The 72089-nt window shown below is 49.4% G+C and overlaps 1 protein-coding gene across 1 annotated transcript; it reads left to right on the top strand.

Moving 5' to 3' along the window:
* Positions 1 to 3389: 3389 nt before the first annotated feature.
* Positions 3390 to 42505, top strand: MRPL9 (mitochondrial ribosomal protein L9). The gene is made up of 7 exons (XM_077255211.1): positions 3390 to 3542; positions 6553 to 6712; positions 6785 to 6909; positions 37663 to 37716; positions 38038 to 38139; positions 41692 to 41775; positions 42058 to 42505. The coding sequence occupies exons 1-7, from the start codon at positions 3483 to 3485 to the stop codon at positions 42238 to 42240; spliced, it is 768 nt and encodes a 255-aa protein (XP_077111326.1). The 5' UTR covers positions 3390 to 3482; the 3' UTR covers positions 42241 to 42505.
* Positions 42506 to 72089: the final 29584 nt, after the last annotated feature.

Raw genomic sequence — 72089 nt, forward strand, 5'->3', positions numbered from 1 at the left:
GGGGGGGGCGGGCACTTGACCCCGGACTTTTATTAAAAAAAAAAAAGAAAAAACCTAGCTCAAGTGCGCCCCCCCCCCCGCATCCTGCCACCCTAGGCACGTGCCCTCAAGTGACTAGTGGCAAATACGGCCCTGGGGGTACTGAGGTTGGTAGCAGGCTTATCCCCTCTCCAGCTGGCGGTGACTGGCTTCCGGAGTTCTGATTTACAGTTGGCCTCATAGGCATCGGCAATCTGCGCTGCTTTAGCCACGTCTTTGGGCTCTCGGTCCATCAAGAACTGTCGCACCTCAGCTGGGCAAAGATGTAAGAACTGGTCTTTGATCATCAGGTCCCGAAGCTGTGCAAAGGTGATCACTGAGAGTTCTGACCTGAGGGTAAGGGGGCGACAGAGAGCTGCAAGTTCCAAACCGGAACTGGGAAGTGGGATATAGATAAATCCCCTTCAGAAAAGAACCAAGGGGCACACTGCAGCGAGGTTCCAGACACATGCTGCGATTTCACTCCCCTTCCCTCGCCCCTGCTATACAGCTGTGGCAGCGGATTTGTCCTGCGCCTTTGGGAAACCTGGTAGCGATGGACGGCGTTGATAATTATTGTTCCCGCCTGAGTGGGAGTAGTTATATCACTACTCTCACTCAGGCAGGAACAATAATTATCAATGCCATCCATCGCTACCAGGTTTCCCAAAGGCGCAGGATAAATCCGCTGCCACAGCTGTATAGCAGGGGCGAGGGAAGGGGAGTGAAATCGCAGCATGTGTCTGGAACCATGGACCTTCTAGAAAATTACTCAAACCATGGCATATAAACATTATCGAGACAGCTACCGTTAACAAAAAAAGAAGAGAAGCCAGCACTGCTGAAGGTCAAAACGCAATATCTAAAGTGCACATGCACATAATAAATTCTGACTGTATTTCAAATATGAGATATTTAGCAAATAATTGATCAATTCTCTGAGCTACCCCGCCACTTCACGGCAATTTCATAATGGGGCAGTCCTAACTCTACGTTTGTCATGTAATGTTATTTAATGTGGTCTGTCCCTTTTTTTTTTTCTCACACTCTATACATTTAGAGGCCGTAATGGCACAATGTAAATAAAAAACGTAGAGTTAGGACTGCCCCATTATGAGATTGCCGTGAAGTGGCGGGGTAGCTCAAAGAATTGATCAATTATTTGCTAAATATCTCATATTTGAAATACAGTCAGAATTTATTATGTGCATGTGCACTTTAGATATGGCGTTTTGACCTTCAGCAGTGCTGGCTTCTCCCCTCTTTTTGCTTCTGTATTGGTATGTGGCTGACCACCACTGTTGCCGCGCACGCTGGGTCATATGCGCCATTCTGTCTGGGTTCACTATGATTGATAGGCTGCTGTGCACACACACACAGCAGCCCTGCCCTGCCTCAGGCTCTAGTTAATTAGGCAGCTGTGCCTCAGCCAGTTTCATCCTTTAACTTTGGTGTTGGTTTGGCAGTGTGGAGGCCAGATCTGATATGTCCGCACAGGACCTGATCGGCCTCTATCCGCGCTCGCCTTCCTGGCACTAAGGGAGTGATTCTGTCAATGCTCCAGGTACAGTTTGTCATGTAATGTTATTTAATGTGGTCTGTCCCTTTTTTTTTTTCTCACACTCTATACATTTAGAGGCCGTAATGGCACAATGTAAATAAAAAACGTAGAGTTAGGACTGCCCCATTATGAGATTGCCGTGAAGTGGCGGGGTAGCTCAAAGAATTGATCAATTATTTGCTAAATATCTCATATTTGAAATACAGTCAGAATTTATTATGTGCATGTGCACTTTAGATATTGCGTTTTGACCTTCAGCAGTGCTGGCTTCTCCCCTCTTTTTGCTACCGTTAACGGTGTTTAATCAACTGAAACAGAATAGTGGTTGGTGGTGGCGGCGAGTAGTCTGGGGTTATCTGTGGGTTGGCTCTGACTGTACCAGAGTGTGTGCACCTATTCCATGTGTTGGAATCAGGAGGTGTATATGCCATACGCTCAGAGCTAATTTTCCCATTGCCGGCCTACTGGTGTGAACAGACTGCGGCCTTCTCCATTGATCTTCGGCCAATGGTGTAATTGTGCGGACGACAGGTGGCAGCAGAGAGCTGTCTGATCCAAAGACCACAGTGCGGTACTCGTGACCTTCCCGACCTGTAATATCAGGGATTTGTGGGGTTAAGAAAGTCCTGACAAATATTGTGGATCCCTGACAGTAAGGCCGGCGTCACACTGGCATTTTAAACGGCCGAGTGCAATGCGATAAAAAATCGCATTGCACTCTGACCAATGTTAAGCTATGGGGCAGCTCCCACCAGCCGACTTTTTGTTGGACGCTTTCCTCGGTCCGAGACAATCGCAGCATGCTGCGATTGTCTCGGACCGAGGAAAACTCTCGGCTCACTCGCACCATATAAGCCTATGGGTGCGAGTGAGACAACGCACATCACTTGGATATCATCCGAGTGCTGTGCGTTATAAGTGGACCCCAACAATGGAGAAGATGGAGAAATTAATTTCTCCGCCTCCTCCACAGCTGTGCACCGATCCTCCCTGTGCGAGAGAATCGGAGCACAGACGCATGACACTCGGCTCCTGCTCTGCTGCGAGCAGGAGCCGAGTGTCATTAGCATATCGCATCCGATGCAATATGCCAGTGTGACGCCGGCCTAAAGGTGAGTGCTGGGCTCTGCTACCTCCTATAGCACCATAGAGAATGAAATGAGCTGAGGTAGAGCAGTTGGTTAAAGGGAACCTGTCACCCCCAAAATGGAAGGTGAGCTAAGCCCACCGACATCAGGGGCTTATCTACAGCATTCTGTAATGCATTCTGCAATGCTGTAGATAAGCCCCCGCTGTATCCTGAAAGATGAGAAAAAGAGGTTAGATTATACTCACCCAGGGGCGGTCCCGCTGCGGTCCGGTTCGGGGCCTCCCATCTTCTTACAATCACGTAAATCTATCGGACCGGACCGCAGTGGGACCGCCCCTGGGTGAGTATAATCTAACCTCTTTTTCTCATCTTTCAGGATACAGCGGGGGCTTCTCTACAGCATTCACCTTCCATTTTGGGGGGTGACAGGTTCCCTTTAAGGTGAGTGCTGGGGACTGCTACCTCCTACAGCCCCATAGAGAATGAATGGAACAAAGGTAGAGAATGTAGGATAGGTGAGTGCTGGGCTCTGCTTGGTCTTCCCACCACTCACAGCGGGCTCTGTTCTTGCGACTTGGTCTGTGTACGCTCCCACCCCCTCCCTATCAATCTCTCTACTGGTCTTTGGGAAGATGGCTGCCGCTGGGGCTTACCCGAACTTGTCACAAGATTTACTCCTACAATCTCCCTGCTGCTCTTCTCTGGACTGGAGCGCGCCTGTTGGGCACGTGATGCAGAGCGACGGCGCTGATTGGCCGCATTATTCTCACACGTGCTGCCCTTGGTGTCGGACTGTTACTGTCACGGGCTGGGATGTTGAGGACGTGCAGCCACCTTCTGAGCCGCTGGTCACCGTGCGTTACGCACACCCGGGTGAGTGTCCGTCATGTCCCAAGGCAAACCACATCGTGCGCCCCCCGCCGCCACAGTGCGCCCCGTGTATGGCATCCAGAACACGTCTCCTGGCAGCTAGGCACCAGCCTTATGTACAAGACAGGCAGCAACACGAGAGCACTGCACGGGTTGGTTGTGGTGGGAAACCATCCCGATCCTATTGTCCGAGGTTATATATAAGGCCCGCCCCCAAAACGTCTAAACAACCCCCACTGCCCCTCCCTGCTTATTGTTTCTTCACCTGACTCCTCTCACACACGCTCATATCCTCCGCACACTCCTCCCGCACCCTCCCCCGCACACTTCTCCCTCCCCCGCACACTCCTCCCGCACCCTCCCCCGCACACTTCTCCCTCCCCCGCACACTCCTCCCGCATCCTCTCCTGCAGATTCCTCCCTCACCCTCCCCTGCACACTCCCGCATTCTCCCCTGCACACTCCCGCATTCTCCCCTGCACACTCCCGCATTCTCCCCCGCACACTCCTGCCTCACACTCCCCCGCACACTCCTCCCGCTCCCTCCCCCGCACTCCTCCCTCCCCCGCACACTCCTCCCTCCCCCGCACACTCCTCCCGCATCCTCTCCTGCAGATTCCTCCCTCACCCTCCCCTGCACACTCCCGCATTCTCCCCCGCACACTCCTGCCTCACACTCCCCCGCACACTCCTCCCGCACCCTCCCCCGCACACTCCTCCCTCCCCCTCCCCGCACACTCCTCCCTCCCCCGCACACTCCTCCCTCACCCTCCCTGGCACACACCTCCCTTCCCCGCATACTTCTCCGGCACACTCCTCCCTCACCCTCCCCCACACACTCCTCCCTCCCCCGCACACTCCTCCCTCCCCCGCACACTCCCCCTCCCCCGCACACTCCTCCCTCCCCCTCCCCCGCACACTCCTCCCGCATCCTCCCCCGCCCACTCCTCCCACATCCTCCTCCCGACCATTCCTATCATATCATACCTTGCACACTCTTCCTTCCCCGCACACTCCTCTCATATCCTTTCCTTGTACGCTCCTCCCACATGCTTCCCTGCACACCAAACAGGAAGATAGAAACACAAAAAACATATGGCTTCTAGTAGGATGAAACAACATAATACCATATATAGAAGCCTAGATGGATAAGATGTGCAGGACACACCAAAATTAATATATTACCACAAAGAAAATGGTGTACTAGTCCCAGGGTAAATATAAATAACTTTATTGCAATACAAAATATGGACAGACCAAACAATGACGATAAGGGGTTAAAACCGGCACTCAAGACATAGTTACATAAAGGGTGAACAGAGCGGTACACGTAATCCAGACAATAAAACAAAATATATAACCTATGCCCGGTCCACAGTAACACACCATTCCTGTATATGCACCATAACCCAACACCAAACAGGAAGAAAATAGCAGCACCACACAAGTCTTCCAGTAAAAAAATCCTTTGTCCTTTATTTTAACAACGTGCTGTGGACATGGTTACAGAGGGCAGGATAATTGCAAGACGAACTGGTTGAGTTAATGGACTACGGCTGTTTCGCGTGGTATACGCTTCAACGGGTCCAGATCACACCATGCTTCCCCGACCACTCCTACCCCGCACACTGTCCCTCCCTGACTACTCCTCCCACATCTTTGTCCCGCACGCTGTTCCTCCCCTGACCACTCCTCCCACATCTTTCTCCTGCATGCTGTCCCTCCTCTGACCACACCTCCCACATATTTCTCCCGCACGCGGTCCCTCCTCTGACCATTCCTCCCACATCTTTCTCCCGCACGCTGTCCCTCCTCTGACCACTCCTCCCACATCTTTCTCCCGCACGCTGTCCCTCTCCTGACCACTCCTCCCACATCTTTCTCCAGCACACTGTCCCTCCCCTGACCACTCCTCCCACATCTTTGTCCCGCACGCTGTCCCTCCTCTGACCACTCCTCCCACATCTTTCTCCAGCACACTGTCCCTCGCCTGACCACTCCTCCCACATCTTTCTCCCGCACACTGTCCCTCGCCTGACCACTCCTCCCACATCTTTCTCCCGCACACTGTCCCTCCCCTGACCACTCCTCCCACATCTTTGTCCCGCACGCTGTCCCTCCTCTGACCACTCCTCCCACATCTTTCTCCAGCACACTGTCCCTCGCCTGACCACTCCTCCCACATCTTTGTCCCGCACGCTGTCCCTCCTCTGACCACTCCTCCCACATCTTTCTCCAGCACACTGTCCCTCCCCTGACCACTCCTCCCACATCTTTCTCCCGCACGCTGCCCTCCTCTGACCACTCCTCCCACATCTTTCTCCCGCACGCTGTCCCTCCCCCGACCACTCCCACATCTTTCTCCAGCACAGTGTCCTTCCCCTGACCACTCCTCCCACATCTTTCTCCCGCACACTGTCCCTCCCCTGACCACTCCTCCCACATCTTTCTCCCGCACGCTGCCCTCCTCTGACCACTCCTCCCACATCTTTCTCCCGCACGCTGTCCCTCCCCCGACCACTCCCACATCTTTCTCCAGCACAGTGTCCTTCCCCTGACCACTCCTCCCACATCTTTCTCCAGCACACTGTCCCTCCCCTGACCACTCGTCCCACATCTTTCTCCCGCACACTGTCCCTCCCCTGACCACTCCCACATCTTTCTCCTGCACGCTGCCCTCATCTGACCACTCCTCCCACATCTTTCTCCCGCACGCTGTCCCTCCCCCGACCACTCCTCCCACATCTTTCTCTAGCACAGAGTCCTTCCCCCACTGACTGTTCCACATGAGTCACATACATTGTCCCTCCCCCACATTTCTCCTACATCCTCCCCACAGGCTCTTCCCCACATTTCCCTTCCCCCACACATCGCCACTCCCTTGTTTTGCCACTTCCCTGTACAGCGCTCCTCCCTCTATCTGTCCTTTGCTTAGTGCCCTTCCCTCTGCCCCTCCCCACACACTGCTCCTTGCCTGTCTGTATATTTTTGGGTTACGAAAAGCTGATTTCAGGGGACGGTGGTGGTAGAGCGATGGTGGAATGTCCCGCTGGCCAAGAAAGGTGAGGAGCCATACCTGCATCCCCGGAGGCACCGCATCTATCGAGTGCTGGAGGACACCAAGCATGGCCCCAAGGACAAGATGATGCTGATCCTCACACAGAATGTTCACAGTAAGGCCAGGGTGTGGGGTCTTCCTGATCTGTAGGGCCACAGGCTGCCACAATATTTTCTGTCTTTGTCAGAACTGGGCAGTCGCGGAGACACAGTGCTGGTGGACAAACGAGTGGGAAGGAATAAACTGCTGGTGCAGGGAGTGGCAGTCTACGCCTCCCCTGAAAATAAGGAGATGTTCGAAGAGGAAAGAAAGGTGAGGGGTCTAATTGAGGATGGGACAGTTAATGGAAGGGGTGATGGAAGGGACTAGATGGGGGTGAGCTAATGAAAGATTAGGTAGTGGAAGGGGTCTAGATGGGGGTAGATGAGGTAGAGGTCGGGTGATGGGGGGGTATAGACAGGGGTGAGCCATAGAAGGGGTCTAGGTAGGGGTGACCTGTTATATAATAGAATAGCCTCCCCATACAGGTGACAATCCAGCAGCTGTCGGCTGTCCACTATAGCTGGCAATTTGCTGCATTAGCCACGATCAGTGTTGGCACTTCCATATCTGTTTAACCCCTTAGATGCTGCTGTCGATAGTGACTACATCATAGAAATGGTTAACAGAGTGTGGGGGCTTCCTCTTTATCCCAGTTGGTGCCCTCAGATCATGATTGTGTGGTCCTGATGTTTGCTATGGCAGTTCACGGCCAAATAGCTGCCTTAGAGTCTGCCGACAGTTGTAACCTGTTCAGAAGTTAGCGGCATTTAGGTGGTTAAATACACTTTTTCATTCTTGTCATGGCAATTTTAGGTCCCTAAAAATACATTTTGTAAATTTCCGTGAAAAAATGAAAAATTACTGCTTACAGTTTTAAGCCTCCTAAAATACCAACAGAATAAAATAACATTTTACAAATGGTGCTGATGTAAAGCAGGCATGTGGGAAATGTTAGTCATACCACAAAGAAACATTAATAAATATCTGGATTAAAGGGATAATCATTCAATCATTCATGTCTTGTGTTTATTTATAAAAAAAATCAACATATATTTACCATTATCATAAATTATGCCACAAAAAAACAGTCTCAAAATCACTGGGATTTGTTAAAGCGTTCTAGAGTTATCTACTATATAATTGTCTAAGGGTCACTTCCGTCTGTCTGTCTGCCCAAGGCCGTGACCAATCAGCGACAGGCACAGTCTGGCCGTGAATTTGCCCCTCCCTCCCCTGCAGTCATTGCCCCCTCCCTACTCCGCCCCCAGTCAGCGTCCACATAGCGTTAACCGGACTGCCTTACACCGCGGCATAACGCGGTGTAAGGCAGTCCGTTAACGCTTCCATTAACCCTCTGTGTGACCAACTTTTTACTATTGATGCTGCCTATGCAGCATCAATAGTAAAAACATAATGTAAAAAATCATTATATACTCACCCTTCGACGGCCCCCGGATCCAGCCCAGGCCTTTCCCGCTCCTCACGTACCGCTCCGGTCCCCAGAATGCATTGCGGCAATGACCGGAGATGACATGGGATATGGTGCCCACATTGCTATATACTGCGTGGGCTGTGTTATATACTACGTCGGCTGTGCAATATAATACGTGGCTGTGCTATATACTACGTGGGCTGTGTAATATACTACTTGGCTGTGTAATATATTGCGTGGACTGTGCTATATACTGCGTGGGCTGTGTTATATACTGCGTCGGCTCTGCGATGTACTACGTTGCGGTGCAATATACTACTTGGACTGTGCTATATACTACGTGGACTGTGCAATATAGTACGTGGACTGTGCAATATAGTACGTGGACTGTGCAATATAGTACGTGGACTGTGCAATATAGTACGTGGACTGTGCAATATAGTACGTGGACTGTGCAATATAGTACGTGGACTGTGCAATATAGTACGTGGACTGTGCAATATAGTACGTGGCTGTGCAATATAGTACGTGGCTGTGCAATATAGTACGTGGCTGTGCAATATAGTACGTGGCTGTGCAATATAGTACGTGGCTGTGCAATATAGTACGTGGCTGTGCAATATAGTACGTGGCTGTGCAATATAGTACGTGGCTGTGCAATATAGTACGTGGCTGTGCAATATAGTACGTGGCTGTGCAATATAGTACGTGGCTGTGCAATATACTACGTGGCTGTGCAATATACTACGTGGCTGTGCAATATACTACGTGGCTGTGCAATATACTACGTGGCTGTGCAATATACTACGTGGGCTGTGTTATATACTGCGTGGGCTGTGTTATATACTATGTCGCCTGTGCAATATACTACATGGGCTGTGCAATATACTACGTGGCTGTGCAATATACTACGTGGCTGTGCAATATACTACGTGGCTGTGCAATATAGTACGTGGCTGTGCAATATAGTACGTGGCTGTGCAATATACTACGTGGCTGTGCAATATACTACGTGGCTGTGCAATATACTACGTGGCTGTGCAATATACTACGTGGCTGTGCAATATACTACGTGGCTGTGCAATATACTACGTGGCTGTGCAATATACTACGTGGCTGTGCAATATACTACGTGGGCTGTGTTATATACTGCGTGGGCTGTGTTATATACTATGTCGCCTGTGCAATATACTACATGGGCTGTGTAATATATTACGTGGCTGTGCTATATACTGCGTGGGCTGTGCTATATATTGCGTGGGCTGTGTTATATACTGCGTCGGCTGTGCAATATACTACATGGCTGTGCTATATACTATGCAAATAGATCAATGGCTGCACTCAACTGTACTAAAGCAAGGAAATGTGCGATACATGAAATGTGAATAGCTTAATGGCTTGTGAAATCTATGAAAAAACACATGAGATGCTTAGCACAAGATTTGGCCAAAAAATGTGAGCCCATCCACCAAACGTCAAGGTAATCTCAAATCGGATGGGTACCTGACCTGACTGCCTAGTGTGAACACATACCTGTGGCTAATAACATGGTAAAGCCTGCATTTATAGGAAGGTCAGAACCAACTGTGTTTGGATGTAATTAAAATCACAGCTGTTGTGAATTCTGCTCTTGGGCTCCCTCCGGTGGTTATAAGTGGTAGCGCTGCTGTCTTTGGATCTCTGCATTCATCAGGTGTGTCCACTTATTGCAATCCTGACTGGGCTATTTAGTCTTGCTTGACCCTTTAGGCAGTGCCAGTTGTCCATTGTTTCTGGAGGATTCACATCCCTGCCTGGTCTCTCCTGCTTTGCTGTTTATTTCAACAAAGATAAGTTCTGGCTTTGTTTTTTGCAGTCCACATGCTGTGGGCCTTATTGTTCAGTTCTTTTCCATATTTTGTCTTGTCCAGCTTGGTCAGTATAAGGATTTGTTCAGCCAAGCTGGTATCTCTGGAGATGCAGATATACCCTCCATATCTTTAGTTAGATGTGGAGATTTTGTATTTTCTGTGGTGGATATTTTCTAGTGTTTTAATACTGACCGCATAGTACTCTGTCCTATCCTTTCTATTTAGCTAGAGCGGCCTCTTTTGCTAAATCCTGATTTCAGTCTGCGTATGTTATTTCCCTCTTCTCTCACAGTCAATATTTGTGGGGGGCTGTCTATCCTTTGGGGATTTTCTCTGAGGCAAGATAGTTTTCCCTTTTCTATCTCTAGGGGTATTTAGTCCTCCGGCTGTGTCGAGATGTCTAGGAAGTGTTAGGTACATTCCACGGCTACTTCTAGTTGCGGTGTTAAGTTCAGGGTCTGCGGTCAGTACAGGTACCACCTTCTCCAGAGTACGTCTCATGCTGCTCCTAGGCCACCAGATCATAACACACAGCATGGTAAAGGGCGGGGCGTTCAAGTCAGAAAAAAATAGTACATAGTAAATATAAGTAAACTGACTGAACAGCAATCTAGTCTGAACTGGTGCATAACCAAAAAAGCCATTGATCTATTTGCTATGTAAGACTTTTTTGGTTATGCACCAGTTCAGACTAGATTGCTGTTCAGTCAGTTTACTTATATTTACTATGTACTATTTTTTTCTGACTTGAACGCCCCGCTCTTTACCATGCTGTGATTTTAATTACATCCAAACACAGTTGGTTCTGACCTTCCTATAAATGCAGGCTTTACCATGTTATTAGCCATAGGTATGTGTTCACACTAGGCAGTCAGGTCAGGTACCCATCCGATTTGAGATTACCTTGACGTTTGGTGGATGGGCTCACATTTTTTGGCCAAATCGATCTATCCATAGATCGATCTATCTATCCTATCTATCTATCTATCTATCTATCTATCTATCTATCTATCTATCTATCTATCGTATCTGTCCATAGATATATCCATCCATAGATATATCTATCTAGAGATAGATAATACCAAGCTCGATGTTTAGTAATAAACATAATAAAATGGTACATAAAGAATGAAAGACACACACACAATCTGCGTTAGGCCGGTGTCACGCTTGCTAGAAACTTGCACAAGTCTCGCACCTCAGTATCAGACACTACCACTAGCACTTGGGACTGGAGCGTTTAGCTGCATAGAAATACATGCAGCCACAAACTCTGGTCCCGAGTGTCGGCAGTGTCTGGTACTGAGGTGCGAGTTTCTCGCAAGTGTGACCCCGGCCCTAAACGCAATATCTGTTTAATAAATAAAAAAATGGCGTGTGCTCCCGCGCAATTTTCTGCGCCAGAGAGGAAAAGCCGATGGCTGGGGGGCCGATGTTTATAGCCTGGGAAGGGGGCTAATACCCATGGAGCTTCCCAGGCTAAGAATATCAGCCCGCAGCTGTATATTTAGCCTTTACTGGCTATTAGAATAGGGGGACCCCCCAAAAAATGATGTGGGGTCCCCATTTAATTAATAGCCTGAAAGGCTATAGGTTATGCAGACAGCTGTGGGCTGATATTCATAGGCTAGAGTGTGGCCATGGATAATGTCCCCCCCCCCCCCCTCCCCCGGTTACAAACACCAGCACTAAGCCGCCCCAGAAATGGCGCATCTGTAAGATGCACCAATTTCAGCACTTAGCCTCTCTCTTCCCACTGCCCTAGCGGTGGCATATGGGGTAATAAGGGGTTAATGTCACCTTTGATTGTAAGGTGACATGAAGCCCGGTTAGTATTAATAATAATAATAATAATAATTTTTATTTATATAGCGCCAACATAATCCGCAGCACTTTACAATTAAGCGGGGACATGTACAGACAATAAATTCAATACAAGTTAAGGCAATTTAAACAGTGACATTAGGAGTGTGGTCCCTGCTCACAAGCTTACAATCTACAAGTAATGGAGTCTAATCTAATAAATCTAATAGTAATGGAGAGATGTCAATAAGAAACTTATCCATTACTAATCCTATAGTAGTGAAAGGGTTAAAGACACAGCCAGAAAAAAGTATTTTAATATTCTTAATTTCACCATACTTACAACCACGCCTACTTCCCCGAAGCCATCGATCACCTGCAAAAAATAATAAACCAAGAGTTTACTTCCTGGTCCGATACAGTCCAATTAATAATGAGTGTCCCACGAAGATCTCCCCTATAGAACAGTGACATCGGGTGATGTCACTGCTCTATAGGCCTCCCATGATGCACTGGCAGGAGATAATGGCTCCTGCAGTGCATCGCTGAAGAGGTTACCTGTGTTCAGGCTCGCTTTACGGCAATGCTGCTTGGGAATTTTCTCACACAGCCCTGCCTTTGAGAATGAACTCGGGTGACCTCTCTTTCCGGCAGCGGCAGAGGGATACATTTGTGGAGGATTACCTCCGCCTGTCAGTTCATCTCAGAGGCCCTGTAGATCGCTGACATCGCCCGATGTCACTGTTCTACATGGGAGATCGTCGTGGCACACTCGTTATTAACTGGACTACGGCGGAAAGGTAAGTATAGGTTGGTTTATTATGTTATTTTTGTTACAGGCGATCGATGGCTTCGGGGACTAGGTGATTGGTGAATATGTACTATATGTGTGTATGTTTGTTTTTTTTAGTTTTTTTTTTTTTACACTTGAACAGTAGCCGGATGATGAGATTACTGTTGTCCCATCATCCGGCTAGCTGTCACTGTAGCAGACATAGTCGGATGGGACTACTAGTCCCATCAAACGATGCCTGCCTAAACACAACAGCCACACACACACATATAGCCCCACACACACAGATCATGCAAATACCGGCTCATACAGCCCCGCACATCTCCGCTCACACACACATACAGCCCTGCACACCTGCACACAGCCCCACAGACACAATCAAACACCCGCACACAGCCCCGCACATCTCCGCCCACACACACTCTCCACCCACCCACTCTTCCCCCTCCCAATCTGCAGCGTTTCTCGCAGGCAAATCCGCAGCAAATCCGCAGATCTTTTTTAAACCTGTGGTTTTGCTGTGGTTTGGCCTGACACAATGGAAGTCAATGGGTGCAGAAACGCTGCAGATCCGCAAAAAGAATGGACATGCTGCAGAAAAAAAAAGCTGCAATTCCGCGCGTTTTTGTCTGCAGCATGTGCACTACAAATGTCAATTTCACATAGACTAACATTGCTTGTGCACTACACTGAGGATTTGATGCAATTCCAAAAATGCTGCGGATCTGCAACGTGTGCACATAGCCTAAGGGGTTAAAGGAGTCTAGATAGGGATGGACCAGGGAGAGGTCAGGTGATTGAAGGGGTCATGATGGGGTGGGCCAGAAGAGGTCAAGTGAAGGAAGGGGGGGGGGCTCAGCCACGGATGTGTCTGGTGATGGAAGGGGTCTAGATAGAGGTGGGCCAGGGAGAGGTTAGATGATGGAAGGGGTGTAGATCAGGGTGGGCTTGGGAAAGGTCAGATGATGGTAAGGGTCTAGATGGGGGTGGACTAGGGAGAGGCCAGGTAATGGAAGGGGTCTAGATGAGGGGTGGGCCAGGGAGGGGTCAGGTGATGGAAAGGGTCTAGATGGGAGTGGGCTAGGGAGAGGCCAGGTAATGGAAGGGGTCTAGATGGGGATGGTCCAGGGAGAGATCAGGTGATGGAAGGGGTCTAGATGGGGAGAAGCCAGGTTATGGATGGGGTCTAGATGGGGGTGGGACAGATAGAGATCAGGTGATGGAAGGAGTCTAGATGGGGGTAGGCCAGGGAGAGATCAGGTGATGGAAGCTGTAATGAAAACACGAGAAGACCAGGGGGATAAGGATATCACCCCGCCGTCACGAATCTGTGACATAGCTTACACAGTCACAGCTCTCTTGCTACCCTCAGGTCAGTTAGGTAACTGCACCTAGGATAAGTGGTCGCCGAAGAGACTGCCCTGTCACGTACTGGTTATCGGGGCACTCTGCAGTGAGGGAGGTATATATATCACTGGTCCCAGGCCGGGAATATATGTATATAAACCTCCAATCCGTCACTGCCAGGATCCCCCAATAACTCTAGAACAGTTTGCTGCCACCAGTTCCTCGTTAGATATAAGCCCGGTCCATTAACAAGCTTATATCGTGTCAGAAACCAACCCCAGGTAGCGTATAACTACTAGCCGGACTCACAGACATTGGAAATCAGGTTTGGAGATAACAGATCAGCCCAAAATGAATTGATATTTTAATTGCCAACAGGCGCACTAGATACTACAAATATATACAGGGTAATATACAGAGATTACAGTCAGAAGTACAGATAAAAGTAGGGTACAGGTTGGGATTAGTTGTATGTGCCACATACCGTTCTGTATAATTTGCGGATGAGGGAAGCTCTCGTATTCACAGGCACCTTCTTAGTTCCTGGTCCGTCTACACACGCGATGGGACGTGGCTTCCATGGCAGAACAAAGACTGGGCTCAAAGTGTGTAGCTAGCTTTTAATCCCTAGCTCGCACCCTCCCATATTTGCTACCGCACCGCTGGGTTGGGCTGAAATCTCCTCACTTGACCTCCTAGCTGAAATAATTCCAAATATCTAGGTTGGGTCATAACTTCCTAGTGGGAGGTTCAAACGGGACGACTGACGTCTCAACTGGTTAGTTGGGGCTGGACCGATACAGAGAGTCCAAACTTGGATTGGCTAACAGGTTCTGTAGGGCCAGTCTCGATAGCTCTGAATCCGGGACCGCTAGAGAAAGATGAGACGCAGGAGAGTGTGCAAGGGGCTCCCAGGTTTCTGGTGGTATATCGGACATAACCCTGAGATGCACAGTACTTTCATACTTCATCTCTAGAGGTCGGTGACTCTTGATCTGGAGTTTTCCCTTGAAGTAGGAAGACTTGCACAAAAGACAGCAGGGGGTCCAAGCACTGCTTCTCCTTGCCTTCATTAACACGTGGCCTCTAATTCTCTGGTCATTTAGCAAAAGTTCTACTCTTGTGGGGATATGTGTACTTTTCCCAAGGGTGGGGGGCCACATTTCAGGAGTGGAGGGAGATCCCTGGATAAGCTATGGGGCCTGAATTCATAAATCCCATCAGCATTCCCGTGGTTGCGCCCCCTTTTGTGACGAATGGTGAAGTGGTATTGCTGGAGTGCCAGGCTCCAGAGCAGCAACTGTTATGGTTTCCAATGGCAAGGAAACATCGGAAGCATAGAATAAACGGACAAGCTCTCGGGTGATGGAAACTAGAGCTGACCGCGATGCTAAACCTACACACCACACTAGAAGTAGCCAGGGGGCATTCCTGCGTTGTCTCTAGATGCCGCGCGCCAGCCGGAGAACTAACTACCCCTGGTAGAAGAAAACACAGTCCTGGCTTGCCTCCAGAGAATGTCCCCACAGGAGATAGCAGCCCCCCACATATAATAACGGTGAGAGCAGATGAAAAGACACACGTAGTATGAAAGCAGATTTAGCACAGAGAGGCCCGCTAACTAAATAGCAGAAAGATACAACAGAGGACTTCGCGGTCAGCTGCAAAACCCTTCAAAACACCATCCTGAAATTACCTTAACTCATGTGACAACTCATGCCACTGGAGTGGTAATTTCAGCCCAACAAGAGCTTCCAGCTGCAGAGATTCACATAAGTGCAAACTGGACAAAACATACAAAAATAGACTTAAGGACTAAAGTGTCCAACTTAGCTGAGCAGAAAACTGGGAGCAGGAACATGCAACGGAATCACTCTGGATACATTGATGGCCAGCATTAGAATGACTGAGGGGCAAGGTTAAATAGGATACTCCCACATCCTGATAGGAACAGGTGAACTGAGAAGGCAAAGCTTGCAGGACACCAGTACCACAAGAGACCACCGGGGGAGCCCACGAACCGAATCACAACAGTACCCCCCCCTTAAGGAGGGGGCACCGAACCCTCACAAGAACCACCAGGGCGATCTGGATGAGCCCTATGAAAGGCACGGACCAAATCAGAAGCATGAACATCAGAAGCTGTAACCCAAGAATTATCCTCTTGACCGTAGCCCTTCCATTTCACCAGATATTGAAGTCTCCGTCTGGAAACACGGGAGTCCAAGATTTTCTCCACCACGTACTCCAATTCACCCTCAACCAGCACAGGAGCAGGAGGCTCAACAGAAGGCACAAGTGTTACCTCATACCTCCGCAATAATGACCGATGGAAGACATTATGGATAGCAAAGGATGCTGGGAGGTCCAAACGAAAAGACACAGGGTTAAGAATTTCCAAAATCTTATAAGGACCGATGAACCGAGGCTTAAACTTAGGAGAAGAGACCCTCATAGGGACAAAACGGGAGGACAACCACACCAAGTCCCCAACACGAAGACGAGGACCAACACGACGATGGCGATTAGCAAAACGTTGAGTCTTCTCCTGGGACAACTCCAAATTGTCCACCACCTGCCCCCAAATACGATGCAACCTATCCACCATGGTATCCACTCCAGGACAATCCGAAGACTCCACCTGACCAGATGAAAAACGAGGATGGAACCCTGAATTGCAAAAGAAAGGGGAGACCAAAGTGGCAGAACTGGCCCGATTATTAAGGGCAAACTCAGCCAACGGCAAAAAGGAGACCCAGTCATCCTGATCAGCAGACACGAAACACCTCAAATAAGTCTCCAAGGTCTGATTAGTACGTTCCGTCTGGCCATTTGTCTGGGGATGAAATGCAGACGAAAAAGACAAATCAATGCCCATCCTGGCACAAAACGCCCGCCAAAATCTGGACACAAACTGGGATCCCCTGTCGGAAACGATATTCTCCGGAATACCATGCAGCCGAACCACATTCTGAAAAAACAGGGGCACCAACTCAGATGAGGAAGGCAGCTTGGGCAAGGGCACCAAATGAACCATCTTAGAAAAGCGGTCACACACCACCCAAATGACGGACATCTTCTGAGAAACAGGGAGATCAGAAATAAAATCCATAGAGATGTGTGTCCAAGGCCTCTTAGGAACAGGCAAGGGCAACAACAACCCACTAGCCCGAGAACAACAAGGCTTGGCCCGAGCACAAACATCGCAAGACTGCACAAAAGTACGCACGTCCCGAGACAGGGAAGGCCACCAGAAGGACCTAGCCACCAAATCTCTGGTACCAAAAATTCCCGGATGACCTGCCAACGCAGAAGAATGAACCTCCGAGATGACTCTATTGGTCCACTCTTCCGGCACAAACAATCTACCAGGCGGACAACGATCAGGCCGATCCGCCTGAAACTCTTGTAAAGCACGTCGCAGGTCTGGGAAGACAGCAGACAATATCACCCCATCCTTAAGGATACCCGTAGGTTTAGAATCACCAGGGGAATCAGGTTCAAAACTCCTAGAAAGGGCATCCGCCTTCACATTCTTAGTACCTGGCAGATACGAAACCACAAAATTAAACCGGGAGAAAAACAACGACCAGCGCGCCTGTCTAGGATTCAGACGTCTGGCCGACTCAAGATAAATCAAATTTTTGTGATCAGTCAAGACCACCACCAGATGTTTAGCACCCTCAAGCCAATGACGCCACTCCTCGAATGCCCACTTCATCGCCAAAAGCTCCCGATTACCGACGTCATAATTTCGCTCGGCGGGCGAAAATTTTCGAGAAAAGAACGCACAAGGTCTCATCACTGAACAATCTGAACTTTTCTGCGACAAAACCGCCCCCGCTTCGATCTCGGAAGCATCAACTTCCACCTGAAAAGGAAGAGAAACATCAGGCTGGCACAACACCGGAGCAGAAGAAAAACGGCGCTTAAGCTCCCGAAAGGCCTCCACAGCAGCAGGAGACCAATCTGCAACATCAGCACCCTTTTTAGTCAAATCAGTCAAAGGCCTGACAACGCTAGAAAAACCAGTTATGAATCGACGATAAAAGTTAGCAAAGCCCAAAAATTTCTGAAGGCCCTTAAGAGAAGTCGGTTGCGTCCAGTCACAAATAGCCCGAACCTTCACAGGATCCATCTCAATAGAAGAGGGGGAAAAAATGTACCCCAAAAAAGAAATCTTCTGAACCCCAAAAACACACTTTGAACCTTTAACAAACAAAGAATTGGTCCGCAAAACCTGAAAAACCCTCCTAACTTGTTGAACATGAGATTCCCAGTCATCCGAAAAAATCAAGATATCGTCCAAATACACAATCATAAATTTATCCAGATATTCACGGAAAATATTGTGCATAAAAGACTGAAAGACCGAAGGGGCATTTGACAGACCAAAAGGCATCACCAAATACTCAAAATGGCCCTCGGGCGTATTAAATGCGGTTTTCCACTCATCCCCCTGCTTAATTCGCACCAAATTATACGCACCGCGAAGATCAATCTTAGAGAACCACTTCGCCCCCTCAATGCGAGCAAATAAATCTGTCAGCAATGGCAAAGGATACTGATACTTGACTGTGATCTTATTCAAGAGTCTATAATCAATACAAGGTCTCAAAGAACCATCGCTTTTAGCTACGAAAAAGAACCCCGCTCCAAGAGGAGACGAAGAAGGACGAATATGTCCCTTTTCCAAGGACTCCCTAATATACTCTCGCATGGCAGCATGTTCAGGTACAGACAGATTGAATAGACGACCCTTAGGAAATTTACTGCCAGGGATCAAATCTATGGCGCAATCGCAATCTCTGTGAGGAGGAAGAGAATTAAGAGTAGATTCCTCAAAAACCTCACGATAATCAGACAAAAACTCAGGAATTTCAGAGGGAATAGATGAAGCAATGGAGACCAAAGATGTGTCCCCATGATTTCCCTGACATCCCCAGCTTAGTACAGACATTGTTTTCCAGTCAAGCACTGGGTTATGAGTTTGCAACCATGGCAATCCCAGCACCAACACATCATGTAGATTATACAGTACAAGGAAGCGAATCACCTCTTGATGGTCTGGAGTCATACGCATAGTCACTTGTGTCCAGTATTGTGGTTTATTACTAGCCAATGGTGTAGAATCAATACCCTTTAAAGGTATAGGAACTTCCAGAGGCTCTAGATCAAACCCACAGCGCCTGGCAAAGGACCAATCCATAAGACTCAAAGCGGCGCCAGAATCCACATACGCATCCGCAACAATAGAAGATAACGAACAAATCAGAGTTACAGACAAAATAAACTTGGACTGCAAAGTGCCAATAGCAGAGGATTTATCAACTTTCTTTGTTCGTTTAGAGCATGCTGATATAACATGAGTAGAATTTCCACAATAGAAGCACAAATGATTTTTGCGCCTATAAATCTGTCGTTCGCTTCTGGACAGAAAGCTATCACATTGCATACTCTGTGGTGCCTCTTCAGAAGACACCGCCAACTGGTGCACAGGTTTGCGTTCCCGTAAACGCCGATCAATCTGAATTGCCATTGTCATGGACTCATTCAGACCAGTAGGCGCAGGAAACCCCACCATGACGTCTTTTACAGCATCAGAGAGACCTTCTCTGAAAATTGCCGCCAGAGCGCACTCATTCCACTGAGTAAGCACAGACCATTTTCAAAATTTTTGGCAATATATTTCGGCTTCATCTTGCCCCTGAGAGAGGGCTATTAGGGCTTTCTCAGCCTGAATCTCCAAATTTGGTTCCTCATAAAGCAACCCCAAAGCCAGAAAAAACGCATCCACATTGAGCAACGCAGGATCCCCTGGTGCCAATGAAAATGCCCAATTTTGGGGGTCACCCCGCAGTAAAGAAATAACAATTTTTACTTGCTGGGCAGGATCTCCAGCAGAATGAGATCTCAGCGAAAGAAACAATTTACAATTGTATTTAAAATTTAGAAAACCAGATCGATCTCCAGAAAAAAACTCCGGTATAGGAATTTTAGGTTCAGACCGAGGAGCATGTAACAAAAAATCTTGTATATTCTGAACTTTAGAGGCAAGATTATACAAATTGGTAGCCAGACTCTGGGGATCCATATTTCAACAGATAAAGTCTGAGCCATTCAGGGGTTAAGAGGAGAGGAAAACAGGAGACTGCAATTAGAGCTGGAGTGCAACTTCAGAGGAAAGAAAAAAAAAAAAAAAAAAAAGGTTTCACACAGTTCCTTTTCTCTCCTGCTTCAGCCTATAGATTAAACATTTGGGCTGCCCATACTGTTATGGTTTCCAATGGCAAGGAAACATCGGAAGCATAGAATAAACGGACAAGCTCTCGGGTGATGGAAACTAGAGCTGACCGCGATGCTAAACCTACACACCACACTAGAAGTAGCCAGGGGGCATTCCTGCGTTGTCTCTAGATGCCGCGCGCCAGCCGGAGAACTAACTACCCCTGGTAGAAGAAAACACAGTCCTGGCTTGCCTCCAGAGAATGTCCCCACAGGAGATAGCAGCCCCCCACATATAATAACGGTGAGAGCAGATGAAAAGACACACGTAGTATGAAAGCAGATTTAGCACAGAGAGGCCCGCTAACTAAATAGCAGAAAGATACAACAGAGGACTTCGCGGTCAGCTGCAAAACCCTTCAAAACACCATCCTGAAATTACCTTAACTCATGTGACAACTCATGCCACTGGAGTGGTAATTTCAGCCCAACAAGAGCTTCCAGCTGCAGAGATTCATATAAGTGCAAACTGGACAAAACATACAAAAATAGACTTAAGGACTAAAGTGTCCAACTTAGCTGAGCAGAAAACTGGGAGCAGGAACATGCAACGGAATCACTCTGGATACATTGATGGCCAGCATTAGAATGACTGAGGGGCAAGGTTAAATAGGATACTCCCACATCCTGATAGGAACAGGTGAACTGAGAAGGCAAAGCTTGCAGGACACCAGTACCACAAGAGACCACCGGGGGAGCCCACAAACCGAATCACAACAAGCAACCTCCCATTCGTCCCGGAGACCGTGTGTAACCAGCTGAGGGGGTTGTGGTCCATCTCCACGGTGAAGTGGTGCCCGTATGAGTAGGGCTGCAGGGTCCATACTATTGCCAGGCATTCCTTTTCCATCGTGGAGTAGGCCACCTCCTTCGGCAATAGCTTCCTGTTCAGGTACAAGACGTCGAGTTAACCTGACTGAGCACAGCACCGAGGCCAAAGTCACTGGCATCGGTCTTGTGGAGAAATGGGGTCAGTGGGTGCTCTCGTCCGCTGGCCCGGCTGTCTTTAGCGAGACTGCATGGACCAATGCTCATACCATTGAACGCCCGCTCTATCTCCCAGTGGGCAATACACTACACAGACAACACAGGGTTAAGGTAAAACAGTGTGGCAATACTTTATTGAACCACAACACACAATAGCAAACAGAACAATCCCACCAATTACCACAAGATGATGCACATTACAGGGCCTCACCCTTCCGCTGACTCGCCGAGATAATGGTAGATGTTATGTCAGAGCTCCCAGGGTCGCTACTCCATCTGTGGATGCACGCACAGAGAAGGTAACGACAAGCATAGGGAGATGACCAAGAACTGTCCATAGAGTCCATACAAGGTCCAAAGCCAGTTGACATGATGTCAGAGCTCCCAGGGTCACTACTCCATCTGTGGATGCATGCACAGAGAAGAGGTAACGGCAAGCACATAGGGAGATGACCAAGAACAGTCCATAGAGTCCATACAAGGTCCTAAGCCAGTTGACACGAGAGTCACCACCTGGCTTATCTGACCATCTCCATGGCACCAGGCGACCAGCGGGTCCCAACCCTGACTTTCTCCAAACATATCCATGGTTCAGAGATGGTCACTGGATCAGATCTGTGTCCTTCCAACCGGAGCCGAAAACCCCTGGGTTGTTTCCTATAGAATCATAGATCAGTGTCCCTCGTGATGGTGCCATGATGAATTGGCTGCAGTCCTTTCTCTTGTCTGTTGGGTGGTTTGCAGAATGTCTGGCTGATAGCTCTGTGTTAAGGTACCATTACACTAAACGACTTACCAACGATCACAACCAGCGATACGACCTGGCCGTGATAGTTGGTAAGTCGTTGTGTGGTCGCTGGGGAGCTGTCACACAGACAGCTCTCTCCAGCGACCAACGATCAGGGGAACGACTTCGGCATCGTTGAAACTGTCTTCAACGATGCCGAAGTCCCCCTGCAGCCCCCGGGTAACCAGGGTAAACATCGGGTTACTAAATGCAGGGCCGCGCTTAGTATCCCGATATTTACCCTGGTTACCATTGTAAAAGTAAAAAAAAAAAACACTACATACTCACATTCTGATGTCTGTCATGTCCCCCGCCGGCGTCCACCGGCGTGCACTGAATGTGTCAGCACCGGCAGTAACAGCGGTGACGTCACCGCTGTGCTCTGCTTTACGGCCGGCCCTGACACAATCAGTGCAGGGAAGCTCTCGGCAGCAGCGCGTGCATATTAGCAGCGCTCTTGCCGAAAGCAGTTTTAACTCTGTGGACGCCGGGGGACGTGGCAGACATCAGAATGTGAGTATGTACTGTTTTTTTTTTAACTTTTACAATGGTAACCAGGGTAAACATTGGGTTACTAAGCGCGGCCTTGCGCTTAGTAACCCGATGTTTACCCTGGTTACCCGGGGACTTCGGCATCGTTGGTCGCTGGAGAGCTGTCTGTGACAGCTCCCCAGCGACCACACAACGACTTACCAACGATCACGGCCAGGTCGTATCGCTGGTCGTGATCGTTGGTAAATCGTTTAGTGTAACGGTACCCTTACACAGTGTGTTAGATAGTATATCAGTTGGCAAGTGTGTCTTCTTGACCCACCAGACATAAACACTTAAATTCTCAAGCCAGTATACAGATAAAATGCCAGTTCTTTTGGTTTTGCAAAAACATGGTTGTCTGAGAAATTAAGATACAATCTGGTTTCGTCACAGGTCTGTACTACAAACGGCCGTTCAAAGTCAGCAGCTTGTAGTACTGGGAAGCTGGAGAGGATGGTCTTGAGTGCCTGGAAATCTGTCTCACAGGGGACTGTCCAGTCAACTGCGACGGGCAGCTTCTTGGTGAGGTCCATCAGAGGCTTTGCCAGGGTACTGCAGTGTGGGACGAACCTCCTATAGTACCCAGCGGTCCCCAAGAAAGACATCACCTTCTTCTTGGTCCTGGGGGTGGGCCAGAATGCAATAGCATCCACTTTCCCAGGCTCTGGCTTCAGAACCCGGTGACCCAGGTAGAGGACCTCGCTCATGCCCAGCTGGCATTTTTCTGGCTTGATGGTCAAACCTGCCCGTCGGATCCGCTCAAGCACCTGTGCCAGGTGATCCCCCCAGGTGGGACTGAAGATGGCAATATCATCCAGGTTCGCGGCCGCTTACCCTTCCAGTCCCTTGAGTAGTGTGTTGACCATCCTCTGGAAAGTGGCAGGGGTATTCTTCATGCTGAATGGCATCACTGTGAACTCACACGGTCCAAAAGGGGTAAGAAAGGCAGAGTGTTCCCGTGCTTCACGGGTCTGGGGAATCTGCCAATACCCCTGGCTCAGATCCATGATGGTCAGGTACTTAGCCTCTGCCAACTGGTCGAGCAGGTCATCGATGTGTGGTATGGGGAAAGCATCAGTGACCGTCACAGCATTGAGCCCCCCGTAGTCCACGCAGAACCAGATTGTTAGGTCCTTTTTGGGAACGAGGACTATGGGCAAAGCCCATGCGCTGCTGGATGCTTGGATCACCCCCAGCTTTAACCTTTCGTCAGTCTCTTGGCGCATGTGCTGCTGCACCTCGAGAAAGACCCGATATGCTGTACACTGGATTGGGGGGTGATTACCAGTGACGGCTGTTCCGGTCCTTCCGGGCAGGCTGCTAAACAGCTCGCAGAAGGAGTGTAGGGTGACCCCCACCTGGGACCATTGGTTCTTCAAGAGCTGGTTGCCAACATTCACATCCTCAATGGATCCACCTGCCTTGGCCTGGGTGAGCAGATCCAGGAGGGTTTCTGCCTCTCCTTCCTCGGGAAGGTTGCACAAGGCGAGGGCGCAGGCCTCCCGCTCAAAGGCCTTCATCATGTTCATGTGTAAGGACCTTCTACGGGTGTGGTCCAGGGTGACCAAGTACGTGATGGCGTTGATCTGCTGGTGCACAAGGTATGGGCCCTTCCAGGCCACCTAGAGCTTGTTCTGTGGTGCGGGGACAAGTACCAACACTTTTTGACGCACATGGTAGGACCTCTCACAAGCATTCTGGTCGTACCAGCGCTTCTGGTCAGTCTGGGCTTGCGCCATATTGTCATGCACCAGCCACGTTAAGGCTGTCATCATGTCCCGGAAGCGCACAACATACTGGATGACCGACACTCCAGGGGTAGCCAAGTCCCCTTCCCATGCCTCTTTCACCTAGCCAGGGGCCCCCGCACAAATCGCCCATACAAGACCTCGAAGGGGGAGAACCCCGTTGAGGTCTGTGGAACCTCCCGGTAGGCAAGTAACAAGTGTGGGAGGTACCGCTCCCAAGCTCTCACGTGGGAGTCAACCAACATTTTAAGCATCTGCTTCAAGGTGCCATTGAACCGCTCGCACAGGCCATTAGTCTATGAGTGGTACAGGTTGGCCACCAGATGTTGCACATGTATTTGCTTACAGAGGGACTCCATCAGCTGCGACATGAACTGGGTCCTTTGGTCGGTCAGCATTTCCTGGGGAAACTCCACTCAGGAGAAAATCTCCAATAAGGCGGTAGCCACCTTGTCGGCGCGAATGGATGATAAAGCTACCGCTTTTGAGTACCGGGTGGCATGATCTACTACCGTCGGTATGAAGCATTTCCCGGAGTGGATGGGAAAGGACAGCAGTCCAGTGAGATCCACAGTGACACTTCTGAAAGGCTCGTTAATGATGGGCAGAGTTACCTTTCGGTCGGGGCCCCGCCTTCCCCACCCTCTGACAGGTGCCACACGAATGGCAGTAGGCAGCCTCATTGGCCCCCATTTTAGGCCAGTAGAAATGCTGGGCCAGCCTGGCCTTGGTTTTAGCGATTTCTAGGTGTCCGGCCATAGGAATCCCATGTGCGATCTGCAACAATTCCGCACTGAACGGATAGGGTACCACTAACTGTCAGTCCCTGGGCCATGCCTCCGGTGAACCCTGCTGGACCGTTGCCCAGTACATCCGTTCCTGGTCCCACCTGCTCGCAGTCTGACTCCATGGGATGCTGTGCCGCCTGCTCCTTAAGAGCTTTCAGGCTGTCGTCAGCTTCTAACGCCACCTGAAACCCCTGACTAGACGTGGCCAGAATAGATGAAATTGTCACGTCTTCCTTCAGTTCCTCAGGACCTGTCTCCTGGCCTCCGTCTGACTCAGCAGCCACTTGGTTAGAGGTGGGGAAGCCGCCGGACCTTCTTGAGTTACTTGGGCTCTGCTGCTCCCACTCTGGTGACAAGCGGCCACGACCGCTGCAACCGTGGGTAGTGCCCACTTCCCATCGGCTCCTGACCAAGTCGCCAGCTTATGCCGACTGGCCTCCTGATATGCCTGATGTGGGGAACTCCTGCCCTGGGCCCTTACCTGGTGGCTCCACGTCCCCTGTGACACCCCCAATCCCAAGGGTCTGTTCCTCTCTCTGCAGTGGTTCTGAACTCGGCAGTCTGGACTTGTCTAGGGGCCCTGAACTTCCCGGGGCAGCCCCCCCCCCTCCAACTCTGAGTCTCCCCCTCTGCAGCTTCATACCCTGTGTCTCTCCCACTAAAGGACAATAGATCCCAGCACACTGGCTGATCACACCTGAAGGCATCTTCACACCTCTTGCTTGTCACAGCTGCCTTCCCTGTGTATGTAGTGTCAGTGTATGGGAAAGATTCAGATTTCGCTTCCCCGTCCACAGTAGGAGGCACATTCAATACATCAACATCATTAGCAGTGGACATTTCAAGACAGTCTATCTGAGCTGAACTTGGGGTTCAGTGGCAACATACTGGGACACCAGCCGCCTCATATCGGTCTCAAGCAAATCATTGGCGGGAATGTTTGATACTCCCACCTCCCGCATTTCCCTCCCGGCGCCCCAGTCCAAATACACCTTGGCAATGGGCAGTGCCGGTTCGCCGCCTCCAATCCCGGAGACGAAAAGGGTTTTTCCGGGTACCAAATCCCAGGGAGACACCACCTCAGGCCGTACAAGGGTCATCTCCGCATCGGTGTCCCGCAGTCCCATGACCACTGCACGGCCGATGGTGACGGGTTGGTAATTGTCAAGGGACCTACCACCACCCCTTCCCACACACAAAACATTGGACGGTTTCTGGGACAGCGACGGGGTCTACTGCTCTCAGTAAGGCCCGCATGTGGTCAGCCCAGCTGTCTGCAGGACCCCGCTGCATTCTCCATAGCTTCTTCCGGTAGGTCTTAGGGGTCAAATTGTACTGCTAGACCAGAGCCTGCTTGATGTCCTCATAGCTCAGGGAGGTCTCGCTGGGTAGGTAGCCAAAGATTTCCAGGGCCTTACCCCTGAGGCGAGGGGTTAAGAACCGGACCCACTGGTCCTCAGGCAGATGGTACTGATGGCAAGTTTTTTCAAATGCCAGCAAGAAAGTGTCCAAGTCCCCTCCTTGGTCCGACAGAGGAAAGTCCTCTGCCCGTAGCTTCGGGATCCGGATCTCAGGGGAGTCGCGACAGGCTGGGGTCTGCAGCTGTAGTTGGAGCTGAAGCATTTGTTGCTGGTGTTTGCGCTCCCACTGACTTTCATCACGCTCATATTGCCGCTCCTCACGCGCATGCTGATGTTCTGCCATGAGAGTAGCTTAGGTGGCTTTGTCTTCGGCCTGGAGACTGGCCATAGCAGCTTGCAGGAGGGCATGTGATCTCTGCTTGAGTGGGCAGGTGAGGGGCAGCCCACTGCAGAACTGAGTATGGGTTTCAGGCTCTTTGGAGAGCCTTGGATGGACTCCCCGTCGCCTTGAACATCACAATCGTCCACTTCCTCTCCATCGACCATAGCATTGGCCATTGCCTGTGTGAAGGAAACCCCGTTCCTCCCACGTCACCAATCCGTGACTTAACTACCCAGGCACAGCTCTCCGGCGCCACCTTTGTCTCTCAGGTCAATAAGGGAACTGCACGTAGAGCAAATGGCCGCCGGGGAGACTGCCCTGTTACCCACGCTGGGTATTCTAAGATTCGCAATCAGAGTAAAAGGATCAGCCCAAAATTAATTTATGATTTAATTGCCTTAACGGCGCACTAGGTAATTACAAGAAATATACAGTGAAAATATATCAAGAGTTACAGTCAGAGTACAATATAACAATCATAATGCAAGGCTTAAAGGTATAAAGCTGGAGGTCAATTTACCAGGTTGAAGGTCGCTTGTGGAAGCTGGGGGGCTCAGCGTTCCGCAGGTCCAAGACTTAGTTGCCGGGCAGCCCCCAGAAAGCATGTGCTTGCTCCCCTCTGGCTGGCATACCCTCTCCCTTAGTTTCTTAGTTAGTCATCTTCCTCTGTTCTCTGAGTGAGTCACTCTGCAAGTCCTCAGCTCTTAACCCTGCTGTGTCCCTCCCCCCTGTAGCTGGGAGGGCTTAGCAATCTCCATCCCTCTGCATCCTTGCAAGATCTGTACCCACCAGCTAAGAGATGGATTAACTGCGCTCAGAATGATTGGATCAGTACACGGGCGGTACCAGCGCATGAGGTTTGTTCTGCCGGTCCCGCAGGGACCAAACCCGGACACATTCGGTTGCTGTGGGAGGCTGATCTCCATATCTCAGGTTCCCGAACTCCCACAGACCCGGGAGTTGCACTGTCAGATGCGCAATTTCTTTAGGGCGAGGGGGATATTTTTTATGAGCCTGTACCTCGGACGATGCGTCCATAATTCATGATTCCATGTTGGAGACGGTTTGACTGGAAGGCCACAATAGACGTGTATCCTGTGGCCACTTGACATGCGTGCTTTAATTGAGCCCCCAGGTGCCTCTTTGTCCCCTGCTGGTGTGGCTTCCTCATTGAGCTTTGAAGTACCTTCTGCCTGCTACACTGAGCTTAATTCCATTACCATGCTAAAAGGAACTTTATTCATGAGAAAAGGTGGGGGCCAGGAGTGCTCATCTCTGCAGACCTGTGACCAGGAGACAAAATGGAGTCACGCCAATCTCTGTTAGTATGCCCGTATCCAAGATGACGGCTGCTCCCTCATCACAGCCTGGGTTTGGGATTTGGTGCCACTGGCCATCCTTGCTCCCTTTGGTTATTGACACAGAGCTGCGACCCGTGTACCCACACACCTCATGTTATTTGCACTCTTACAGTCTAGTGCTAGGCTGATCTTAAGACCCCAGCAGCAAAAACTACAGCTGGTAGTCTTTAGTGTCTGGGAGTAGGGGTCCCACATACACTATTATCTCGATCCCACCGCTCTGCCACCACTTGTAAGGAAAACCACACAAATGAGAGGACCAAGAGATATGGATATCACCCCGCTGTCACCAATCTGTGACGGAGCTTACACAGTCACAGTTCTCTGGCGCCCCCTTACCCTCAGGTCATTCAGGGAACTGCACTAAACCGAATAGCCACAAAAGTACGGAGGACTGTGATCAACCACAAAATCTGTAAACTAGCAACAAAAGTCCCCCAACACAGCGTAAAGAATCAATAATGTCTTTATTGAAAATACAAATTTTAAAATGTTTTAAGGAGATAAGAGCAAACTGAAAAAACAGCATGGAAAGAAACATACATTGGACGGAACATATGATGACCGTATCCTGGGTATAAATATACCACATGTATTATATACTCCCAGACAGAAGTTATGTCGCTTATCCATGTTGTATAAATAAAAGCTTAAATAACCTGACGTTAAATTCATCCATTGGTTGTATAAATTATTCTTTTGAAAGTTGAAACCCTAAGAAATGTGGTTTAGGTTAAGAAAATAAATTTGCCATCAATGCAGAAATATTGATCAGTTAATGGACACAGGATGGTCAGATTTTGGCAAGACAAAAGTTTTGTCGCCCACAGAAAGTAATCTGATATTCAAACAAATAATTAACTTAAAATACAAATATATGTTGCATAACATTGGTGAATGAAGTTGTGGTGCTATTAGTCATGTTTAATATTTTGTGTGACTTCCATGAGCTTGAAGGACTGCGTCCATGCAGTTCAACAATGAGTCATACAATTTATTAATGAAGTCATCAGGAACAGCAAAGAATGCAGTCTTACATGCCTCCCAGAGTTCATCTAGATTTTTTGGTTTTGTCTTCCAAGCATTTTCTTTCATCCTACCCCAAACATGCTCAATGATGAAGTCTGGTGACTGGGCTGGCCATTCTTTGAGCACCTTGATCTTTTTTGCCTGGATTAACTTTGTTGTAGAGATGGATGTATGAGATGGAGCACCATCCTGCTGCAGAATTTGACCCCTTTTATGATTTGGAATATAAGAGGTAGCTAATACTTCTTCATATTTTAGGCTATTGATATTGCCTTCCACCTTGCAAATGTTTCGCATACCCCCATACTGAATGTAACCCCAGACCATGATCTTAACACCACCAAATTTAAAGGGGTTGTCCACTACTTTCAATTAACCCCCCAATGTATCCCCCCGGGGCCCTTGATGAATTGTGTAATTATCTTCCGTTGCTGTTTTTGCCTGTGAGTGGCGCTATTCCGGCGGCTGAGTCCGGGTCACGTGACCCCCAGGCTGCAGCCGCCGCTTATTTCCGCCGACGTCACGTCAATTTCCAGACTCTGGAAATTGACGTGACGTCAGCAGCAGGCGTGAGCCAGCCTTACAGTCAGCAGTCACTCATCAAGAGTGACTGGGCTGTGGGCTGTGCTGGGGGCGGGCGGGGCTGTGCTGGGGGCGGGAGGGGCTAGGCAGGGATGATTGTGCGGGCGCCGGGGCTCTGCATGCCGGCGCTGGTATGTGCAGGCTGGCGCCGGTATGCAGAGCCCCGGCCCCGGCCCGCACATACCGGTGCCGGCATGCAGAGCCCCGGCCCGCACATACCGGCGCCGGCATGCAGAGCCCCGGCCCGCACATACCGGTGCCGCCCGCACATACCGGGGCTCTGCGTGCCGGCGCCGGTATGTGCTGGGTCTGCTGCGGGGGTGGTCTTTGGGGGGGGGGGGGTGTCTCTGTGTGCAGGCATCGTCCAATGGGACTACAAGTCCCATCAGGCTCTGCCTGCTACAGTGACAGTAAGTGACACATTAGCCAATGATGGGACAGTAGTAGTCCCATCATCCGGCTAATGTGTTGAATGTAAAAAAATAAAATAAAATACAGATATACAGTACATACATACATGCATGCATGCATACATACATACATACATACATACATACAACATGCACCATGCGACGACATGCACCATGCGACATGTACCATGCGATGACATGCACCATGCTGCGAAATGCACCATGCGATGACATGCACCATGCGGCGACATGCACCATGCGACGACATGCACCATGCGGCGACATGCACCATGCGACGACATGCACCATGTGATGACATGCGACATGCACCATGCTGCAACATGCACCATGCGGCGACATGCACCATGCGACGACCTGCACCATGCGACGACATGCACCATGTGGCGACATGCGACTACATGCACCATGTGACGACATACGACATGCACCATGCGACGACATGTGACGACATGCACCATTCGACGACATGCACCATGCGACGACATGCTACATGCACCATTCGACGACATGCACCATGCGGCACCATGCGACGACATGCACCATGCGACGACATGCACCATGCGACGACATGCACCATGCGACGACATGCGACATGCACCATGTGGCGACATGCGACGACATGCAACATGCGACGACATGCAACATGCGACGACATGCAACATGCGACGACATACGACATGCACCATGCGACGACATGTGACATGCACCATGCGACGACATGCACCATGCGACGACATGCTGCATGCACCATTCGACGACATGCGACATGCACCATGTGGCGACATGCGACCACATGCAACATGTGACATGCCACATACAGTATGTACATACATACAACATACATACAGACATACAGTACATGTAACATAGATTACATACTCACCATCACTTGTCACCTTGATCCCCGAAGCCATTGCCATCTGTAAAAAATATTAAAATAATAAACAACCAATATACTCCCTGATACACTGAAATCCAATTAAAACGAGTGTCCCTCGACGATCTCCCGTGGAGAGCAGGAGCAGCTGCTGATGCGACTGCTCTCCAGGGGCTCCAGGAACACAATGATGGTAGTTATCCTTCCACATTGTATTCCTTACAATGTATTCCTACGCCCCTGTGAGAAAATAGTCCCTAGTCTCACTTTATGGCATTGCTGTATGAGAAATTTCCCACGCAGCTTTTTGCCATAAAGTAAGACTCTGAACTTTAGTAACCTCAGTGATACACTGCAGGAGCCATTGTCTCCTGTCAGTGTGTCACTGAGGGTCCTATAGAGCAGTGACATCACCCGATGTCACTGTTCTATAGGGGAGATCGTCGTGGGTCACTCGTTATTAATTGGACTACGGCGGACAGGTAGTATACGGTTTATTATTTTACGTTTTTTGCAGGCGCTGAAGTATGGTAAGTATGGTTAAATGAAGAATATTAAAATACTTTTTTCCTAATGTGTGTGTGTTTTATTAACCCTTTACTAGTATTGGATTAATAATGGATAGGCGTCTTATTGACGCCTCTCCGTTATTAACCCAGCTTAATGTCACCTTACAATAGCAAGGTGGCATTAACCCCTTATTACCCCATATCCCACCGCTACACGGGAGTGGGAAGAGAGGGGCTAAGTGCCGGAATTGGCGCATCTTACAGATGCGCCATTTCCGAGGCAGCTGCGGACTGGTATTTGTAGCCGGGGGGGGAGACCAATATCCATGGCCCCTCTCTAGGCTATGAATATCAGCCTGCAGCTGTCTGCGTAGCCTTTCTGGCTATAAAATATAGGGGGACCCCACGTCATTTTTTGGGGGTGGTCCCCCTATTTTAATAGCCAGTAAAGGCTACGCAGACAGCTGCGGGCTGATATTCATAGCAGGCTACAAATATTGGCCCCCGGCCGTCGGCTTTCCCCCTCTGGCGCAGAAAATTGCGCGGAAGCCCACGCCGTTTTTTTAATTAAATTAAACGCTCATAAAGGCCTATTTCACCCTTGCGTCGGTACGGGTCCGTCGCTATGCGTTGGGCCTACGTACTGACGCACGTTGTGAAATTTATGCATGTCGTGGGCAGCGGATGCAGTTTTTCAACGCATCCGCTGCCCATTCTGAAGTCCGGGGAGGAGGGGGCGTAGTTTTGGCCGCGCATGCGCGGTAGAAAATGGAGGATGCGACGGACAAAAAAACGTTCACTTGAACGTTTTTTCGTGCCAACGGTCCGCCAAAACACGACGCATCCGTTGCACGATCCGTCACGATCCGTGTGGCGATCCGTCACTAATACAAGTCTATGGGTAAAAAACGCATCCTGCGAGCACATTTGCAGGATCTGTTTTTTTCCCAAAAAGACGCATTGCTAAAAACGCAAGTGTGAAAGTAGCCTTAGGCTGCTTTCACACTAGCGTCGGTAAGGGGCCGTCGCGCTGCGTCGGCCCGACGTACCGACGCATACTGTGACAAAAATGCCTGACGTGGGCAGCGGAAGCAGTCTTAAGACGCTTCCGCTGCCCCATTACAAGGTCCGGGGAGGAGGGGGCTGAGTTTCGCCCGCGCATGCGCGGCTAGTGTGAAAGAGGCCTTAGAAACATCGGCCTTTCTATTATATATCTATGGATATATCTATCCATAGATATATTTATAGATAGATATATCTATAGATACATAGATGTTTCTATCCATATATTTGGCTGCTTTCACACATCAGGTTTTTGCCGTGAGGCACAATCCGGCGAGTTTTGAAAAAAAACGGATCCATTTTTTTCCGCCGGATCCGTTTTTTTTCTCAGAGTTGTATTAGCACCGGACTGCGCCTGATGGCCACACGTTTCATCAATTTTTTGCCTTATCCGTCAAAAAAGCTGTTTCCGCCGGATGGAAAACACATACAGAGGAACGTTTTTTCTGTCCGGCGAAAAAACGCACAGCGACGGATCCGGCAAAAAAAATGTACGAAACTGAGCTGTGAAATGATGAATCCGGCCTTGGAGTCCGTTTTTTCATGCATGTTTCCATTCAAATCATGCACATTTTCCGTTTATTTACTTATTTCCAAAAACGGCATTAAAACCGCGCATAAACCGCACCAAAAAAAACATCAAAACTGCACCAAAAACTGCATCAAAACTGCACCAAAAACTGCATCAAAACCTGGTGCAGTTTTGGTGCAGTTTTGATGCAGTTTTTTGTGCGGTTTTGATGCAGTTCTTTGTGCGGTTTTGATGCAGTTTTTGGTGCGGTTTTGATGCAGTTTTTGGTGCGGTTTTGATGCAGTTCTTGGTGTGGTTTTGGTGCGGTTTTGATGGAGTTTTTGTTGCGGTTTTGATGCAGTTTTTGGTGCGGTTTTGGTGCAGTGTTGATGCAATTTTGGTGCGGTATCTATTTATCCATCTATCTGTGTGTAATGAAGTGTGGGTTGGAGAAATGTAAAAGAGAAGGTTGGACAGAAATGACATCACAAATCTTTTTGAAGATAGAGGGGGGAGAGGAAGGAGGGGTTGGGTGTGTTTTGGAGTGGGTGTGCCAGGTGCAGAGTTACAGGCGAGTGCAATGCATCATGGAACTTGTAGTATTAGAGCATAGTAAGTCAGGAGAAAGGAAGTTGTCGATTAACCCCATGAGAGCTGGATCCACACTAAAGATGTGCTGCTACAGCATGATAAAAGGTAATATTGCTAAAATAAACACAGTAGATGTTTTCAGTGGCACATAATAGCAAGATTTATAAATAAAAAAAAAAAAAGTTATAGTAGTGGACAACTTCTTTAACTGTTTTCTGGGTGTATTTTGGATCCATACGGGCTCCAGTAGGTCTCCTGCAGTATTTGCGGCAGCTGTGGTGTAATTCTACTGAAGATTCATCAGAGAAATCCACCTTCTGACAGTTTTCCAGCGCCCATCTGTTTAGCAGGCTGTGGGACTTTGCAAATGCCACACGGTTTTTTATTTGCCTTTTGTTTAGTGCTGGCTTCTGGGCACTGATTCAACCATGGAGGCCATTTCGAGACAGAATCCTACAAACTGTTCTAGTTGACACAGGGACTTGAGGTGACCAGGCCTGTTGGAGCTCTGCTGCAGTGGAAGAGGAGCTTGCTTTGGATTTTCTAACCAACAAACGTTCCTCCTGAGCAGTTGTCTTGCGGGGTCTGCCGGACCTGGGCTTGTCAAACACATCTCCAGTCTCTTCAAATCTTTGTTTTTTAATTCTTTGTACTTGACGCTGAGACACATTAAAGGTGCCAGCCACCTCTGCAGTGGATCTGGTCTTCAGCCTCTTGATAATCCAGGCTTTGGTCACAGGGTGGATTTTTGGCATGTCAGAGCTCAAGTTCCAGTTCAAGTGAAGGTCTGGAGTGCTGGGTTTCTTTTTATACACACACACTAATTAACCGATCATTTACTGAGCACAGGTGAGGATGTAAATTAGGATTGGGTGCATTATATGACCAGGCGACAAAACTTTTGTCTTGCCAAAATCTGATCATTCTGTGTCCATTAACTGATCAATATTTCTGCATTGATGCCAATTTATTTTCTTAAACTAAACCACATTTCGGAGAGTTTCAGCTTCCAAAAGAATAATTTATACAACCAATGGATGAATTTAACGTCAGGTTATAAGCTTTTATTTACATAACATGGATAAGCGACATAACTTCTGTCAGGGAGTATATCCAAGATAAAGAATTTAATATTATCCGCTTGAGGCACAGTTCAATATTGTATATAGGTAAATACAGTGTAAAGTGCATGGTGCTCATAGCTAAAAGAGCCTCAAGACAGATATAAAATACTTAATACATCACACACATGTATCTTGGAGTTCCTCTCTCCCTGATTGGCCTCAGGAAAAAAATGTGTAATAGTATATAAAGTGCATAATCCCCTAAGGGCAATCAGGGACACTGTCATGCATATCAAAGATCAAGGGAACTAATAGCAAAAATACAGATAAATATAAATACCCAGAGTTCCGTTCCGTCCAGCGTACCCCTTGACGCGCGTTTCGATGGTAGTCTTCCTCAGAAGGTGTATACACCCCTTCTGAGGAAGACTGCCATCGAAAATGGAGTCTCTCTCGTCCCTCACAGAAGGGGTCTAGATGGTAGTGGACCAATGATAGGTCAAGTGATTGAAGGATTCTAGATGAGGTGGGCCAGAAGAGGTCAGTTGAAGGAAGGGGTGGGCCAGGGAAAGGTCAGATGATGCAAGGGGTCCAGATGGGGTAGGCCAGGGAGAGATCAGGTTATAGAAGGGGTCTAGATGGGGGTGGGCTAGAGAGAGGTCAGGTGATGGAAGGGGTCTAGATGGGAGTGGGTCAGGGAGAGATCAGGTGATGGAAGGGGTCTAGATAGGGGTGGGCTTGGAAAAGGCCATGTGATGGAAGTGGTCTAGATTGGGGTAGGCCAGGGAGAGGCCAGGTAATGGAAGGGGTCTAGATGGGGGTGGGCCAGGGAGAGATCAGGTGATGGAAGAGGTCTAGATGGGGGTGGGCTAGAGGTCAGGTGATGGAAGGGGTCTAGATGGGGGTGGGCCAGGGAGAGATCAGATGATGGAAGGGTTCTAGATAGAGGTGGGCTAGGGAGAGGTCAGATGGTGGAAGGGGTCTAGATGGGGGTGGGTCAGGGAGAGATCAGGTGATGGAAGGAGTCTAGATGGGGTAGGCCAGGGAGAGATCAGGTGATGGAAGGGGTCTAGATTGGGGTAGGCCAGGGAGAGATCAGGTGATGGAAGGATTCTAGATGAGGTGGGCCAGAAGAGGTCAGTTGAAGGAATGGGGGTGGGCGAGGGATAGGTCAGGTGAGGGAAGGGGTCTAGATGGGAGTGGGCCAGAGAGACATCAGGTGATGGAAGGGGTCTTGATTGGGTTAGGCCAGGGAGAGAGGTGATGGAATGGGTCTAGATGGGAATGGGCTGAGGAGGGGTCAAATGATTAGAGGTGTTAATTGAAAGTGTTCTGGAGCGGGATCTAGATGGGGGTATGCTAGGAAGATTATGGGAGGTGTCACGAATCACAGGGAGAATATTTTTATCATCCCCACCGCTCTCATTAATATGTCATGAACCGGGGTTGTTTGGTTGCCCAGTTCATTTCTGAAGGGGATTTATCTATATCCCACTTCCCAGTTACGGTTTGGAACTTGCAGCTCTCTGGTGCCCCCCTTACCCTCAGGTCAGACAGGATACTGCACATAGGATAGTCGCCAGAAGGGCTGCCTTACTTTGTACTGGCTAATGAGCACACTGCAGCGAGGGCGATATAACTACTCCCACTCAGGCGGGAACAATAATTATCAACGCCATCCGTCGCTACCAGGTTCCCCAAATGCGCAGGACAAATCAGCTGCCACCAGCTCCGATTTCTTAATAACGGGTCCGGAGCCAACCCAAATTAGTAGCGTAATTCACTTCAGAGGACGTGACAGTACATTATAGAGCAACGAGAAACGACGCTAGTAATTTTATATATTTTACTCCAAAAAGGAAGGCAGTGTTTACAAAATTATAAAAAGATGCTATAAAAGTAGACAAGTATCGTATGTACAAACAATTACAAATAAAAAGGGATTAACAGAAGAAAATCGACTTACGATTCTTTCATATCATGGCTGACCATGCGGCTCGGGGGAAGGGCATATATCCCAGTGAATGACAGATGCGACTCTCAGCTAGACTCGGGACAAAAGACGAATGAAGACTGATGTCTCACTCACTTATCTCCATGCCCAAAACCAAGGCACTCCCCCTGTGGTGACCTCACTCAGAGGCTGAATACTCCCCTTTCTTAACATTATGAAAAGCCATTTTTACACATATTTTGGCGTATGAACCTTGTAGCAGAACGACAGTTATCACTATACTCAGCAAGTCCTGAAGGTTAATTTAAGTGGAAACACGTCTTGGCTAGGAGCCCCAGTTAAGCAGTAATGCGTTTCTCACTTTTGGCTAAGCGCTAGGATCCCCAAACCCACCAGTTAGGAGCCCTGCCCTGTGCCTGCGGTTTCCGGAAATATGAACAGCCTATTTCTGTGAATATCCTGTTTTGATATATTTGGTCTTAAAGGACCACTGTAGCTACACAAAGGAATTGCCATGCGCTGCTTCTCTTTACATTCGGTTTCACAGTTGCACACGAAGATATTCCTGAGGGAGGGGGAAAGAATGGCTTAGAATTTCAACCTGTGCTGGCAGGCAGAGAGGAGGGGGGGAGGGTCAGAGAGCCCACAGCGTGTCTGGAACCATGGCACCTTCTGAAAAATTACTCCGAACATGGCATTTTTTACATTATCATGACAGGAGGGCTATAGTAGGAGGGTGGGTCGGGATCAAGTTATGGGAGGCTATACTTGGGTGGGGAGTGTTGGTGAGGGGTCAAGTGATGGAAGGGCTATACATGGGTGGGGGTGTTGGTGATGTGTCAGGTGATGGGAGAGCTATAGTTGGGTGGGAAGTGTTGGTGAAGGGTTCGGGTGATGGGAGGGCTATAGTTGTGGGGAGAACTCTTCCATTGACCATTCTGTTTGTCCTTTCTAGATGCAGCAGGCGGGTGAGCTTGGTGGCAAGAAGCAGACGTGGACAGGCGAGATGGTGAGGCAATCATATTGTCTTCTCTGCTCCCTCTACTATATGTGACCACTGGAGAAGCAGTGATGGTGACTTCCTGAAGAGATCATTTGATTTTGAGTTTCGTGTTATTAGGGCCTCTTGTGTGGGGTCGTGTGACCTCTAGGGATCATGTGACCTCTCGGAGTCATGCAATTGTGGCCCCTCCATCAGAGGGTTGCATGACTGTGCGTCTTCTTGTGGGGGATGCATGATTGCAGGGCTTCTAGTGGCTGATGAGATGGAGGCCCACCATGTTGTGTAATCTGGGTGCAGTCACTGATCATTTCTGTTTTTCGCCTGTAGACTGTGAATTATTTGAAGAAATCTAGGCTGACGGTTGAAATGAGGACGAACGTGAGGTGGCAGCTGAACGAAGAGATTGTGATGCGTCATCTGCTGAAAAGCGTAAGAATACAGGCGGAGGCGTCATGGCAGCTCCTGCTCACTGTGATTCTGGTTAAATATAGTGCAATTTTCCACTGAGTGCCGCTCTGTGTGTGAGTGCAAACATGGCTCCTGTATGTTTCCCTGGCTGTGATGGATGTTACTGTGTGTCCCTGGCTGTGGTGTATGTGGCTCGTGTGCCCCTGACCGTGGTGGATGCGACTCGTGTCGGTTTCCCTGGCTGTGACTCGTGTCGGTGTGTTTCCCAGGTTATTGTGTGCTTAGCTCGTATGTTCCGGGTTGTGGTGCACTTGACTCATAGGTCCCTGGCTCGTGTGTCCCTGGCCGCGGCGGATGCGACTTGTGTTTGTGTGTCCCTGTCTATGATGTACTTATAATGTGTGTCCCTGGTCATGATGGACGTGACGCGTGTCTGTGTGTACATGGCCGTAGTGGATGTGACTGGTGTCTGTTCCTGGCTATGGTGTACTTGACTCATGGGTCCCTGGATGTGGCTTGTGTCTGAGTGTCCCTGGCTATGGTGTGCTTAGCTCATATGTTTCTGGCTGTGGTGTACTTGGCTCGTGTGTCCCTGGCCCTGGTGGATGTGACTCGTGTCTGTGTGTTCCTGGTCGTGGCTTGTGTCTGTTTGTTTATGGCTATGGTGTACTGAGCTTGTATGTTCCTGGCTATGGTGTACTTTGCTCGTATGTTCCTGGCTATGATATACTTACTCGTATGTTCCTGGCTGTGATGTACTTGGTTCGTGTGTTCCTTGGCATGGTGATATGACTCGTCTGTGTGTTCCTGGTCGTGGCTTGTGTCTGTATGCCTCTGGCTGTACTGAGCTTGTATGTTCCTGGCTATGGTGTACTTCGCTCGTATGTTCCTGGCTATGGTGTACTTAGCTCGTATCTTCCTGGCTGTGGTGTACTTTGTTCCTGTCTTCCTGGCCATGGTGGATGTGACTCGTATCTGTGTGTTCCGAGCCGTGGCTTGTGTCCCTGGCTGTGGTGTTCTTAGCTCGTATGTTCCCGGCTATGGTGTACTTGGCTCGTGTGTCCCTGGCCATGGTGGATGTGACTCGTGTCTGTGTGTTCCTGGTCATGGCTTGTGTCTGTATGTCTCTGGCTATGGTGTACTTAGCTCGTATGTTCCTGGCTATGGTGTACTTAGCTCGTATGTTCCTGGCTGTGGTGTACTTAGCTCATATGTTCCTGGATGTGGTGTACTTGGTTCCTGTGTTCCTGGCCATGGTGGATGTGACTCGTGTCTGTGTGTGTTCCTGGTCATGGCTTGTGTCTGTATGCCTCTGGCTGTAGTGAAATAGAAAATAACTTGGCACTCAAATGGTACTGTGGCTTGAAAATACAAATTGTTTATTGTGCATCCATAAACCATAAAGGTTGAATGTTTTCGGTCCTCATCCGGACCTACAACAGAACAATTTTACTGGTATAGTCGTAATTATCAATGTCCTGCCGTTTGTAGATCCAATGGTTTTTAGGTTGCGTGGATGCTCAGGAATGTCCTGTGTGTGCCAGCGCAGAACTGTATGCGACCGGGGTCACTTGGAGGACCCCTCCAGTGGCCTCGGTTGCATACCGTTCTGTGCTGGCACACACAGGACATTCCTGAGCATCCAAACAACCTAAAAACCATTGGATCTGCAAAACGGCAGGACATTCATAAATTACGACTATACCAGTAAAATTGTTCTGATGAAGGTCAATTTGTCTTTTCAAGCCACAATACCATTTCAGTGCCAAGTTCTTTTCTATTTTTGGACTGTTTCGGGCAGGACGCTCTACTTGAGCACCTCCCATCCTACTTTGAATGAGTGCCGTGTTTTCACTACCTCATCTGGCTGTACTGAGCTTGTATGTTCTTGGCTGTGGTGTACTAAGCTCGTTTGTTCCTGGCTGTGGTGTTCTTGTCTTATGTGTCCCTGGCCGTAGCTTGTGTCTGTGTGTCCCTGGCTATGGGGTGCTTATCTCATATGTTACTGTTTGTGGTGAACTTGGCTCGTGTGTACCTGGCCGTGGTGGATGCGACTCGTGTCTCTGTCCCTGGCCGTGCTGGATGCGACTCGTGTCTGTGTCCCTGACCGTGGCTTGTGTCTGCATGTCCCTGGCTATGGTGTACTTAGCTCGTGTGTTCCTGGCTGTGGTGTACTTGGCTCGTGTGCCCCTGGCCTTAGTAGACCCGACTCGTGTCTGTGTGTCTCTGGCCGTGGCTTGTCTGTGTGTCCCTGGCTATAGTGTGCTTAGATGCAATGGATTGCATACGGCACTCAAAGTCATTAGAATAGGTGCTCAAGTAGGGTATCCATCCCAAAATCAAAATAAGTAAAAAAAAAAACTCGGCACTCAAAATGTATCGTATTGAAAAAAATGGTTCCAATTTATTTTGCATACAGTGATCAATTAAATGTTTTTGGTCTGGTTGTAGACCTTCATCAGAAGCTGTATGCTGCTTGTTTAGGGAACCACATGTCCTAGCACAGGGAAAGTTACCAGTGCTTTGGGTCTGATAAACAGACCGGGTAAATGTAGTCCGGTATAGCGGTTAGGGTTAATAGGATAACCCGTTGTATATTCTGTTTTCCACTTGATGGCCGTGGTGTACTTAGCTTGGATATTCCTGGCTGTGGTGTATTAGCTGGTATGTTCCTGGCTGTGGTGTATTTAGCTCTTTATGTTCCTGGCTGTGGTGTACTTGTCTTGTATGTTCCTGGCTGTGGCTTGTGTCTGTGTCCCTGGCTATGGGGTGCTTAACTGATATGTTACTGGGTGTGGTGTACTTGGCTCGTGTGTCCCTGGTCGTGTTGGATGCGACTCGTGTCTTTGTGTCCCTGGCCGTGGCTTGTGTCTGTGTGTGTCCCTGGCTATGGTGTGCTTAGCTCATATGTTACTGGCTGTGGTGTACTTGGCTTGTGTGTCCCTGGCCGTGTTGGATGCGACTCGTGTCTTTGTGTCCCTGGCTGTTGCTTGTGTCTGTGTGTCCCTGGCTATGGTGTGCTTAGCTCGTATGTTACTGGCCGTGGTGTGCGTGGCTCGTATGTCCCTGGCTGTGGCGTACCTAGCTCTTATGTTCCTGGCTGTGGCTTACTTAGCTCGTAAGTTTCTGGCTGTGCTGTACTTGGCTCGTGTGTCCCTGGCCGTAGTGGATATGGCTCGTGTCTGTGTGTTCCTGGTCGTGGCTTGTGTCTGTATGTCCCAAGCTATGGTGTAATTAGCTTGTATGTTCCTGGCTATGGTGTGCTTAGTTCATATGTTCCGGACTATGGTGTACTTAGCTCGTATGTTCCTGGCTGTAGTGTACTTGGCTCATGGGTCCCTGGATGTGGCTTGTGTCTGTGTGTCCCTGGCTGTTGTGTACTTGGCTCGTGAGTCCTGACGTGTTTGACATAGCTTTTGGATTCCTGGACGTGGCTAGTCTGTGTATTCTTGGCTGTTCGGGCTTGGGTCTGTGTCCCAGGCTGTGGTTTCTATATTGGTAGACCTGTACGTGTAAGCCATGTAGTTGGGGACCTCTGTCTTTTCGACCAGTGATGGCATCTCTTCTTTCCAGTTAGGGGTGGTGGCTCCGGCAGATGCTGTGAAAATCCCTGATGAGCCCATCACCAGGTTCGGGGAGTACTGGTGTGAGGTGACGGTGAGTTCCTGCACGGTTATCCATGTCTGCACTAGTCGATCCATAAAGAAAATGGGCCTGATGTCTATATCATTGAGTGCAAGATGTCTGGCTGCTGGAAAGAACCTCCATCTTCCCTACAGCACCTCCACAGGGACAATAGGCATTACACGGCCTGGTCCTCCAGAGATGTTCTGGCTAGAAGACTAGGGTCCTGTATTTAGGGATGCCGAGGTGATATTTTGAGGTTACTTGCAGGATTTTCTGGGTTACATTGACATTTTTCTGCTCCACGCTCTGCAGGTGAATAGCTTAGACACAGTCAGGATGCCAATGGATGTTGTGAACTATATGAACCCGAGGACCAAACGATACAAGCACTGGCTCGCCAAGCAGGCGAACACATCAGGATTGCCAGCAGAGAGTGACGTTATCTGCGAGTCACCACCAGAGGGCAGCACTTCCCCCAAATCTACAAGAAGCTGAACATGCTGGAGGATACTGGGGGGGCCGTCGAGCAGTCCATCCTGGAGAAGACTCTGCGGGCAACACTGGGGGGGGGGGTCGTGCACTGTTGTCAAGCAGTCCGTCCTGGAGAAGACTCTAGGAGCGATACTGGGGGGGTTGAGCACTGTTGTCGAGCAATCTGTCCTGCAGAAGACTCTGCAGACGACACTGGGGTCCATCCTGGAGAAGACTCTGTTGACACTGCCACATTTGTAATAAAATTGGCTCCATATTGGATGAAGTACTATGGGTCATACGTCTCATATGATGCTGCGGATTGTGATTGGTGACACGGAGCCTGATTGCTCCTGAGGGGGGGGGGGATACTGGGGGGGGGGGGGTCGTGCACTGTTGTCAAGCAGTCTGTTCTGGAGAAGACTCTGCGGGCGATACTGAGGGGGGTGGTCGTGCACTGTTGTCGAGCAGTCCATCCTGCAGAAGACTCTGGGGGCGATACTGGGGGGTTGTGCAACGTTGCCGAGCAGTCCGTCCTGAAGAAGAGACTGGTGGGGTCATGCACTGTTGTCAGCAGTCCGTCCTGGAGAAGACTCTGTGGGAGATACTGGGGGGGGGGTCGTGCACTGTTGTCGAGCAGTCCGTCCTGTAGAGGACTCTGGGGTCGATACTGGGGGGGTCGTGCAACGTTGCCAAGCAGTCCGTCCTGGAGAAGACTGCGGGCGATACTGGGGGGGTCATGCACTGTTGTCGAGCAGTCCGTCCTGTAGAGGACTCTGGAGGCGATACTGGGGTGGTTGGGCAACGTTGTCGAGCAGTCTGTCCTAGAGAAGACTCTGGGGGCGATACTGGGGGGGGGTCATGCACTGTTGTCAAGCAGTCCGTCCTGGAGAAGACTCTGCGGGCGATACGGGGGGGGGGGGGCGTGCACTGTTGTCGAGCAGTCTGTCCTGCAGAGGACTCTGGGGGCGATACTGGAGGGGTTGTGCAATGTTGCCGAGCAGTCCGTCCTGGAGAAGACTTTGCGGGCGATACTGGGGGGGGGGGGTCGTGCACTGTTGTCGAGTAGTCCGTCCTGTAGAGGACTCTGGGGGCTATACTGGGGAGGTTGTGCAACGTTGTCGAGCAGTCCGTCCTGGAGAAGACTCTGGGGGCAATACTGGGGGGGTTTGTGCACTGTTCTCGAGCAATCTGTCCTGAAGAAGACTCTGCAGACGACACTGGGGTCCATCTTAGAGAAGACTCTGTAGACACTGCCACATTTGTAATAAAATTGGCTCCATATTGGTTGAAGTACTATGGGTCATACGTCTCATGTGACGCTGCGGATTGTGATTGGTGACTCGGAGCCTGATTGCTGCTGGGGGGGGATACTGGGGGGGGGAGTCGTGCACTGTTGTCGAGCAGTCCGTCCTGGAGACGACTGTGGGGGTGATACTGGGGGGTTGTGCAACGTTGCCGAGCAGTCCGTCCTGGAGAAGACTCTGGGGGCGATACTGGGGGGGAGTCGTGCACTGTTGTCGAGCAGTTCGTCCTGGAGAAGACTCTGTGGGAGATACTGGGGGGGGTCGTGCACTGTTGTCGAGCAGTCCGTCCTGTAGAGGACTCTGGGGTCGATACTGGGGGGGTCGTGCAACGTTGCCGAGCAGTCCGTCCTGGAGAAGACTGCGGGCGATACTGGGGGGGTCATGCACTGTTGTCGAGCAGTCCGTCCTGTAGAGGACTCTGGAGGCGATACTGGGGTGGTTGGGCAACGTCGAGCAGTCTGTCCTAGAGAAGACTCTGGGGGCGATACTGGGGGGGTTGTGCACTGTTGTCGAGCAATCTGTCCTGAAGAAGACTCTGCAGACGACACTGGGGTCCATCCTGGAGAAGACTCTGTAGACACTGCCACATTTGTAATAAAATTGGCTCCATATTGGATGAAGTACTATGGGTCATACGTCTCATGTGACACTGCGGATTGTGATTGGTGACTCGGAGCCTGATTGCTGCTGAGGGGGATACTGGGGGGGGGGGGTGTCGTGCACTGTTGTCGAGCAGTCCGTCCTGGAGAAGACTGCGGGCGATACTGGGGGGGGTCGTGCACTGTTGTCGAGCATTCCGTCCTGTAGAAGACTCTGGGGGCGATACTGGGGGGTTGTGCAACGTTGCCGAGCAGTCCACCCTGGAGAAGTCTCTGGGAGGGGGGGCGTCGTGCACTGTTGTTGAGCAGTCCATCCTGTAGCGGACTCTGGGGGCTATACTAGGGGGGGGGTTGTGCAACGTTGTCGAGGAGTCTGTCCTGGAGAAGACTCTGGGGGCAGTACTGGGGGGATAGTGCACTGTTGTTGAGCAATCTGTCCTGAAGAAGACTCTGCGGGCAACACTGGGGGGGGGGTCGTGCACTGTTGTCAAGCAGTCCGTCCTGGAGAAGACTCTAGGAGCGATACTGGGGGGGTTGAGCACTGTTGTCGAGCAATCTGTCCTGAAGAAGACTCTGCAGACGACACTGGGGTCCATCCTAGAGAAGACTCTGTAGACACTGCCACATTTGTAATAAAATTGGCCCCATATTGGTTGAAGCACTATGGGTCATACGTCTGATGTGACGCTGCGGATTGTGATTGGTGACTGTTGTCATGTTATTTCTGATTGCCCTAAGCGTACTAAGAGGGTCGCTAGGTCTGTTACCATCAGTACTGTACAGCCTAAATTTCTCTTATCTGTGACCATGATTTGCTCATTTTCTGTCATGGCATTTGTGGATTCAGGCGCTGCCCTGAACTTGATGGACTTGGAATTCGCCAGGCGTTGTGGTTTTTCCTTGCAGCCTTTGCAGAGCCCTATTCCTTTGAGGGGCATTGATGCTACACCGTTGGCCAAGGATAAACCTCAGTATTGGACTCAGCTGACCATGTGCATGGCTCCAGCACATCAGGAAGATTGCCGTTTTCTGGTGTTGCATAATTTGCATGATGTTGTTGTACCGTGTTTTCCATGGTTACAGGGACATAATCCGGTGCTGGATTGGAAATCTATGTCTGTGACTAGTTGGGGTTGTCAGGGGGTACATAGTGACGTTCCTTTGATGTCAATTTCCTCTTCCCCCTCTTCTGAAGTTCCTGAGTTTTTGTCGGATTTCCAGGATGTATGTGATGAGCCCAAGTCCAGTTCCCTTCCTCCACATAGGGACTGTGATTGTGCTATTAACTTGATTCCTGGCCGACTTTTCAATCTGTCTGTGCCAGAGCATGCCGCCATGCGGAGTTATGTTAAGGAGTCTTTGGAGAAGGGGCATATTCGGCCGTCTTCCTCACCATTGGGAGCGGGATTCTTTTTTGTTGCCAAGAAGGATGGCTCCTTGAGACCCTGTATTGATTATCGCCTTCTTAATAAGATCACGGTCAAATTCCAATACCCTTTACCTTTGCTTTCTGATTTGTTTGCTCGGATCAAGGGGGCTAGTTGGTTTACTAAGATTGACCTTCGAGGGGCATATAATCTTGTTCGTATTAAACAGAGTGACGAATGGAAAACTGCATTTAACACGCCCGAAGGCCATTTTGAATACCTTGTGATGCCTTTCGGGCTCTCTAATGCTCCTTCTGTATTTCAGTCCTTCATGCATGATATTTTCCGCAATTATCTTGATAAATTCATGATTGTGTATTTGGATGATATTTTGATTTTTTCCGATGATTGGGAGTCTCATGTGAAGCAGGTCAGGATGGTATTCCAGATCCTTCGTGATAATGCTTTATTTGTGAAGGGGTCTAAGTGCCTATTTGGAGTTCAGAAGGTCTCTTTTTTGGGTTTTATTTTTTCTCCCTCGTCTATAGAAATGGATCCTGTTAAGGTCCAAGCCATTCATGACTGGATTCAACCCACATCTGTGAAGAGTCTTCAGAAATTTTTGGGCTTTGCTAATTTTTATCGCCGTTTCATTGCCAACTTTTCCAGTGTGGTTAAGCCCCTGACCGATTTGACGAAGAAAGGCGCTGATGTGACGAATTGGTCCTCTGCGGCTGTTGAGGCCTTTCAGGAGCTTAAACGCCGATTTACTTCTGCCCCTGTGTTGCGTCAGCCGGATGTTTCTCTTCCTTTTCAGGTTGAGGTTGACGCTTCTGAGATTGGGGCAGGGGCCGTTTTGTCTCAGAGGAGTTCTGATGGTTCTTTGATGAAACCGTGTGCCTTTTTTTCCAGAAAGTTTTCGCCTGCGGAGCGCAATTATGATGTCGGCAATCGGGAGTTGTTGGCCATGAAGTGGGCATTTGAGGAGTGGCGACATTGGCTTGAGGGAGCCAAGGACCGCGTTGTGGTCTTGACCGATCATAAGAATCTGATTTACCTCGAGTCGGCCAAGCGGCTGAACCCTAGACAGGCTCGATGGTCCCTGTTTTTCTCCCGTTTTGATTTTGTGGTCTCGTATCTTCCGGGATCTAAGAATGTTAAGGCTGATGCCCTCTCTAGGAGTTTTTTGCCTGATTATCCTGGAGTCCTTGAGCCGGTTGGCATTCTTAAGGAAGGGGTGATTCTTTCTGCCATCTCCCCTGATTTACGGCGGGTGCTTCAGGAATTTCAGGCTGATAAACCTGACCACTGTCCTGTGGGGAAGCTGTTTGTTCCTGATAGATGGACAAGTAAGGTAATTTCTGAGGTTCATTGTTCGGTGTTGGCTGGTCATCCTGGGATTTTTGGTACCAGAGATTTGGTTGCTAGGTCCTTTTGGTGGCCTTCCTTGTCGCGGGATGTGCGTTCTTTTGTGCAGTCCTGTGGGACTTGTGCGCGGGCCAAGCCTTGCTGTTCCCGCGCTAGTGGGTTGCTTTTGCCTTTGCCGGTCCCTGAGAGGCCCTGGACGCATATTTCCATGGATTTTATTTCGGATCTTCCTGTTTCCCAGAAGATGTCTGTTGTCTGGGTGGTTTGTGACCGGTTCTCTAAAATGGTCCATTTGGTACCTTTGCCTAAATTGCCTTCCTCCTCTGATTTGGTTCCATTGTTTTTTCAGCATGTGGTTCGTTTGCATAGCATTCCGGAGAATATTGTGTCTGACAGAGGTTCCCAGTTTGTTTCTAGGTTTTGGCGGGCCTTTTGTGCTAGGATGGGCATTGATTTGTCTTTTTCTTCGGCGTTTCATCCTCAGACAAATGGCCAAACTGAGCGAACTAATCAGACCTTGGAAACCTATTTGAGATGCTTTGTGTCTGCTGACCAGGATGATTGGGTGGCTTTCTTGCCGTTGGCCGAGTTTGCCCTTAATAATCGGGCTAGTTCGGCTACTTTGGTTTCGCCTTTCTTTTGTAATTTTGGTTTTCATCCTCGTTTTTCTTCGGGGCAGGTTGAGCCTTCTGATTGTCCTGGTGTGGATTCTGTAATGGACAGGTTACAGCAGATTTGGACTCATGTGGTAGACAATTTGACGTTGTCTCAGGAAAAGGCTCAACGTTTTGCTAACCGCCGTCGGTGTGTTGGTCCCCGGCTTCGGGTGGGGGATTTAGTCTGGTTATCTTCTCGTCATGTTCCTATGAAGGTTTCTTCCCCTAAGTTCAAGCCTCGGTTTATTGGTCCTTATAAGATTTCTGAGATTATCAATCCGGTATCTTTTCGTTTGGCCCTTCCAGCCTCTTTTGCCATCCATAATGTTTTCCATAGATCTTTGTTGCGGAGACATGTGGTGCCCGTTGTTCCCTCTGTTGATCCTCCTGCCCCGGTGTTGGTTGATGGGGAGTTGGAATATGTGGTGGAGAAAATTTTGGATTCTCGTTTTTCGAGGCGGAGGCTTCAGTATCCAGGAGGATAATTCTTGGGTTGTTGCCTCCGATGTCCATGACGCCGATTTGGTTCGTGCTTTTCACTTGGCTCGTCCTGATCGGCCTGGGGGTTCTGGTGAGGGTTCGGTGACCCCTCCTCAAGGGGGGGTACTGTTGTGAATTCCGCTCTTGGGCTCCCTCCGGTGGTTGTAAGTGGCACTTTTGTGAGTTCTGCTCTTGGGCTCCCTCCGGTGGTTTTAAGTGGTACTGCTGCTCCTTGGATTTAGTAGTCAGCAGCTGCTTCCACTGATTGTCTTTCTGGCTCGGCTATTTAGCCTGGTTCTATCCTTCAGCCTGTGTCAGTTGTCAATAGTTCCTGGTTGGATTCACATCTCTGCTTGGATTTCCCTGATATTCTGACCAGTTCAGCAAAGATAAGTCCTTGCTTTGTTCTTTTGCAGTCCACTTGTTGTGGACTTAATCTTTCTGCACTTTCTATGTTTTTTCTAGTCCAGCTTGTCAGTATGGATTTATTCAGTTAAGCTTGAAGCTCTGGGAAGCAGATTTACCCTCCACACCTTTAGTCAGGTGTGGAGATTTTTGTAAACTCTGTGGTGGATTTTTCTAGTTTTTAATACTGACCGCACAGTATTCTGTCCTGTTCTATCTATCTAGCTAGACTGGCCTCCTTTGCTACATCCTGGTTTCATTCTGCGTATGTCATTTCCCTCTCCACTCACAGTCAATATTTGTGGGGGGCTGTCCTATCCTTTGGGGATTTTCTCTGAGGCAAGATAGCTTTACTGTTTCTATCTTTAGGGGTAGTTAGTCCTCCGGCTGTGACGAGGTGTCTAGGGAGTGACAGGAACATCCCACGGCTACTTCTAGTGTTGTGTTAAGCTCAGGAACTGCGGTCAGTACAGGTACCACCTCCTCCAGAGCACGTCCCATGTTGCTCCTAAACCACCAGTTCATAACTACAGAAGGCAGCGCAGCGTGACACCTTTTGTGCTGCCTACAGCCTGACACCTGCCATTCTCTCTAGTGTCATTAACACTAAGTGCTGTCTCCCCCAGTCCCCCAAGGCAGCAGATCCCAAAGGGGGAGGGGAGCCGCTGTAACTCCCTCCCCCTCATTACAGCTGACACATGGTTAACTCTTTCCCCAGGCCAACAAACTAAGCATTTGCCTAGGGCCCCCAGCCAGTGGTGTGCTGCTAATAGCCATGCTTCTGCTATGGGGCCCGTGAGTATGGGGGGCTGGTGCCAGTGACGGCTCTGGACCCACCCCCTCCGCATTCAACTCCGCATCATAGAAGCAGATACAGATGAAAACAATGATAGGGGAGAGAGCATCAAGTGACTCCTCCCATCATTCCCCCTCTGCGTCTGGCATAGGGGGTGTGAAGACGTAATTTCAGTGGAGCTGCTAGGTAGACATGCTGAAGAGACTTGAGCGGGGGAACGAGTAAAGGGGTGTATTCATTTATTTTTAAATCAGTGAATACGTGGTGGCCATAATAGTGGAGGACTATGGAGCTGCATTATACTCTATGGGGGCTGCATTATACGCTGTCAAAGACTATATGGGTGCTGTATAGAATATATATCATGGACTATAGGCTATATATTATACTGTATACTATACGGGGGCAGCATTATACTCTAAATTATATATGTGTACTCTATGGGGGCTGCATTATACTCTATTGAGGACTATGGGGAGTGCATTAGACTATATGGGGCTGCATTATACTCTATAATAAAGAATTTTGGGTAGTTATTATAATCTATGGGGCTGCACATTCTCTTATCGAAGACTACGGGGAGTACATTATACTCTATCAAAGGCTGTAGGCTATGTATTATACTGTATGTACTATATGGGGGGCTGCATTATACTGTAAAAGACTGGGGAGTGTATTGTACTATGTGTACTCGATGAAGCTGCATTACACTATATGGGAGCTGCATTATACTATATGGGATCTGCATTATACTATATTGTGGACTATGGGGAATGCATTATACTATATGAAGGACTGGGGTGCTTTATACTATGAGGAGTGCATTGTACTATATGGGGGTGCGTTATGCAATATGGAGGACTAATAGGGTGTGTATTATACTATATGGAGGACTATGGAGCACATTATACCATGTGGAGGACTACGGGGTGTTCATTATATTGTGTGGAGGACTACTAGGTGTACATTATGTGTGATAGCCCGCAGGGGATGTCACCCTCTGCGCTTTCGGCGGTGTGATAGTCTGCAGGGGATGTCAGGCTCTGCGCTCCGGTGTGTGATAGTCTGCAGGGGACGTCACTGCGCTCCGGCGGTGTCATAGTCTGCAGGGGACGTCACTGCACTCCGGCGGTGTCATAGTCTGCAGGGGACGTCACTCTGCGCTCCGGCGGTGCGATAGTCTGCAGGGGACGTCAGGCTCTGCATTCTGGCGGTGTCATAGTCTGCAGGGGATGTCACTGCGCTCCGGCGGTGCAATAGTCTGCAGGGGACGTCACTGCGCTCCGGCGGTGTCATAGTGTGCAGGGGACGTCACTGCGCTCTGCAGTGCGATAGTCTGCAGAGGATGTCACTGCGCTCTGGCGGTGCGATAGTCTGCAGGGGACGTCAGGCTCTGTGCTCCGGCAGTGTGATAGTCTGCAGTGGATGTTACTCTGTGCTCCGGCGGTGCGATAGTCAGCAGGGGATGTCACGCTGCGCTCTGGCGGTGCGACAGTCTGCAAGGGATGTCACCCTGCGCTCCGGCGGTGCGATAATCTGCAGGGGATGTCAGGCTCTGCGCTCCGGCGGTGTGATAGTCTGCAGGGGACGTCACTGCGCTCCGGCGGTGCGATAGTCTGCAGGAGGATGTCAGGCTCTGCAGTCCGGTGGTGTGATAGTCTGCAGAGGATGTCACTCTGCGCTCCGGCGGTGCGATAGTCTGCAGGGGATGTCACTGCGCTCCGGCGGTGCAATAGTTTGCAGGGAATGTCATTCTGCGCTCCGGCGGTGCGATAGTCTGCAGGGGATGTCAGGCTCTGCGCTCCGGTGGTGTGATAGTCTGCGGGGAACGTCAGGCTCTGTGCTCTGGCGGTGCGGTAGTCTGCAGGGGATGTCACTGCGCTCCGGCGGTGCGATAGTCTGCAGGGGATGTCACTGCGCTCCGGCGGTGCGATAGTCTGCAGGGGATGTCAGGCTCTGCGCTCCGGTGGTGTGATAGTCTGCGGGGAACGTCAGGCTCTGGCGGTGCGGTAGTCTGCAGGGGATGTCACTGCGCTCCGGCGGTGCAATAGTCTGCAGGGGATGTCACTGCGCTCCGGCGGTGCGATAGTCTGCAGGGGATGTCAGGCTCTGTGCTCCGGCGGGGCGATAGTCTGCAGGGGATGTCAGGCTCTGCGCCGGCGGTGTGAGTCTGCAGGGGATGTCCGGCTCTGCACAGGCGGTGCGATAGTCTGCAGGGGATGTCGCTCTGTGCTCTGGTGGTGATAGTCTGCAGGGGATGTCAGGCTCTGCACTCCGGCGGGGCGATAGTCTGCAGGGGACGTCAGGCTCTGCGCCGGCAGTGTGATAGTCTACAGGGGATGTCACTGCGCTCCGGCGGTGTGATAGTCTGCAGGGGATATCTCTCTGCCCTCCGGGGGTGCGATAGTCTGCAGGGGATGTCAGGCTCTGCGCTCCGGTGGTGCAATAGTCTGCAGGGGATATCACTCTGCGCTCCGGCGGTGCGATAGTCTGCAGGGGATGTCACTGCGCTCCGGCGGTGTGATAGTCTGCAGGGGACGTCAGGCTCTGCATTCTGGCGGTGTGATAGTCTGCAGGGGATGTCAGGCTGCGCTCCGGCAGGGCGATAGTCTGCAGGGGACGTCAGGCTGTGCGCCGGCGGTGTGATAGTCTGCAGGGGACGTCAGGCTCTGCGCTCCGGCGGTGTGATAGTCTGCAAGGGATGTCACTCTGCGCTTCGGCGGTGCGATAGTCTGCAGGGGATGTCAGGCTCTGCGCTTCGGCGGTGTGATAGTCTGCAGGGGATGTCAGGCTCTGCGCTTCGGCGGTGTGATAGTCTGCAGGGGATGTCAGGCTCTGCGCTCCGGCGGTGCGATAGTCTGCAGGGGATGTCAGGCTCTGCGCTCCGGTGGTGCGATAGTCTGCACTGTGCCAGCTGCTGGCTCTCATTTGTTGGTGATATGACGGAGCGCTGTGGGGCGCGGGGATTCTGTGCTGCGCAGACTCCGTGTACCCTCCTGGCATGTGATGGCCCGCCGGGCAGGGGGCGCCAGCTGCTCAATTATCTGCTGCGCAGCCGCTGTGTGGTGACAGCACAGCATATATAGAACAGGAAAGAGGCCTGCAGAGCATCGTTCCGATTCATACATCCCGCAGAGCATCTCTTCGCAGTCTGTGGTTGGATGTGCTCTTTGGTCACACGGACCCCGATCATCTTCACTGTGGAGCAGTCATCTACTGGACCCCTCCTCCATGGCTGCCCCCCAGTATATAGTGCGAGTCCCCCCTCCCGCCTGCTTGGGGCCTCTGTTTATAGTCTGCCTCATATAGCCAGTGTTCCGACGCTGCGGTGCGCGCTGTCCCCCTCCATCTTTGGCCTGTGGAGGTTCCCGAAGGCCGCGGCGCTCACACCTGTCACTTGGCCTGCGTCACACGCTCCCCCGAGGACGCGTGATTATGTGGCACCTGCTCTGGGGAGGGTTATTTGGAGCAGAGCTCCCGGCGGAGTGCCTGAGGCTCTGTCTGTCTGCACAGTACTTCACATGGTACCAGCAGAGGTTTGTTCTCCAGAGCAGGAGCCCTCAGGACACGACTGTCCACATGTCCCGTCCTCCCTGTTTGCGGTTCTGTATTCATGGGTGGTGTCTATACCTTTCACATGGTGCGCTCTGGGGGCCCAGGAGCTAAGGCTACGTTCACATTTGCGTTGTGCGCCGCAGCGTCGGCGCCGCAACGCACAACGCAAACAAAAACGCATGCACAACGCTGCGTTTTGCGCAGCATGCGTCCTTTTTTTCATTGATTTTGGACGCAGCAAAAATGCAACTTGCTGCGTCCTCTGCGCCCGGATGCGGGCGCCGCAGGGACGCATGCGGCGCAAAACGCAAGTGCGACGCATGTCCATGCGCCCCCATGTTAAATATAGGGGCGCATGACGCTGCGGCGCCCGACCGCAAATGTGAACGTAGCCTAAGTGCTGCCAGTGAAGTTCATTGTGTTTGGTTCCTTTACCCGCCACCTAATTCTGTATCCAGATCACACCACGTCACCCTCACTAGTGATGGAAAACATGCTTGTGAGCTAATAGAGCGTCGCCATGGCAGTTCAACAGCCTCAACACACGCATGGACTGCCTAACAGGCAATCCCTTCATAAGGTAGGTGTGAGGGTGGGGCCGGGGGTTCTAGGCGCCATCAGACGATTGTAGGTGTGAGAGTGGGGCCGAGGGTTCTAGGCGCCATCAGACGATTGTAGGTGTGAGGGTGGGGCCGGGGGTTCTAGGCGCCATCAGACGATTGTAGGTGTGAGTGGGGCCGAGGGTTCTAGGCGCCATCAGACGATTGTAGGTGTGAGGGTGAGGCCAAGGGTTCTAGGCACCATCAGAAGATTGTATATGTGATGGTGGGGCCGGGTGGTTCTAGGCACCATCAGACGATTGTAGGTGTGAGGGTGGGGCCGGGAGTTCTAGGCCCCATCAGACGATTGTAGGTGTGAGGGTGAGGCCCGGGGGTTCTAGGTGCCATCAGACGATTGTAGGTGTGAGGATGAGGCTTGGGGTTCTAGGCGCCATCAGACGATTGTAGGTGTGAGGGTGGGGTCGGGAGTTCTAGGCCCCATCAGACGATTGTAGGTGTGAGAGTGGGGCCGAGGGTTCTAGGCGCCATCAGACGATTGTAGGTGTGAGGGTGGGGCTGGGGGTTCTAGGCCCCATCAGACGATTGTAGGTGTGAGGGTGGGGCTGGGGGTTCTAGGCGCCATCAGACGATTGTAGGTGTGAGAGTGGGGCCGAGGGTTCTAGGCACCATCAGATGATTGTAGGTGTGAGGGTGGGGCTGGGGGTTCTAGGCGCCATCAGACGATTGTAGGTGTGAGAGTGGGGCCGAGGGTTCTAGGCGCCATCAGACGATTGTAGGTGTGAGGGTGGGGCTGGGGGTTCTAGATCTAGACTTTTGTAGCTGTGACTAACAGGCAATCATTGCGTGTGTTGCGACTGTCGAACAGCTACAACTACTTGAACACAGTAATCGAGCACGCTGAAGACATCCTATTAGCACACGAGCATGCTCTGATAACACCTCATCCGCGCAGGTTCGCTCATCACTAGTCCTCACTTATCCGCTGTTCTGGCGCTCATTACTGTCATCTCCTGAAGGACGTGCTGATTGATGGCGGCGGCCATGTTTCTCTGGCTTTAGAGCCATATCTTGGCATGCTGCAATACTCAGGTGCTCCCAGGGGGGGCAGCAGTGGTGAAGGAGAGGGATTATAGAAGCGATTGTCAGCGGAGCGTCTTGTCTTCTGGATAAGATTCAGCTTGCGGCCTCCGGAGAGTGCCATGAAATATTCAGGAGATGACGGCTGGCCACTGATGAGGGGACGCCCTATAAACGCCTCCCACAAGAGCGCTCGGCTGCCTTCAGATCTGTGTAATGTTAGCACCGCTCTCCACGGACTCTTCCTCATTTCCATCCTATCTGCTCCTCTGGGCGCTCCAGGACCAAAAGCTTTCTATAACCAGGAAGCCGTCGCTGATGGGGAGGACACCGCTCATCCACACTCCCAAGGCTTCGCCCCATGTCACGTGAATTGGTCTGCCATCACCAGACGCGCTTTCTAGGAACTGAGCAATGGCGGTGGCTGGTGGGGGTAGACAGCACATAACCCCCAATCATCATGATTGGAAGAGTGACCCTCGCACACAATACAAATGAATAAGCAGGGGGCGGCAAGGAATTATCAGATTCGTGCTCATAGCATCATCTCCAAGGTGTACATCACCCACAAATCACCACAGCAGGATATGCTCTGTCCAGATACATAGCAACAACCTAAGCTATGTCTGGTTACACGCAGTTATTTGTCACAGCAGAAGCTGGAAATGTCTTTAGGTGCCATGCAAGGATGCAGAAGGCTTCAGCAGGCATCGCACCCCCGTCCACCATCAAAGAGTACTTCCAATCTCCATCATCGGCCAGGGGCCAATATGTCATCCACTGACGCCGAAGTCAATGAGGCTCTGCATCTCCCGCTTAGGGCTCTTTTCCACTTGCGAGATAAACGTCCGTGTCGCGCATGTGAAAACCAAGCTCTGGTGCCGGCACTCGGGAGCGGAGCGTGCAGCTCCATGTATTGCTATGCAGCCGCACTCTCCGCTCTGGACTCAAGTGCCGGCGCCAGAGCTTGGTTTCCACATGCGAGACACGGACGTGTTTCTCTCAAGTGGAAATGAGCCCTAAAGGAGACATTATATCTTGTTCTCCTTGCTAACCATGGGGTTAATTTTTCTGGACAGAGACACTGCTTTCTACTTACTCTCATCTCCATAGAAACCATTGCGCGTGGGTTACTGTATAACTACATTACACGGCTGTAATATGATTTAATAAAGGCCATAATAGAGCTTTTGGGGGTATCTGGAGCGGATCAAGACACAAAAGCCGTCACTACCTATATCTACAGTGGTCGGGGGTCCGCCTCATCTGCCTGCCTCACCCAAGGATGACCCTCAATTCCTGCACTCTGCAGGTTTCTATGAACATAACCTCCTGGTTGGATGCTGTATTATCAGCAAATATAAACACTTGATTCCAGCTCACCCAGTTGCTTCATGCTCATCCACCTGGGGCTCAGACACCGGCCTCGCCCTGGCCTCACATCAAGGAAAATTGAAAAAATTGGGAGTCCGGCTCAACAGGACTGGATTTTCTTTTTCAAAAGAAAATATAGTGCATACAAAAGAAAAATTGACATGGTCGACATGACCCAGTCGACGTGTTGTACCGTCTCACTATACGATTTACCAACGATCACGACCTGCGATACGACCTGGCCGTGATCGTTGGTAAGTCGTTGTGTGGTCGCTGGGGAGCTGTCACACGGACCGCGCTTAGTAACCCGATGTTTACCGTGGTTACCAGCGTGAAAGTAAAAAAAAAAAAAACGTACATACCATCTGATGTCCGTCAGGTCCCTTGCCGTCTGCTTCCCGCTCTGACTGAGTGCCGCCGTACAGTGAGAGCAGAGTGCAGCTCGTATGGGGGTTCAGAATTGTACAAACAGACCAGGAATACTCCAAACTTGCACATATACCGCTACTGTCTACTGTGCCCAGACTACACCAGTGTACCCATGTGTATACCAAGGTCACTGCCACCCACCATCATGGTGTACATTATACCACTCTGTAACACCATCACCACGAAAGAGAGGGGCCCGAAGAATGCAGCGTATGGTTACACAAAACCTCTGAAGGGATCAGAGCTGCTTCACCTTCTGATTAGCAGTGCAGCTTTTCCTTGCATTGTTATTGCAAGGGCTAATCAGGTCTGTCCATCTTCTGGAACTCTCCATCCTGAATTATCTCAGATGTTCTGGGTTGGTCACTCCTCTTGGTGTGTATGCTCACCTCTTGCACTAGGGAATTGCTGGCGATAGTTACAAGTTCTAAGGGTAGGTTCACACTGGGTGTTTTTGCTGCCTTTTTTTCTGCAGCAAAACCTGATTTCTTGGCAGGAAAGAAGCTGCGGCAAAAACACAGCATTAGGTGCGTTCTTTGTTGCTGTTTTGGTGCTGTTTTTTGGTGCGTTTTTTGGGCTAACTTGTGTCTCTTTGTCCATGATAAAGTTCATGACCTTTCTGCAGAAAAAAAGCTGCAACTAATGATACCGTTTTTTCAACACCTATTCAAGCCAATGGGTGAAATATGCTGCAAAAAACGCTGAAAGAAGTGACATGCTCTATGTCCAAAAAAAAGCAGCAAAGCACAAAATACTGATCACACAAAATACCAATGTGTGTGCATGAGATTTTTGAAGTCTCCTAGGATTTGCTGGTATTTTAAAAAGTAGCTGAAAATTCGCATTAAAAAAACTGAGAACTTACCCTAAATTAGCAGCAGTCGATTGAGATAGTTTGCAAGAGATCCTCTCCCTTCTGTTCTCTTGATTTCCACTCTGTTGTTCGTTAAGTGTATTTGTATGATTGTAGTTTTCTTTTAGCTTACAGGTTTGAGTTATCCTATACACTTTTGTTCTATACCTCCCTGGTTGGGGGGAGGAAACAGATCAGTGTGCATAAAAGAGCATAGCAAGGTACGAGAACCCGGCATCTCCACCATCAGGGTTAATCTAGAGTACAAGGATAGCCTAAGGTCCTCCTAGCTTGAGGGACAGGGAAGGAAGCCAATTACCCCGGGAAATCCAGCTACAGTATCAGGACACCCACACTGTACCTCTCATCCTATCACCTAGTCATTCCTACTGATTAACACAAGCAAACTGGGCGAGAACATTGGGGGTCTCCTAATCCACATAATTCCTCTACCTACACCACTTAGTCCATGAGCCGGGCCAGATATCGGTACCACCCGGAGTGACTAATTTTCTTTGGTATTTTTAGGTAGATGCATGTCTGTAGTTTATTTTTTGATATGATAGCCCTTACATATACGTAGCTTATTAACCCCTTCAGCCCTAGGCCTATTTGTACCCAAGTGCCTAAGCCAATCTGACCTGTGCCACTTCATGGGCTAATAACTTTGGAACGCTTTCACCTATCCAAGCCATTCTGAGATTGTTTTCTCGTGACATATTGTACTTCACGTCAGTGCTAAATGGGAGTCAATATATTTTACCTTTCTATATAAAAAAATGCTAAATATTCGGAAATTTTGGAAAAATCGGCAATTTTTTAACTTTGAAATTCTCTGCTTTTTACAAAAATACTGATACCCCCCATAATAGTTATTAATTTACACTCCCCACATGTTTACTTCATATTGGCATCATTTTGAAAATGAAACCTTATTGTTTTACGACGTAATAGGGCTTATAGTTTTATGCGCAATTTTTCACATTTACAGCAAAACCCACTTTTCAAAGGACCAAGTCACTTCTGAAGTCACTTTAAGGGGCTTACATAACAGAAACCACCCATAAATTACCCCATTTTGCAAACTACACCCCTCAAGCTGTTCAAAACTCATTTTTAAAAACTGTTAACCCTTTAGGTGTTCCACAGGAATTTTAGCATGAGCCAAGAACCAAATATGACGATATCGGTACCACCCGGAGTGACTAGATGTAGTATTTGTAACAAAATTTAATCCAAGTTATGTAAATACACACTGAACATGTCATGTGCATATATATATATATATATATATATATATATATATATATATATATATATATATATATATATATATGTTACTCCATAATATCTTCAACATCGGACTCTGAATCTGACTGTTGTTCTACTGGCTCGTCTTCAGTACCCTTGTTCTGGCATGTCTGTAATCTGCACATGTCTGTGCACTTCAGGCCATTGCTGAGGCAAGTACACTGAGGAAGTTCACATGACCGCACACACTTGCAGGACAGTAGCTGTATAATAGCTTCTGGTGCTGGTGCCCCTTGCATCCACTTGACAACAAGCTTTCCGTCGTTATCTATCATCCAACCGCAGTCTGTTGGGTTTGCAACCCATGGCTGGCTCTGCAGACTTCTCCTCCAGATCGCAGCCTGGTAGTTTGCACGCAGTGCATGCATGAAAAGGCAGTCCTGGCAAGGAGGGAGTTGACTTGACTCTACCACTCCACGTCTGGCACAGAACAGCTGATAACGGAGCCTGTTTACCTCAGTTGTTTGGGTAGTTGGCAGGTACATGTGGCAGGTGATTTCCTGTAACTTCTCAAAAAGTTCGGTAGACACTTCCCATGAACGACCAACTTCCTGAAAGGCATCCTGGTATGTCTTGTTCATCTTCAACTGCTTGAGTGTCGTCATCTTCCCACGGCCAGCGAATGCACTGACGGTGTCACAGCCTGTAAATGCATGCATACCAATCAATGAATCACATACGCTGCCTCCCAATGTTCGGCTCAGAGTGGTGATATCCAGGAATCTTGTCCGGTTCTGTGTACCGCATTTCTGGAACAGGTGGGATGGGATTTTGTGGCACATGCCCAGACACAGGACCATGACATCAGTATCCTCCGAAGTGATGATGACCGACTTGTAACCAGATTCTGCTGCATGAAGAGCATGGAGAAGGAGGCGTGTGTCTGCTTCTTCTTGATTTGACTTAAGGTCAGCAGCCTCTTCCCACTGTTCTTTGGTGATCTTAAAGCAGAGCTGCTCACATGTGACATACAGCTCCTTCTCCTCAAGCTTCTCCCTGTGGTGTTTCGCCTTCCATTCTTCTACCAGAAACTTTATGAGACTTGCCTTGTTGGAGGAACTACTTAGAAGCTTTTTCCACTGCTGGATGTTGTGCCCATGTTGAATGTTCTTGAAATGGATCCCTGTGCCTTCATATCTGTTGACTCTTTCTGTATCTTTGATGGATGTCTCCTTGTAGACGTCAAAGACAATATCAATACGCTTGCTCTTAGCACCCTCATGGATAGCGCGACTCATTGCTGTGCCTGCTAGCTGGCCAAATGTTGCATTGTTTCCCTTCAGTTTCTGAACCAGGCTCATCCCATCAATGATGGTTGCAGAGGGCTCGGGGATCACTTCTGCAGGACGAGCATTCCTCTCCAACTCCCTTGCGAGGGCAGCCTTGTTGGTCTTGCGGATAGACCCATCACCATTGGCAAGTGCCCATGGCAATGGACCCAGGGGATGAGTCAAGACATCACTCATTTGTAGCTTTCTGTTCTCAGCTACAAGTATCATCTGGCCAAATAGGTTTCTGTCAGCCTTCAAAATTACCTCCTTGCCAAGACCTTGTCTGCGTGTCTTCATTTGGATGTTAGAGAACGTTTTAAGTTTGTTCTTCGTCATCTTGTCATGAAACAATGTAGTTGGCTTATCGGTACCCAAACGCTCATCCTTGAATGTTTGATATGCATCCTCTCCTATACTGTATGCCCCTTGAAGGTCTTTGGCTACATCTGGTGGTGCTACAGTCGCTGTTGACAAACTGATAAGTTCACCATTATGCTCTTTGTTGAAGGGGTTCACCCAACCTGTCTCCAGCAGTTGAACGAAAGATTGGACATCGGCTTCATCTCTTCTAATCCTAGACACCTGTAGGTCTGAATGGCTGAAGTCAGTATATTGTTGGCCTACCAGGGCCCTCAGCTGCCTCAAGTACATACTGCGGTACTCTGATGTCAGGTAGAACCTGGAAACAGCTCCAACTTTGAGGCTGAAGCCTTTTGTGCCCCCTGGTGTCTGGGTGTCTTTGTTGATTGTCTCTTCAATGGTCTGGTCCACAGGAATTCGTCCAAAAGGATTCTTGCTACCGATCTGGACCGAAAAGCCACCTTGCATGAAGTATTCATGGACCTCTGGGTGTTCTATGGGCAGCCGAGACATTGTGGCATAGTAATAGGTTAGGTATCGGGCATAGTTGACCTTGTCATAGGCAAAACACCATGGTATCATCTGTCGGATTGCTCCTAGGTGAAGCATCCAGTTGCCTTCTCTTGAAGCTCGAACCAGGGCCAGCATGGTCTCGACCATGTCCAAGTATGACATCCAGAATGCTGAGAGTTGTTCATTTCTGAGGGTCTCAAGATAAACTTGAAAGAGCTTCAGGGTAAGTGTGCAAGATTCATTATCCAAGAGCTTTTCGAAGGATCCCTGCGACACACTGATGCGAAAGTTTGTGATGTTCTTCAGTGTTTCATCCAGATGGTGAAGGTCCCTTGCATGGTTTTCTTCTAGCCATGGAAGGAAGTTTTTCCATGCAAGCCTCATAAGTGCTTCATAGACCAGCTTGTGTAGTCTCACTGCTCTGTTGTACCTCCGGCCGTCCATCACTCCAGACACTGATCCTTCAGCGATTACACCGGATTCAACACACAGATCTCTAAGGCCTGCATCCTGAAATCTGTTCCCTATGATAGAGAGGAGATTACAGATTGTGTGGAAGACACCCATTCTAATTATAATGTTCTTGAACTTCTCCTGTTTCCAGATAACCTCGGCAGCTTTGGCATAGAGTGCTTGATCAAACACACACACAATTCTGTTAAGCTTCAGGGTCTGCATGATGGCATGTGTTTGCTCCAAGACTTCATTCACAGTGGACATGGCTGTTGCAGGAGCATTGATAGTGGGCAGGTAGCTTACAGTGTCCTGGGCCACTACAATGTCGCTGCGGATTTTTATGTTGAACCCAGTCCAACTGCTGGTGGTCTGATCCTCATGGTCTGACATTCTAGCCAGAAGCCAGATATGGTTTTTGGTTTTTGAATCCTGGACCTCCTTGGTAGTGTTAACATTCGAAGTCTCAATCCTGGGTGGCTCTCCCCGCTGCCCAACATTGTATATCGGTAGCATTAATTCTGTCAGAGTTATGCTTCTTTTCTTCGACTTGGTTACATCTGGCAGGACTTTCTTTGTCACAGAGCATGCAACATTGGACTGAACAGCAATGCCATTGACTCTATGAGATGTACCTGCTCCACTTAGTGTCTCCTCAAGTCTGTCAATGTTATCCCAGGCCAGGGTTGTGAACACACCTGGGTAGATACTTGCTGGCATTGGGATGTCATCCTTTGAACATTCCAACTTCTGGATACAAAGGGCTGTATCGATCTCCTCAGCCATTGAATATGACACACAGTGGCCAAGACGATTCAGAGTTCGAATCAGTTCTGTATTGCCGGTCAAAGACTTAACTGCAAAGGATAGCAGTACGTGCTTTGGTGTACACAGAACGTGTATGTGTCAGTGTGTGTGCGTGTGTTGGGGCACCTCAGGGTGTCTTCAAATGTGACATAGCCCCCTAGATTTCTTCCAGTAAAATTTGCACTCCAAAAGTCATTTGGCGCTCCTTCCCTTCCGAGGCCTGCCGTTCCCCAATACTGCAGTGTACGACAACATATCGGGTGTTGTTGTGTTCGGGAGAGATTGGTGAACAAATAGTGGGGTGCATTTTTTGCTGGTACACCTCTTAAAAATAAAAAAATGAGCCTAAAATGACACCTTCATGTAAAAAATGCACTTTTTCCATTTTCTCAACCAAGTGTTTCCAACTACTGTGAAACACTGGTTGGGTCAAAGTGGTCACTATACCCCCTAAATGATTCCTTGGGGGTGTAGTTTCCAAAATAGGGTCACTTTTTGGGGTTTCCACTGTGGGGGTACCTCAGGCAGCCTTCAAATGTGACATGGCCCCCTAGATTTCTTCCAGTGAATCCGCCACCCAAAAACCACATAGCGCTCCTTCCGTGTTGAGCTGTGCTGTGTGCCCATACTTTAGTTTACGAGTACATGTGGGGTGTTTCTATAAACTGCAGAATTAGGGTAACCAAGTTTGGGTTTGCCGTTAACCCTTGCTAGGTTGCAGGTAAAATTGGATTACAATGTAATATCTGGAAAAAAAATGAAATTTTGAAATTTCGCCTTCATTCTGCTAAAATTCCTGTGGAACACCTAAAGGGTTAACAGTTTTTAAAAATGAGTTTTGAACAGCTTGAGGGGTGTAGTTTGCAAAATGGGGTAATTTATGGGTGGTTTCTGTTATGTAAGCCCCTTAAAGTGACTTCAGAAGTGACTTGGTCCTTTGAAAAGTGGGTTTTGCTGTAAATGTGAAAAATTGCGCATAAAACTATAAGCCCTATTACGTCGTAAAACAATAAGGTTTCATTTTCAAAATGATGCCAATATGAAGTAAACATGTGGGGAGTGTAAATTAATAACTATTATGGGGGGTATCAGTATTTTTGTAAAAAGCAGAGAATTTCAAAGTTAAAAAATTGCCGATTTTTCCAAAATTTCCGAATATTTAGCATTTTTTTATATAGAAAGGTAAAATATATTGACTCCCATTTAGCACTGACGTGAAGTACAATATGTCACGAGAAAACAATCTCAGAATGGCTTGGATAGGTGAAAGCGTTCCAAAGTTATTAGCCCATGAAGTGGCACAGGTCAGATTGGCTTAGGCACTTGGGTACAAATAGGCCTAGGGCTGAAGGGGTTAATAAGCTACGTATATGTAAGGGCTATCATATCAAAAAATAAACTACAGACATGCATCTACCTAAAAATACCAAAGAGAATTAGTCACTCCGCTTGGTACCGATATCGTCAAATTTGGTTCTTGGCTCATGGACTAACTCCACACCAACTGTTCATTTCCCCTCAACAGACTGCCCTCTCCCCGCACAGCCTGCCTGTCTTCCTTCCTGTGCCCTTACTCCTCCGCAGATTGCCCTTCTCCTCTCCTCTGCCTGCACCACAGACTGCTCTTCTCTCTGCCTCTGCCCACACTCCCTTGGCAAAGACTGCCCTTCCGCCCTCCTCTGCCCAGACTGCCCTTCTTCCCTTTTCTGCCGACACCCTGCCGCCCACACTGCCCTTCTTCCCTCCTCTGCCCACACCCCTCTGCAGACTGCCCTTCTTCCCTCCTTTGCCCGCAACCCACTGCCCAGACTGCCCCTCTTCCCCCCTGAGCCCACTCCCCTCTGTACAGTCAACCAACAACTCCCCATACAAAAATACTATGGGAAAAGGAGGCTAAGGGCAAGAAATACAAAAGCAATAAAAATATATATCTTTATATTATTGTATTTTTTTATGTTTTCTCATTAAACAGGAATCCCTCTTAATAAAAATGCTGGGAACAATATACAAGCAGGAAAACATCTCAATGAAATAATCAAGTGAAAAAAGGCATGGCAATAACACTACAATGAAATATGCACTAATATAGATAATATCTAGCTCCCAATAAGTTGACTGTACAATATTATTGTATTTTTTAATGTTTTCTCATTAAAGATATATATTTTTATTGCTTTTGTATTTCTTGCCTTTAGCCTTCTTTTCCCATAGTATTTTTGTATGGGGAGTTGTTGGTTGACATGACTATTGTGAGGTGTGCACAACACTATTTATGGACATATGATAAAACTCCCCTCTGTACAGACTGCCCTTCTTCCCTCCTTTGCCCACACCCCTCTGCACAGACTCTCTCCCCTGCTCTGCCGCCACCCCTCTGAACAGTCTCCTCCCCTCCTGTTGCACCCCATTGTATTGTCTGTCCCGTCTGTGGTGTGCACCGTTTTGCACAGTCTTTTCTTCCACTTGCCCCTGCAGTCATGTCCGCAGCCCCTCTGTACCACTGCCCTCCCCCCAGCACCCCTCTATGCAGTCTCATAGGCTTTGCTGGTACTGTGAAAAGCAGCTGAAAATTAGCATTAAAAAACGCAGCAAAAATGCCTTTCACAGGTTGGGTGGTCTCAGGCGACACACAGTACCGGGCCGGATCGTGGGCTTTATTAGAGGAAGGTAAGCTGACATGCGCTTATATCAGCAGAGAGGCCCATGTGATGCACCTTTTATTACAGATGGCAGAAGCAACCATCTACATCGAGGTGTAGAGAACATGCATCATCACCAGCAATGTCCATCATGCCCCACATGTACAGTGCCCAGAACTGCCACAGAAGGAAACGCTCCATCATCAGCTTCATCACTGCTGTGAGAGGCAGGGTAAAGGTGCGACTATGGGGTTGCCCCCGACACAGTTCGCGGCCAGTCGTGTCCTCAGATGCCACTGCTAAGCACTAGGGAAGATCAGCATACCCTTGGCCCAATTAGAAACTAAATGGACTTGGCTGCTTGACACAGTATCACCTAATGGCCTTAATGAAAATATAAGTTTTGCTCCGTTCCTGTAACTTTTTATTGGTTTTATATGTATTTTTATTAATTTTTCTCCATTTATTGTATACCTTTTTATCAACTATTCTTAATTAATCTTTTAACTCTTGATATATATCATTGGTATGGTTATGTATATGGAATATCTATATATTTTATTCTAATACCATGATCGACATATTTTTTATAATTTTTGCTTTTTATAATTTTTGCTTTTTTAACTATGCTTTTTATTCTATATTAATTATATCGTTTTTATATCTTAGGTATAAAAAAATTATTTTACGTACCTTTCTGCGGATGTATTCCATATGTTGAGCCTCCCTGTATGGCTTTTGTGACCAGTGGATCGGACCGCTTCTATTTGGGGATTTCTCCTTTTCACACCTGATGTGGCAGTCCTCTGCAACCTTGTCCGATCCTAGAGGACTAGATATATGGGACTGCAATTATATAAGAAATACTACACATATATTATGTTTATAATATTTGATTATTAATATGTACTTTGTCTTATAATATGTGTTATTGGTATCCCGGCACCAGATTTATTTTACACTTTAATTATTCCTTTGACATGTAACACTGGTACTGTAGCACAGTTATCACTTGGCTTACTGATGCTTCCCTCGTTTTTCAGTCACTCACACGTCATTCCCTATTTCGGCACTCACACTATTATCCATGTAAGAACAGGTTGTGTTATAACTGTGCGCACACAAACTTGATATCTTATCATGCAGCATTACTCCCCCTCAGTCTACCTTCATGTATAGTAATTATTTTCATTGTCCTTACTTAAACAGATCTTTCTATATGTTATATCCTTGTCCGCAGTCACCCATGTCGCTCCTGCCGCTGTGCGCATGCGCGTCCGGCGCTCGGGTGCCTGGGCCGCAGCGTCTCGGTGTCCTTGGTAACGCCATGTACCATCATGTGCGTCCGGTCACGTGGCGCTGCGTCCCGGACTTCCGGGTTGTCTGGGCGGCGCATGCGCCGTTCATATGGCGGGTGCTGATATCGGCGTCCCCATACAGTATTTAAAGCCCCTCGATCATGTAGTTATAATACCCCCTGACGAAGGACTGTGCGTCCGAAACGCGCGTCGGGGTGCACACATTCAGCCGCTGCCAGCCTTGGAATCATTCCCTGTCATTTTGTAAGTAATCTGGCGTATTTCCTAAATATAGCACTGAGCACTTTACTTGGCCCCTGTATCAAGATGCCCCTTGTGATGGTAACCAGTCACTGCACTTAGCACTTTTTCTTCTACCTGATTTGTTTTGATTTGGTCTATTGTACCACCACCCTGGTGGGAATTAGTTTCTGCACATAGCACTTATCATCTTATATATTTATATATATACATTTTTTATGATTTATATACAATATTTTTTTGATTTTTTTTGTATATTTGGCTGCTGCCCTGCACATATATTTTCATCCATTTGTCTCAGGATAATACGTGCTATAGATTGCTCTTTTTTATTATTTATTATATTAACTGGCTTGCCCTATTATATGCGGCTTAATCTGTGCACATTCTTGTATTATACTATATATAAAATATACATTTTTTAAATATATTTTTATGCTTGTCACTATTGCTACCTAATAAAATATAATTTTGTGATAATTATTCCCTGTCACTTTCTTATTGGTCCAATTTTATGTTTCGGTGCAACTTTTCCTAGCCATATCTACAAGGTCAACGGCACCAGGGAGGTCACAAGCCTCACTGCTGTCCGGGGAGTGATGCCGCCGGCTCCTAACTCACGAAAAAATACATTATTCCTGCCATTTGTACTGACTGTTTTATTATACAGAGAATCAGGCAGAGGCAATGGCTGCAAGCATGATGGACGCCGTACAAAACCAGATAATGTGTTCGCTGGCTCCACGTCCTTCTCAGTGATGGATTCCCGCAGAATAGTATCCGTGGCGCCCAGCTCTGTCCTCACTAATACGCCTCTGTCACTCTGCACACAGTGGACTCGCACTGCCACCCACTGAGCACTGGCTGATGGGACAGGCTAAGGGAGAGTCACAGACTGCATGCTGACAGTTTCCTTTATGGATGGTCAGCGCCTGCTTCTTAAGGGCTAGACAACAAAAAGAAACTTCACCCGGCCAGCCCCTATATTTTCAGACAGTACCTGGGGCTCAGGAGTAAAACCCGTCCCCATCTGCCAGTGTACACAAGTAATGTGACGTGTGTCTTCCGTGGCCCATGTGGCACACACATGAGGTGTGCACCCTCCATGGTCCATGTGACGCGAGGTACACGCCGTCCGCGGTCCATGTGATGCACACGATCTGAGGTGCTCGCCGTCCGTGGCCCGTGTGACGCACACGACGTGAGCTGTGTGTCCTCCGCGGCCCATGTGACGCACACGACGTGAGCTGTGTGTCCTCCATGGCCCATGTGACGCACACGACGTGAGCTGTGTGTCCTCCGCGGCCCATGTGACGCACACGACGTGAGCTGTGTGTCCTCTGCGGCCCATGTGACGCACACGACGTGAGCTGTGTCCTCCGTAGCCTATATGACGCACACAATAAGCGCTCTCAAGAGATGAAGGGATTTCTCACCTGCTGCAAATTCTCTGATATTTTCTGGTCTTTTCTCTAGAACATCTCTAGAAAACGGAAATGGAAAAAACCCAGTCAGGAGAGGCAGTCATGAGACCCGAAAGAGCAGATATACATTATAATTACTGGATAAATCCAGAGAGCAGCAGCTGCACATCAGGATGGCTCCTCAGATATTCCTCATTAATGATCCAGGTCTGAATCTGGAGAAGGAAAAAGGTGACGTGTCAGCAGGTGCAACAAGGCTGACGCCTGGGATAGAGGCCGCCGCCCGGGATAGAGGCCGCCGCCCGGGATATAGAAGGCCGCCGCCGGGATATAGAAGGCCGCCGCCGGGATATAGAGGCCGCCGTCCGGGATATAGAAGGCCGCCACCCGGGATATAGAAGGCCGCCGCCCGGGATATAGAGGCTGCCTTCCGGGATATAGAAGGACACCGCCCGGGATATACAGGCCGCTGTCCGAGACATAGAAGGCCGCCATCCGGGATATAGAAGGCCACTGCCCGGGATATAGAGGCCGCCGTCCGGGACATAGAAGGCCACTGCCCGGGATATAGAAGGCCGCCGCCCGGGATATAGAGGCCGCCATCCGGGATATAGAGGCCGCCATCCGGGATATAGAAGGCCATTGCCCGGGATATAGAGGCCGCCATCCGGGATATAGAAGGCCACTGCCCGGGATATAGAGGCCGCCGTCCAGGATATAAAAGGCCACTGCCCGGGATATAGAGGCCACCGCAATATAGAGGCCGCCATCCGGGATATAGAGGCTGCGGCTCGGGATATAGAAGGCTGCCGCCCAGGATATAGAGGCCACCGCCCGGGATATAGAAGGCTGCAGCCCGGGATATACACTGTGTTCCAAATTATTATGTAAATTGGATTTAAGTGTCATAAAGATTTAATTGTTTTGTTTTTCAAATAAACTCAAGTATGGTATTGTGTCTCAGGGCTCAATGGATCACTGAAATCAATCTTAAACACATAATTAGTTTTCCAGGTGATTCTAATTAAAGGAAAACTACTTAAACATGATGTTCCATATTATTAAGCAGGCCACAGGTTTCAAGCAAAATGGGAAATAAAAAGAATCTCTCTGCTGCTGAAAAGCATTAAATGGTGCAATGCCTTGGACAAGGTATGAAAACATTAGATATTTCACGAAAACTTAAGAGTGATCATCATACTGTGAAGAGATTTGTGACTGAAACAGAGCACAGACAGAGTTCATGCAGATAAAGACATAATGAGGAAGGTTTCTGCCAGACAAATTCACTGAATTAAGAGAGCAGCTGACAAAATACCATTACAAAGCAGCAAACAGTTATTTGAAGCTGCTGGTGCCTCTGCAAATTGCCTCTTCTGAGAAAAAGAGGACTTAACTCTATAGCGCCACGTGTTGGAAGTAGCGATCCTACAAGTCACAATCAACCCTCTAACGAGTCGTGCAATATGACTTAGGATAAAAGCCAAATCATTATCTCAATTCGCAGACACGAAGTGACTTGTAGGATCGCTACTTCCAACAGGTGGCGCTATAGAGTTAAGTCCTCTTTTTCTCAGAAGAGGCAATTTGCATATTTAATTTCCCAGAGGAGCATTGTACGGCAAATAAGCCTCCTTACCTTGACAAACCAGAGATGGTATGTCACTCTCCATAAGGAGAAACGATACCCCTTAGACCCCAGTCCAGAGCCTCTCACCTAGCCAAATCAGTTCTCATGCTTCGCACTGACGAGGGCCAACAGCCCGAAACACCATGTCTGCGAATTGAGATACTGATTTGTCTTTTATCCTAAGTCATATTGCACGACTCGTTAGAGGGTTGATTGTGACTTGTAGGATCGCTACTTCCAACAGGTGGTGCTATAGAGTTAAGTCCTCTTTTTCTCAGAAGAGGCAATTTGCATATTTAATTTCCCAGAGGAGCATTGTACGGCAAATAAGCCTCCTTACCTTGACAAACCAGAGATGGTATGTCACTCTCCATAAGGAGAAACGATACCCCTTAGACCCCAGTCCAGAGCCTCTCACCTAGCCAAATCAGTTCTCATGCTTCGCACTGACGAGGGCCAACAGCCCGAAACACCGTGTCTGCGAATTGAGATACTGATTTGGCTTTTATCCTAAGTCATATTGCACGACTCGTTAGAGGGTTGATTGTGACTTGTAGGATCGCTACTTCCAACAGGTGGCGCTATAGAGTTAAGTCCTCTTTTTCTCAGAAGAGGCAATTTGCATATTTAATTTCCCAGAGGAGCATTGTACGGCAAATAAGCCTCCTTACCTTGACAAACCAGAGATGGTATGTCACTCTCCATAAGGAGAAACGATACCCCTTAGACCCCAGTCCAGAGCCTCTCACCTAGCCAAATCAGTTCTCATGCTTCGCACTGACGAGGGCCAACAGCCCGAAACACCGTGTCTGCGAATTGAGATACCGATTTGGCTTTTATCCTAAGTCATATTGCACGACTCGTTAGAGGGTTGATTGTGACTTGTAGGATCGCTACTTCCAACAGGTGGCGCTATAGAGTTAAGTCCTCTTTTTCTCAGAAGAGGCAATTTGCATATTTAATTTCCCAGAGGAGCATTGTACGGCAAATAAGCCTCCTTACCTTGACAAACCAGAGATGGTATGTCACTCTCCATAAGGAGAAACGATACCCCTTAGAATTTCTAAACATTTGATATGTTTTACTGTGCCTAATAATTTGGAACAGTGTATTTTGAGTTTTTATTCATTTTGGAGGTTATACTGTTATCATTGGGAGGTTTCTTCAATAAAATTCGATGTATACTCTAACGGGTGATGACTTTTATTAGACTGCTGTCATTTGCACTGACCATTTAGGAAAATCCGAGAAAAATGTCATTTGCATAATAATTTGGAACATGGTGTAGAGGCCACCGCCCGGGACATGGAAGGCTGCCACCCGGGATATAGGAGGCCGCCGCCCGGGATATAGAGGAGTGCACCCAGGAGTGTCAGAGGCACCGCTTGGCGTACAGATCTGTAGGGGGCACCGTTCTGCGTACAGACCTGAAGGGGGCACAGATTTACGTACAGACCTGTAGGGGGCACCGCTCGGTGTACAGACCTGTAGGGGGCACCGCTCTGTGTACAGGCCAGAAGGGGGCACCACTCGGCGTACAGATCTGTAGGGGGCACCGCTCTGTATACTGACCAGTAGGGGGCACTACTCGGCGTACATACCTGTAGGGGGCACCGCTCGGCGTACAGACCTGTAGGGGGCACCGCTCGGCGCACATACCTGTAGGGGGCACCGCTCGGCCTACGGACCTGTAGGGGGCACCGCTCGGCGTACGGACATGTAGGGGGCACCGTTCAGCGTACGGACCTGTAGGGGGCACCGCTCGGCCTACAGACCTGTAGGGTGCACCGCTTGGCGTAGGTGGCACCGCTCAGCCTACAGACCAGTAGGGGGCACCAATCGGTGTACAGACCTGTAGGGGGCACCGCTCTGTGTACAGACCAGTAGCGGGCACCGCTCGGCGTACAGACCTGTAGGGGGCACCGCTTTGTGTACAGACCAGTAGGGGGCACCGCTCGGCGTACAGACCTGTAGGGGGCACCGCTCGGCGCACATACCTGTAGGGGGCACCGCTCGGCCTACGGACCTGTAGGGGGCACCACTCGGCGTACGGACCTGTAGGGGGCACCGCTCTGTGTACAGACCAGTAGCGGGCACCGCTCTGTGTACAGACCAGTAGGGGGCACCACTCGGCGTACATACCTGTAGGGGGCACAGCTCGGCGTACAGACCTGTAGGGGGCACCGCTCGGCGCACATACCTGTAGGGGGCACAGCTCGGCCTACGGACCTGTAGGGGGCACCATTCGGCGTACGGACCTGTAGGGGGCACCGTTCAGCGTACGGACGTGTAGGGGGCACCGCTCGGCGTACGGACCTGTAGGGGGCACCGCTCAGCGTACAGATCTGTAGGGGGCACAGCTCGGCGTACAGACCTGTAGGGGGCACCGCTCAGCATACAGACCCGTACGGGGCACCGCTTGGCCTACAGACCAGTAGGGGGCACCAATCGGCGTACAGACCTGTAGGGGCACCGCTCTGTGTACAGACCAGTAGCGGGCACCGCTCGGCGTACAGACCTGTAGGGGGCACCACTCGGCCTACAGACTTGTAGGGGGCACCGCTCGGCCTACAGACCTGTAGGGTGCTCTGCTCGGCCTACAGACCTGTAGAGTGCACTGCTCGGCGTACAGACCAGTAGGTGGCACCGCTCGGCCTACAGACCAGTATGGGGTACCGCTCGGCGTACAGACCTGTAGGGGGCACCGCTCAGTGTACAGACCTGTAGGGGGCACCGCTCGGCGTACAGACCGGTAGGGGGCACCGCTCGGCCTACCGACCTGTAGGGGGCACCGCTCGGCCTACAGACCAGTAGGGGGCACCGCTCGGCGTACAGACCAGTAGGGGGCACCATTCTGCGTACAGACCTGATGGGGGCACAGATTTGCGTGCAGACCTGTAGGGAGCACCGCTCTGTGTACAGACCAGTAGGGGGCACCGCTCGGCATACATACCTATAGGGGGCATCGCTCAGCGTACAGACCTGTAGGGGGCATCGCTCGGCGCACATACCTGTAGGCGGCACCGCTCGGCGTACGGACCTGTAGGCGGCACCGCTCGGCGTACGGACCTGTAGGGGGC

Source organism: Ranitomeya variabilis, chromosome 1, assembly GCF_051348905.1.
Source record: "Ranitomeya variabilis isolate aRanVar5 chromosome 1, aRanVar5.hap1, whole genome shotgun sequence".
In the NCBI taxonomy this organism is placed as follows: domain Eukaryota; kingdom Metazoa; phylum Chordata; class Amphibia; order Anura; family Dendrobatidae; genus Ranitomeya; species Ranitomeya variabilis.

Coding starts and splice junctions, on each gene's coding strand:
- MRPL9 (XM_077255211.1), top strand. CDS start 3,483: ATGTTGAGGACGTGCAGCCACCTTCTGAGCCGCTGGTCACCGTGCGTT. Junction 3,543..6,552: donor CGTGCGTTACGCACACCCGG/GTGAGTGTCCGT, acceptor AGCTGATTTCAG/GGGACGGTGGTGGTAGAGCG. Junction 37,717..38,037: donor AGACGTGGACAGGCGAGATG/GTGAGGCAATCA, acceptor TTTCGCCTGTAG/ACTGTGAATTATTTGAAGAA.